Source organism: Quercus lobata, chromosome 9 (assembly GCF_001633185.2).
Source record: "Quercus lobata isolate SW786 chromosome 9, ValleyOak3.0 Primary Assembly, whole genome shotgun sequence".
In the NCBI taxonomy this organism is placed as follows: domain Eukaryota; kingdom Viridiplantae; phylum Streptophyta; class Magnoliopsida; order Fagales; family Fagaceae; genus Quercus; species Quercus lobata.
The window spans coordinates 30,769,020-30,829,967 of NC_044912.1; the positions used below are offsets into that span (position 1 = coordinate 30,769,020).

Here is a 60,948-nt window from a genome sequence, read left to right on the forward strand (position 1 = left end):
TACATTATTCTCCAATTAAATTCAAAACACAATATTATCTTTCTAAGAAAAATTAAACTCACTCTAGTATAAATAAGTATAGCATAGTACCTCTAAAAATGAGTTTTTAAATTTTGATGTTTTTATAGCATTTTTTAATTAAAAAAGGCAAAATCGAGACACAATTTCTTAAATAAAGTACATTATTCCCCAATTAAATTCAAAACACAATATTATCTTTCTAAGAAAAATTAAATTCACTCTAGTGTAAATAAGCTTTTTTTATCAAATTTTCTAAATAAATTTGGAAGTTCAAATATATTTCAAAGTATAATTTAGGTGACCAAATTATAATATATGGGTTAATACGCTATTGAGACTTCCAAGTATGGTTTGGAGCTTTAGGGTTTGTTTATTTATATTATTTATATAATTGGATACAGTTTTTTAAATTTTATTTTCTAGATACAATTATAATCTATATAACTTGTTTATTAATGAAAATAAGTTCATTCAAGCATACCCTACCAAAATTTTCAAGGTATACAGGGTCAGGGTTACGTGAAGCGAGTGACGGATATATTGTTCAAGAAGGAATGGTACATAGGTGGGCTTTAGTTTGGGTCCTAAGTCCTAACTCAACAAGGGCATTTTCTATTGTTAAAGTAGGTTGAGTTTGTAACCTTTGTATACAAATTTGGGATTTTGCTGTATTGGACAGTTTGGGCTTCTTTAAAATATGGGCCCATAATTGTTAAAACATAAGATACTTCCTTGCATATTGCGGTCCGGTTGACCCCAACCTGGTTCTATTGTTAAAAGTTTTGAAAATGAGATTAGTTTTTATTTATTTATTTTTGTTTACAATACAAAATTTCACTAATTAATCAGTTATGTTTTGTGATGGGTTTTTAATTTATGTTTTGTGATGAATTTTTATTGATTTGGGTTTTGTGAAGGCTTGTGATGATGGTGTGTGGGTTGCAAATTTGGTGGTAGTGGTGGATTTTCAGGAGTGCTTGGTTGTGATTTTGGGTTTTACGGTGGTAGTATGGTAGTGGAGAGTTGTAGGGGTGTGGCTGCTGAGAGAGAGAAGAATAAAAAAATGAGTAGATATGAAAAATAAGAGATTTGATGTAGAGTGAGTTGTGATATAATGTGTTAAAGTAAATATAGTATTTTTTTTACAGTGGTTAAAATAGATTTTTTTTTTTAATAAATCCTAAATGCGCTCTCCCAATTACAAACAAAGCACTAATTTTATTCTTCTTTATGGTATCTAGTCATGTTTTCCAGTAGATGACGTTGACAAATGAGGCTGATGATATTCCAAAAGTATTTAAAGGGTTTGTGAGCCTTATACAACTTCGTGGAATCTACGCAGTATCCTGAGATTACAAAATTATGAGTAGGGGAACGCATTCCAAAAAGTTTGAAAATTCTCTACTTTGATTGATTCCACAGTTACATAAGACTATGACTATGAGTATTATATTGTGTTTGAAGTTTAGTGAAGGTAGATTTTACTGAATTTGGCTTATTTTTAGTAATTTTTTAATTGGATTTTTTTTCTATTTTAATGAAAAATTATTACATTATTAACTAATTAAATTAATGGAGATTAAAACTCACTACCGTGACAATAATAAATTTAGCAATCTTCATTAATAAATCTTTTTTCTATGCTGAGTTTGTTAATGAATTACTATAATTGTTGGTTAAAATTGTATATATAATGAGTATGCAATGACGAGTGTGTTATAGTCATTACTTTCAAATAAATGTACTTACCAACTGTGAGTTTAATTGTTAGTGATGATTTATCAGGGACACATGCCTCCCCATTCGAATGAAACCCTTCTATGCACGAACAATGATAACTTCCGAGTTCGTTGACACAATATTGATAACTTGTGCAGTTATTAAGCTCTTCAGCATCACACTCGTTAATGTCTGTAATTGTAAAATAATAAATAAACAAAAAAAGTACAATTTTTAAGTATCATAAAACAAGTACTACGTCTACAATCAAAAGCAACGACAAACCATTAAAACGAAAATGAAATGTGAAACGTATTGCCACATGATATATATGTTAAAAAAATCGTTAAAAGATGTTTTATTGTGTTCATTTCCATCATTTTTGTCGTAGAGATTCATAAGTAAATTGAATATATACCTTGGCAACTGAGGTATGGGTTCCCTTCGTAACCGTCCTTGCACTTGCAACGATACCCAACTTGGTTTTTGAGATTAGAACATAAGGTATTCGCTCCACATAGGTAATTCGCTTTGTTATGAGCAACTTCACACGTCTCATTACCAATTGCCCAATCAAGAACCATGGGAAAGGTTGTGTTGTATTGTAGACCAATAAGATAATCTGAAGAGAATTTGAACTTGTCTTCTCGGATAATAAAAGCGTAGCTACATGGATTGAAATCCCAGACTTTTGTGTGGTTATTCTCAAAGCTGTATGCTGTAAATTTAACTTTTTTCATTCCTTCAGGAATTTGCACCTCGCAACACCCAATTCCAGAACACGTCCCATTGATGACATTGTCTATGGTTTGACATTTGGACAGGCAGCCCACGGAGAAGTATTGACCGTTCAGAATACCATTAAGGTACGCGTAAGTGTCACAGCCAACTGCCACGAACTTGTTTTTTGTGGCGGAAACTGTGAAACTGGGAAGGGTGAGTGATGGTGAGTTATTTCTCAGAAGCGAGCCTGACTTGTCGTAACAGTCAAGAGAGTTATACATCTGGACCTCAATCTCACCTTCTTCCATGGAAATGCTTGAAACGATAAAGTCTCCAATCATTGGTTGAGGTTGGCCGTACGCGTTGGGAGTACAATTGATAAAATAATACCCAAAAATAGCAGTATCATTGAGGTAACAACCTTCAGTTGTGCCATATGGATATGGAATTTCAACATTTCCACATCTGTCGGAGCAATTAGGCCGGGCTATTGGAAACGCTATGGCTGCGGCTGCCATTGTTGCGGATAATATCACACCAACCCAGATGACTTGCATAAGCATCCCAAGGAAACCCATAGCCCCACTATTTTCCCAGAAGATTGATGTTTTGGTGTATGGAAACTTCGTAGAGATGCTGGACTATTTAAAAGCAGACGAAAAGATAGGGTCCGCCTATTACGCTAGATTTGAAGTGAGTGTTTATGGTGGATTTGTGTTTATTTTACATCTTGATCAGTGGATGGGGGCATGGGTAGACCTTGACTTTCACAATGACTAGATTAATCTATAGTAAGACCTATTTTAATAATATCTTAATTTAAAATTTGTCACTTTATCTTATGTAATTTCCTGTTAAAAATGAAAGTAAATATATATATTTTTGTTCTTTTTTTAATTTATGTCTCTTTCCTCCGTTTCACTTTTTTTTATACATAAAAAAAATAAAAAATTAAAATTAAAAGAAAACAAAATAAAAAAGTGTTATTGGTAAAAAATTTAGGGTCATACTAACAAGTACTTTTAAGGTATTGGTTAACAATCTAAGGAAAAAAAGTTTTTATAAGAAAAGAAAAAAAAAAGTAAATAATATTTTGATAGTTTTTTTTCATTTCTCATAAAAATTATATTAAAAAATTTTTAAAATAAATTATTAACTAATACTCTAAGAGCACTTGTTAGCATTTCTAAAAAATTTATGCAATTCATTAAAAACTTAGGATTTTCACATATACAAATCCTAGGTATAGTAGTAATTATATTTATCCATTTATTTTTCCCTCTAAAACCCGAGAAATTATATAGAACTTGATAAATCACTTCACTTGCCTATTATTTTGCTAAAAAAATTTTACTTATTTAAAATTATTAAATCAATAATCAATTTCTATTTAAAAACATTTTCTAACTTAATAATTTAAAAAAAAATAAAATCTTTTAATAAAATAGTACACGAAGATATCATTATAATTTCTCCTAAAACCCCGCTTGTCTTTCCCATTGTTTTCTAAAACTTTTTTTATCCAAACCCAAAAGTCTCACCCACGTGTACCTGTCGGCAAGGAGCAAGAACCAAGAAGGGTGGTGGTGGGTCCCATACTCTTGTTTTGTGCACTATTCCAAAGTTGACTGTGTGATGGTGACTGAACAGCGAACACCTAAAGGAAGAAGCCCTCGTCAAAGTTTTCAATGCATAAAAATCAAGTACAGTACTCATCAAAGTTTTTTTTTGGATACGAAGTCCTCGTCAAAGTTTTTTTTTGCTAAACAAGCCTCGTCAAAGTTGATAGGAGCACGACATTTCCAGATTTCCTATGCAGAAAAATCTTTTATTTTATTTTATTTACGAAGGTAATCAAAGTTCTTAATTCATCTCAGTCTTTCAAATAAATCTATAAAACATGAGATTTATAACTTTAAAATTTTTCACGGATTAGTGAAGTATGATGATTGATATTTAAGGCTTCAAAAACAAAACTAATTAAAATACTTACCCTCTCCTTCCCAAAATGTTGATTTTGTTTAGAAAATTAAAATTTTTGAGGAATTATCATTTAATGTATTGTTCATCTCTATCAATTAAAAAGATACAAATTTCTAGTACCATAATGTATCAAACAAATCTTGCCTCTTTTATTTTTTTTTATTTTTTTTTTTTTTTATCCAGTGTATAGTTGTATAGATATTTTGCCTTAATGCTATTCAAAAATGCATTATGTATATTATTTAAGGAACTTCTCCTAATTGAAATTCTCAATTTAGATGTCCAAAATACCTTTAAAATCATTGTTTAAAAAATTTAAATAATATGATTAAATATGTAAAATTACTAATTAAAAAACACCAAAATTTAAAAAAAAAAAACAGTTTGCACATTTCTGCCCCGGTCTCTTTTATTCTTTTTTTCTATTCTCCCGTTTTCTAACATGAAGGGATAAAACTGATCATGCTCCTAAATTTTACCTAAATTTAAAATATATATATATATATATATATTTAAAAATAACCACATTTCTTCCTCACGTTGTCTTTTTTCTTTTTCTTTTTTTCTTTTCCCCTAATGTGAATGGATAAAACTGCTTTTTTTTTTTTTCTTTTCTTTTTTATAGAGTCTCCCTTTTTTTTTCTTTTTCTTTTTTTTCTAATTTCCAAAAAAATGGCCACAAGTTTTTACTTTCTACTTTTTAGCACCATTTTTTTTTTTTTTTACCATCTAAAAAATGCACCACTAGTAGACTACTTTCAAAATATTTTTTCAAAAACACATCTTTTTTTCTTTAAAAATTAGCACACATTATCTCATCTTACACACTGATAGGTCTATGCGGTGCGGCCAAAAAAAAAAAATTTTGGTTGGGGGGGCGGATATTGCACCACACCTATAGAGTGCGGTTTCCCCTCATGCTTGACCACACCTCACATGTAAAGAGTAAGAGCCAGTCTACACCAAGTTCGGTTGACCATAGCAAAGCAGTGCGGTTAATTCGATGCAAAAATAAAACGAACAAATAATTTTAAAAAAAGAAAAAAAAAATCATCAAGCAAAAAAAAAAAAAAAAAAAAACAAACAAATAAATAGACAACATATGTTCAAAATCTTTCACAAAGTTTTCAAATAAATTCTCCATCTTTCTAAAAAGCTTTACAAGGAGAAGTAGGTATATATTGAGCATTATATAAATTTTCATACTGGAAGAAAAGCATAGAAAGGAGAACCATAGTAGCTAGGTATTAAGCATCAAAACATTCCCTTGAAATTTCTAGATAATAATTGTGACAAAGAGGAGAGATGAGAGGGGAAATCTTGGAAACGATGGCATCTAGTGGATGACGGTGGTGGGCTTGGTGGCGAAGGCAGGGGCTGAGGAAGGATAGAGAGAGAGGGGGCAAAGGGGGAGAGGCGGATGAGAGATAAGAGAAGACAAAATTTAACTTGAGTTCTAACTAAAATGACATCATTTTGAACCTATTATTAAAATTAATATTAGTTCCAAAACGACGTCATTTTATATGAAATTTAAAAAGAAAAATTAAATGGAACAACGTAATTTTAAATCACTAAACTTAACTCTCTTTTTTTTCTTTTCTTTTCTTCCTTCCTTCTCCTTTCTCACTTTCATGCCTCTCTTCTCTACTGCACTGGTACTCTCTCTCTCTAGAAATTTCTTTTATTTTAAAACTGAAACATGATTAAATATACATGGCGGTTGGTTCAGTTACACATCGGAATGCAAAACCCACAACCGTACCGCTCACCGCACCGGCCGTCATCGGTACTTGCAAATCATCTTCAACCACCGTGCCATACACCTCCGGTGAAGCTCAAATGGGTGTGGTTTAGATTGATGTAGACCGGTTTTGTCGACTGCGGGTGGAATTTGAACAGGCCTAGTCATTTCATCAAAATCTCCAATTTCAAAAAGGTTTGTTTCCTTTGAAATTGTTGAAATTATTAATTTATTAGTTTGTGTATTTTGGTTTCGTAATTTTTTACTAATTTCCCATGGGTTTATTCTTCTGAATTTATGTGCATTATCTCTTTATCTTTTATCTTTTTCTCCATTAGCCATGGAAATCTATTACCAATCAAGCATTCTTTATCTGAATAACTTTCATATGTAGACTGCCAGTATTTGCAAACCATAGTCAAAGTCAAGTTATCAACACATTGCAGGCCATCCATAACCATCTGTAGACATGTAGAAGATCTGTTTGCAACTGAGACCAAGTTTCTTCTTTGCTCTCCACCTGATTTATTTCAAGTATAAAATAATATGTAATTCTAAATTACTTTTACAATCATCAATTAGTGAGAGAAGTAATTATGGGATTAAACTTTCTCAAAGAATTAGAGATCATTTATTTTATGTAGCAATTATATTTGTCTCTCTTCTTAATTCCACACTTTTCCTAAAGAATCTCACGCTTGTGTAAAAAAGGGTTTTTCTTTTTCTTTTCTTTTGTATGTGGAAAGGCAAAACCTTTAAGCAACCCAAATATGATAATAAATAGTACGAGTGAAAGAGGTAAGTTTTTAGTTAATTGAAATTTATGTGTATTTGTGTTTTCAAAGTTTGTAGCTTAATGGATTGGTAATTTGCTGTGTAACGACCCAAGAAAAAGCGCTAGCCATATCTGCGCTATACCTCAAAAGGACTAGTCACAATTGAGGCTCCTTGTAGTTGTTAATAAAGCCCAGATCTACCCAGTAAATACCCGATGTGGGACTCATCACACACCCACACACATCACACAATCAATCAAATTGGAGTATCACAATCTCCCCCACTTAAATCCCTAACGTCCTCGTTAAGGCCCACTTTTTGGGGTAGTGTCTCTGAGTCCACACGGGATTGCTAAACCGACTCTAATACCATATGTAACGACCCAAGGAAAAGCGCTAACCAAATCTGTGCTATACCTCAAAAGGACTAGTCATAATTAAGGCTCCTTATAGTTGTTGATAAAGCTCAGATCTACCCAGTAAATACCCGATGTGGGACTCATCACACACTCACACACATCACACAATCAATCAAATTGGGGTATCACAATTGTAACGACCCAAGAAAAAGTGCTAGCCACATCTGCACTATACCTCAAAAGGACTAGTCACAATTGAAACTCATTGCAGTTGTTAATAAAGCCCAGTTCAACCCAGTAAATACCCGATGTGGGACTCATCACATACCCACACACATCACACAATCAATCAAATTAGGGCATCACAATCTCCCCCACTTAAATCCTTAACGTCCTCGTTAGGGCCCACTTTGTGGGATAGTGTCTCCAAACTCACATGGGATTACTGGGCTGGCTCTAATACCATATGTAACGACTTAAGGAAAAGCGCTAACCACATCTACACTATACTTCAAAATGACTAGTCACAATTGAGGCTCCTTGCAGTTGTTAATAAAGCCCAGTTCAACCCAGTAAATACCCGATGTGGGACTTATCACACACCCACACATATCACACAATCAATCAAATTGGGGCATCACATGCTGACGTGCAGATATTCTTATGCAATATTCTAGGTGAAAATTTGCTTTGGTATTTTGTTAAACATAGATAAGAATGAATTTTTTTTAAGTGAAAATTCTACGTTAGTATAAACAATTGATTTAATTTAATAAAATTTTTCTGTTGTTCTAAAACAGGAGTTAGAATAGTACATTTATAGATTTACTAATAATTTATAGGACTAAAATCCCTTTCACATATTTTTCGTATCCCCCCCCCCCTTCCCTTTTTTGTTCAAACCTTCACAAAATAAATTTGTTTCTATATTTTTTATATCTTTTTTTTATTGCACTATAATACTCCTTGATTTTTTCTGCAGCATGGGAATCATAGAAAACTAAAGGAAATTTGAAATTTTTATTATTAGTTAATTGTTGAGAACTTTTTTTTTTCCAACAACCAAAATATTGCCATTAATAACTCACTTTTTAACTTATTTGCAGGTTGATTTAATAGATTAAGAAGAGTGGGTTGGTTTTGCTCCACCAAATTATCAAAGACTGTTATCTTCTTCTTTTTGGTTGAAGGGGTGGTTGAAAAATGGATATTGGTGCTTGAATAGTAATGCACATAGCAAGTCCAGTACGTATGTAAAGAATTTATATAGGTAAATATCAAAGATTCATGTAATTTTTTGTATGTTTTATTTTGTGATTCAATGTCTTGATGTCAAAATAAATATCCCCACCCGTGGTGAATACTAATTATAATTATATTTTTGGTATGTATTATTAAAAAAAATTGTTGTTGTAAGCAACCAAACAACATTCCAAAAGTTGCTTTGAATAATGGTGGATGAAATAAAGATTGATTTTAGAGTTAAAGCATTCTCCTCCTCGTTTGGAAATGCAAAACATTTGCATTATCGATCTTAAAAGACTACATCTCATCACACCTCTATGTTTTTCAATGAATGAAAAAATACATCAATTCTGAATTAAGATAACTAAATAAAAAGTTTTAGCCTTTCCAAAAAAAAAAAAAAAGTATAAGCATGTACTCATGCTCGTGCTTAGAGGCTCTTCTATTTTTTTTTTAAAAGTTAATAATTTTCATTCATCATAATTTGCGATTATTCCATTCTTCAATCAGAAAAACATCTAGAGGTGTGATGAAATTATGCATTTGTGGGTGAAATAATTTTCTCATATAAATCTCATCACTCTAGCTATTTTTGTGATTGAAGAATGAAACAATCATGAATTATGATGAATGAAATTATTAATCTTTAAACAAAAATAGAAGAGCCTCCAAGTACGTGCATGAGCATGAGCTAAGAGGCTAGTCTATACTATCTATAAGAGAATTCCCTTCTTTGTACTAGACTTTTATATGATTCAGAAATACCTCTAAACCTTAGGTTTAACAGAAAAAAAAAAAAAAAAAAAAAAAAAAAAAAAAAAAAAAAAAAAAAAAAAAAAAAAAAAAAAAAAAAAAAAAAAAAAAAAAAAAAACCCGATAAAAATATATCTCAAACTTTACTTAAAATGCCTACAAAATAGGATACTCTTATACTAATCCATGTTTTCAAAATAGACTTATCCAAAATTTAAATTTAAAAAAAAAATAAAGGAAAATTATGACACTAGACCAAAAAAAAAAAGAATCCTCATTGCATGCGCAAAGCGCATGTGGTGAGGCTACTATATATATGTGGTGCTAATAAAGAGATTTTATATAAAAGCTTACATTTAAAACTCAATCTCATGTAAAAAGATTTTTATGGCACTAATGTCCATTTTGGCTGCAATTTTCGACTAAATTTATTCTACTTTCCTTTAGTCCTCCTTTATCCAAATTCACCATAACTTTCAAACATTAATTTTGATAGATATATCCAACTTGATGATACGACAAAAAGGACCCAAGGATGTCATACAAAAAAATATATACTTACTGTTGAGGGTTCTTTTGACGTGTCTTGTACCTTAGACACGTGTCTTGATGTTATTAGACAACATTTATTTTAGGCTCTTTCTAAGAAGGAAGTTGGGGCTGACACTTCCATGGAATGGGCTCTAGGATCTCATTCTACCATTGCCAGTTTGTATGCAAACATTAAGTCCAAAGCCCAAGGATGAGCTACAAACTGGGCTTACTCTGTTGCTGACTTTTCCTAACTTTTGGCTGTGCAGTAAAGTTTTTTGTACTTTTTTTGCATCATGAGTGACTTTTACTCCATCTCTACTATGGAAGGAAGCTTTTTCCAGTCTCTGCTGCAAAACTAACTTTCCTTAGCTTTCTGCTGTGCAGTAAACTTTTCTACACTTTTTAGCAATGTGGATGACTTTTCTCCATCTTTACTATAAAAGGGATATTTTTCCAGCTTCCGCTGCAGAACTAACTTTCCTTAACTTTATGCTGTGCAGTAAAGTTTTATGTTGTGCAGTAATTCTATTGTGCAATAAAGTTTTCTGCAACATGAATGACTACTCTTCCTTTTCTACTACAAAAATACTTTTCTACTTCCTACACATAAACAAATCTAAAACCCAAAGAAAATACCCATCAAGCAAATGCTAATTTACATGGGTTAGCATATTCTCAAATACAAATGCATACATATATGTGTATATATATTTATATGTATTAACACACACACACACACACACACACACACTCATATATATATATATGGCAAAATAATAATTAGTTCGTGTTAAAAGAAAAACACATAATAACAAAGAAATAAGAAGCTTCAGCAGAAAGTTTTAGCTAGCATAATAGCTAACATGGTAAATATGATAAAAAATGGACTACAACAGAATAACTAGTACAACAAGTAAAGATACCACGACAAAATAATAAATACAGCAGATATAATAAAAGATGCCACAACAGAACAACTAATATGACAAATGTAAATTCTAACGAGCGAAAATCAAATGTATTTGCCACCAACATCAGATGTGGAATCTTTTTGAGGAAAAAGTGAACCAAGAAAGAACATGAACTCCAATTTGAACAACCTTGTCATAGGCTTCTACTATCAAAACATTTTGGAGAATAGGCCTAAATGGCTACTAACTGTTACTTTTGGGGGACTTTAAAGAGGGGATTTGCTAAAGAGGGAGTGGCAAGATAGTCTATTGATGCATACTCCTATTTTTGCCCTGTTTTCTCTCTTCTCTTAACCACTTTCTTTATTTTCTTCTTTCTTTCTCTCCGTTCTTTTTACTCTTAGTTTCTTTTTGCTATCTTCCCATGGGTTGTTCCTACTACTATATATGGATACCTCCCCTTTTTATAGTGAGTTGATTCAATAAGATTTCTCCTTTTTACCCCTAAGGCTTCACCAACTGTTTTTGGTTCGTTGTGGGTATTCCTTCAGGATTGCCCACCAACCCATTGGTTGGCCAGCCACTACCATTGCTCAGTACACATTTGCTACACCACTACTTGTTTCACAACAAAATTCCTCTTTGTTTGGTTTTGCCATGAGTCATTACCTTTCAGTTCCAAAACAAATAAGAATTTGGGTTTTTCTCACCTACCTCTATGGCCTGCATTAGATGGTCCCAACCATTTACTACCTCTTTTGAGTAAGATACCAATATTCTCAAAAGAAGCCACGGGTAGAAACAAAATACAGATCCCTTTTCCCCCACCGCCAAACTACACCTTCTAAATTCCTTGATCGTGGGCCCACCTCCCATGTATTGGCTAGCTATAGGTTGGTGGTGCTCCGACCCTTATGTGCTTACTCCACTATCTTCTATTTTTGTCTTATTTCATTCCCACATTGTTTCTACTGTAGTAGATTGGTTTTGTTTCATCCTACTATATGTCTCTTTTGCCCGAGTCTGTCCTTTGTGGAAAAGGATATGGGCTCTTCGGCTTGCTTTGTTTTTTTTTTTTTTTTTTTTTTTTTTTTTTTTTTGTCTTTTCTTTGATTTTGTTTTCTTTCTCATCCATGCATTTTCTGCTACTGTCTTTGTTTTTTTTCTTCATGCATTTCTTGGTATGTTTGTCATTTCCTTTGGTTTGACTTTTCTTTTCTTCATGTAGTTCCTATTGTTGACACTTTCTGCTGTTCCTTGTTTCTTTTCATCGTGTTTTTTCTTATTAATTTTCACTCCTATCCTTTTATACAAAAGGATTTGAGCCTTTGTGGGCCAAATAGTGTTTACTAGATCAAAGGGTATTAGACCCGATTGGCCTTATTTTGCCAAAGCCATTCCCCTAAGGAAGTAGTTGAGTCAATTGATGAAGAAGAAGAGCTGATGGAATCCAAATTTGAGAAGATGGATGAACAAAAATGACATCAATACATCCTACTCAAAGTTGTACAAAGTTTCAGAGAAACATGAGAAACTTTATAGACTTGCTACAAAGAAGCTTAGTGAGGTGGAATTGGAACAAGAAGAACTCTCCACCAAGGTTGATGAAGCTAATCAGACCATTGGAGCTTTGTAGTTTGAGAACAATTTTATGGTTGAAAGGACCAAGAAATTGGATGCAAAATTGTTCCAAGTCAAAGCTCAATTAGAAAGGGCTTCAAGTGCCAAGCTGGATGAAATGCTCAACTTCCAGAAAACAACTTCTGACAAAATCGTTTTTGGGGTTATGATCATTCTATCTCTTCTCATAATACTTCTACTAGTGCTCATAATAAAGTCATTTTTATCCCTCCTGCTAATAATGATAACTCTGAGGATAATGAACCTAAAATTGAAAATGCAAGTGAGAGTAAAAATGATAAGGGAAAATCTATTATTGGAGCACCCCCAAGACTGTTAAGAAAGATAACAAGCAAAATGGCCATCGCTCTATCAGCAAGAAGTCTCAAACAAAGAAGCCACACTTCTGTCATCATTGTGGAGCATCCAGACACATTCACCCAAATTGCTATAAGTGGCTAGCCACTCAATAGAGTAATAGTGTGTCATCTTTTGGCAGCCAAAATCAACTTCAACTCTCTTTGGCTCCTCTTGGAGAACTTCTTAAGGCTGTCATGCTTCTTTCAAACTTCAATGGATTCAATTCTCCTTCTTATCTACCTTAACAAAGATTCATGCAAAAGAAAGTTTCCACATCTAGGTCTCCTATTTGGAAGGAAAAGGACTTTAAGTAATTCTATCACTTTTCTCAATTATTGCTTGTGTGTTTGTTGTTTTATGTTTTCTGTTTTGAGTTAGTCTAGTTTTTATTCTTTCTTTTTATATGCTTGCTTTTTTTTTTTTTTTTTTTTTTTTTTTTTTTTTTTTTTTTTAAGGGAAAAATTAGAAAAATACAAAAGCAGTATATGTTTGTGTATGTTGGTACTTGTGTACCTTGGATGGCCTTTGAAAAATCGTTTCTTAACTTTATACCACTTGTAGCTTAGATGAGCATATCAATGCACAACTAAACAATGTGAGATTTGTGACTTATTTTTGTGATGGGTATGGTTGGTCGATTTTTTATCATTCATATTCATATCACTCTTTTTGATGGGAATGACTAAAAAAATCCTAAGAGAAAGGTATAAATAACCATCTCACTACTAAAACTCATCAATCATAAAACATCTATGTGCAATTCATAAAAGCCGTGTTCGGTAAGGTGTAGCACTTGCATAGCAAAATCAAGATGTTCAGCTTACATAATTGGTTATTTTCTTTTTTCTCTCCTATATGCCCATGCATGATATGCTTAAAAGAAAAATATGCAAAGAACTTGGAAAGTAAAAAGAATCAAAATGCTTTTAATATGGTTCCAAGCGTGTTTCTAGGAGATGTGGGAGTTATATGATGTACCTTAAAGGTGATGGTCCTCATCAAACAGTTATGATTATGTGGGGGTGTAATTGATCTTCTCATATTATTACTCTTCATAATATGAATCACTTATGCTTTCTTGCAAAGTTTTCACACACAACACACATACTCTTTGCTACTCTTGATACATGTGTAGATACAATGTGATTTGGCCATCATAAGAAATACATGTGGTAATATATGCTTACTAAACTGTCTAAACTTGTTTTTGAAAATAAAATTGGTTAGATTTGTTTAGAGTGTTTTGATCTAGGAATGCTATGCATCTAGAGTTGATGGTGTGTTTGAGTGCTTAGCATGCTGCTTGGATGTTTGTTATAGTGTCTATCTTGTTGCATACATCTTGTGTTGTTTTTCCTCCTTGAAAAACCTTATTTTTGGCCTCTCAATAGCTGCTTGATACCTCCTCGATAGCATCTTGACAGTATCTCGACACATGCCTCTTTTATTGAGATTTCCAGGTTTGTTCTTGACACCTCGACAAATAGCTCAATCTATTGAGCTAATTTCCAGGAGCTTCTGTCAGCTTGATAGCTTCTCGACACCTCTTTGATCTATCAAGGCCTTTTTTTCGTCAACACCTTCTCGATACCTCTTGATCTATCGAGAATTAATTCTCGATACCTTCTTGATCTATCAAACTACGTTTTTCTATATATAGTTGAGGTTCGACTCGGTTTTGCTCACTCTTAAACATCTTGATACCTCTCTCTTCTCTCTCGACCCAAACACTCCTTCTTCACCAATGTCTCTCTTCCCTTCAAGATTTCGGCCTTACCCAAGCCTCAATTTCTTTCTTATTAAGTGTTCTTAATCCTTTCTTTTTCACCTTCTTCATGCATTTCGACCTAGGTTTTCTAGTTGTGGGAAAATTTTGGGGTTTTTGTGTTTTTGCTAAAATTTTTGGGATAGGTCTTGTTTAATTGTTATCACATGTTCATGCATTGCATTCTATGTGCATTACAAAATTGTTTCATGCATTCTAGGATTGTGTGACTAATTATATCTTGTAAGTGCTGTTAGATTGGATTAGATTTTTGCCCATGATGCAATTTGCTTTTGCACATGCTTATGCATTACCATGCATAGTTCTTTCTTTCATTCTTTCCTGAACCTTCTACTGTGTTCATGTTTTCTTTTTCTTCCCTTTTCTCATTTAGTTTCTTGTCTATGGCACCTAAAAAGTCAGTCCCCTCCCGGAACTCGATCTCATGTTGTCATTCCACTTCTTCATCTTCTTCTATTCCTTTATCTGTTCGTTTTCGTAATGAAGATGCCCAAAAGGACTTCGACAAGAACTTCTCTGACCAGGTGATTCATTCAAAACGCCAAGTCATTTTGTCTGACTTTCCAGAAACTCCTTTACCTTGTGCATTTCACTCTTGGGGATGGGCTTCTTTATATGAGAAACTCTCAAGGTGTCCCGATGTGTTCATACAGGAGTTTTACTCCAATATGCACGCCATCGATACTTCTGTGCCTCGGTTTACTAAGGTATTTTGTGGTACATGTATCATAGTTACCCAGGAGCTCATTTCCAAGATACTACGCATCCCTAGGGCGGATCATTCGGATTACCCTAGTCATAAGCATCTCTCTTCTATCTCTAGAGACGAGTTGGCCTCACTATTTTGTGAGAAGGCCATGTTGTGGGGAAATTCCCTAAATTTCTCCACAACCGAGTTTACTAAGGTTCCAAGGATCCTTAATATGGTGATGACCTTTATTCTCACTCCACAATCACACTATAACACTATTACTAAGTCTTGTGCTTGTTTTCTTCTTTTGCTTATGGAGGATATCTCTATAGATTTTCTATCATATTGATAGAGTCTATTATAGAGGTCTATCAAGACACAGCTACATGTGATAAGCTCATCTCTCCTTCAGTTATCACACACATCCTCACACACATGCACGTCACCATTTCTCCCTCTCCTCTCTTCTATGCCATGGGTGTCATTAGCAAGGAGTCTATTTGGAGGAGTGCAACGCAGCTGGCTGCAAAGTGGCCTCATGTGGAGACAACAAATGCAGCCCCTTCTCCTCGACCTTCTTCTTCATCTACCTCTTCTTCCTCCTCTAGGGTAGATGTCTCTCTCGCTGACATCATGGATTAGCTTTAGCACATGTGTGTTGATTATGGTAGTCATCTCGACCATCCATCTGATGAGATGTGTTAGATGAACACCAGAATCGATCGCATTGCTCGTCGCCAGTCTCAGCTTAGTGGTTTCGCGCCCTCACCTAATCCTACTAAGGAGTCCTCTTCTGGTGGAGATGATGATGATGCTGATGGTTCTGGCTCTTTTAGTGATGATGAGATGACGACCTCTCAGTGATGCATCCTTTGTCACTCGTGACAAAAAGGTGGAGTAGTTTTGTATATGAGAGTAGTCATTATATTAGGAGGAGTGCTAGCATAGGATATACTAGATAGAGGGAGAGTGCATTGAGGGATGTAGTGAGATGTTGATGTATCTTTTCTCACTTCATATACTATGGTCTTGTGACCATTTTTAATACATTGTATTCTTCTTTATATATATATATATATATATATATATATGATGTATGTTTTTCACCTTATCTCACATGTGTTGTTTCTTTTCTCTCTTTGTACATATGTTTCTTCTTTTATACAACTTATCTATGTTTTACACTTGATGCCTTGATGAATCTTGTTTAAGTGTTTTAGTTAAGACAGATTACAAGTCTACCATGCCATGATCTCTCTTTTTGCAAAATTTTTCAAGAGTTCGTAGTAGGGTTAGACTTATGTACTTTTGTAAGTTATGGGATATTTGTGTTAGACTTCTCTTATAATTGTTGTTTGTTGTTTTGTTAGGGATTGCCAAAGGGGGAGGTTGTTAGGGTTATATTTTTTGTAATTGGCTAATCCTTTGACAAAATGCACTTTACTTGCAATTGAGTAGATCTAAGATAGGTTTAGTACTTCAAGAAATATGTTATTCAAGTCAAGTATTAAAGACATGAACATTGATCCAAGAAACAAGTGAAGAAAATTTGCTCATTAATTCTCGACCGATAGCTCAACAGATAGTTGCTATCGAGACTTAATTCGAAGCTCGATAGATATCTTGACACTAGCTCGATCTATCGAGAATTAGGATTTCAGAATTTCCAGATCTGAAATCTAGCCCAAGCTTATGTGTATGTGTAGGGTTTTTTCTTTCACAACCCTAGACATATATAAGGCTTATTTTAAAAGCCGTCACATATGTATACAATGACCAAGTGCTTAATTTCTCTGTAAGAAGCTACTGCGTTTGTACGCAGTTGGGTTTTGTAACCAAGTGCTTCTTAATCTTTATTATTGATGAAGTGAAGAACTTTGCAGCCAATAACAACCATTCAAGTTGCTGGAGTTAGTACTTTGCAGCCAACAACAACCATTCAAGTTGCTGGAGTTAGTCACGTATTGGAATCTGTGCAAAAGACTTAGTCACAAATTGGAGGTTTGTGCATCAAGGGAAAGAAGACTACTATAAGATCAAGTCCAATTGAGTATTGGAGCAAAAGTTCAACTGTAGATTGATATTTCGGGATAGATCAGGGTAGTTGGTAAGATTCCTTATACTTGAACCACTTGATTGTTGATTAGTGGATTCTTAGGAGTGATGACCTTAAAATCATCCGATAGGGTTTTTGCCTTGTGAGGTTTTTCCCATTTGTCAACAAATCACCGTGTCAAATTTATTTTCCGCTGCATTTAGTTTTTTTGGTGGTTTGTTGGTGCCTCCATTATTTGTGTGCAATTAAACCTAATTAATCAACTTGGGTAATTAAATGAATTAATCGGGGTCAAGCTATTTTAACCCAACACTTTAATTCACCATTTTAGATTTCACGATCATATTATTCAATAAAAGTCATATATAAACAATACCAAAACCTCCCCGGCCAATGATTAAAGTTTTATAATAATTTTTTTTATTAGTAAATAAATTACTATAATATTAATTTTTTATAAAAAAAATTATAATAATTTTTATTTTTAATAATAATAATATATTCAGCAAAAAAAATTGGTAGCCTTCTTGATCTCTTTTGTGGTGAAGATTTTGGTGGTATAATTTCATTTGAATTTTCTTGTCTACAGAATTGTGCTGTTGTAACATTAAACTATCATTTTGCTTAAAAGAACATTTCTTTAAGTTTGATTAGCTTTCTTTGCTTGATTATCAAGTATATCCAAGAGCTACAGACAAGCATGATTATTAAACTTGCTCTAACACCTAGTGTGTTTTTATGTTAGAACTATTTTCACTCTTTCTTGTGTGTGTTTGTTTCTCAAAATAATAATAATAATAATAATAATAATAATAATAATAATAATAATAATAATAGAATTGTAATAAGTGACTATTTGTTTTCATACTATTTTTATAGTGAATAGGTGAATTCAGAACTCTTTTCCACAAGGACAATCAAGTTGTAGAATTATTTATTTCACTAGAATTTTTCAATGGAATTTTTATGCCGCTGAATATTGATAAAGTCTAAATTTTCCAAATCTTGGAAAATGGAGACTAAAGAAAAAGATTTTACAAGTTCAAAGGAATTGATTAACTCTAAATTTTCCAGAACTTGGAAAATGGTGACTAAAGAAAAAGTTTTAACAAGTGCAAAAATTTCCTTTCTTTTTCCATACCAACCATGACCCCTTTTTTTGACTCGTCCTGTCAGGGGTGAAAGGCGACTCGTCTATGATCGTATAGAGACGGCGGGTCGTGCCAACACCTAGCATAACGAACCATGACCCCTTTTTATTTCTTTTTTTAGAACCCAAAAAAATACAAATAAAGAAAATAAAAATCTCCTATTCTCTGGTGATCAAGAGTAGAAAATTATTCAATATATGATCCTACATTAATTAAAACTCAATTTCAGATAAAAAAAAAGTTTTTATGAAAGATGGTAGGGGCACAATTTTTTCAAACATTAATTATGTTTGATATTACCATCGCGTGAGAATGATAATTATTTCACAAGTATAAGTGTTTGTGAGATATGGAGAGAGGGAGCAAAGGTTAAAATTCAAGTTTCTAGAAATGAGTGACACGCATACACTTAGATTAGGTTAAAATAAAATTCTATCTCAAAAAAAAAAAAAAAAAAAAAAAAAATCATATTTGATATTTGACTCAGCTTGATGAGACCACAGAAAGGATCCGAGGGTAAAAAGTAAAAACAACGAAAATATACTCACCAACTGAGACGTTAACTGCTAGCGATAATTTATGAGTGGGGACACATGCCTCGTGGTCCAGATGGTACCCTCGACGCAGAAATAATGATAATGTACTGGTTCATTGGCACAATTGATTGCCAGTGCAGTTACATTGAGCTCTATGACATCGTATTTGTTAATGTGTGCAATTGTAAAATTAATAATAACAAAATTACAATTTTAAGTAACTTTCAAAAGGCACTATAATTAAAAGCAACGAGAAGCTAAGGAAATGAGAAATCCATTAATTTGTTTCATTTTAAAATGTTTTCAGTGAAAACATTTTCTAAGTTTTTGGTATGGACATAAATTTTTTCAAATATAAACTATTAAAATCTGTGCCTTCCAACTACCCGATGAGGGAGGAGAGAGTCACTGTGTTTTGTGAAATGTTTTACCAATTATTTTAGTGCTTAGATTGTTAGACACGTTGTTGGGATTGAGGTCAATTGATCATGTGCTATTTCCTCCACATGCGAAATTTGCTTTGTTTTGGGCAACTTTCACAGTCTCGTTACCAATTGCGATTGCCCAATCATGAACCATGTGAAGGGTTTCATTGTTTCGTAGACTGATAAAATTATCTGAGTACAAATTGAGCTTGTCTTCTCAGTCTCAGATTATAAAGGCAAAACTGCAAGGATTGAAATCACAGACTTTGTGTGGTTATCGTTAAATCTATATGCTTTAAAATCAATATCTGTCAAATCTTGAGGAATATCCATTTGGCAACACCCAATCCCAGAGCAAGTCCCATTGACTACATTTCGTATGTTATTAGATCTGGACAGGAAGCTGATGGAGAAGGGTTATTAGTTCAGATTACCATTTAGGTATGCATAAGTTGTTGGGTGCAAGGTTTTACTTTTCAACTGTCACAGACTCACAGCCAACGCCCACGACACGAGCATGTTTTGAGTGACAGAAACCGTGTGAAACTGGGACCCAAGAGTTTTGGTTTCTTGCTTCCAGAAGCTTACCTGACTGACTCGTAACAGTCAATCCCATTAACATTATGATGTCAATATCGCCTTGGATTGAAATATTGTAACAACGACATTTCCAGTCATCGGATAGAAAAATCTCTAGCAGTATCTTTCAGGTAACAACCTTCAATTTATGCCAGATGGATAATGGAAATGTTTCTGATGCATTTGTCATTTTTACTGATAATAACATCACACCAACTTATAGCCTCACTATTTTCCAGAAGAGTGCGTATTTATGGGTTTTAAGAGTAATGGTTTGGTATGAGCTTCATAAAAACGCTGGACTTTGTAAAGGCATACTTAGGTTGCGTTTGGATTGGGCGTTTTTTGCCCAATCCGCGTTTGCGTTTTTCTATTTTTTTTTTTTTTTTTTTTTTTTTTTTTTTTTTTTTTTTTTCACGCGATTTTCCCCAAGCGGCTACTGTTCATGCACTGTTCAATGAACAGTAGCCGCAAACTTTGACTTTTCAAAATTTTTTGGACCAATCACAGCACATCGTGTACTGTTCACGGACCCACAAATTTCACTTTTCAACAACTTTTTCATTAAAAATGGGTCCCACGATACTATTCACACATTTAAAAATTATTTCGCTACAGTGTTTTTCAGTTTTCAGTTTCAGTTTTCAGTTTCCAGCGGTATCTAAACGCACCCTTAAAGAGAAGACCCGTTAAATATACGCGTTACGCGAGTCTTGATGTGCATATTTATGACTGGTTTTGTATTTACGCTTCACATCTAACGCGTCTTGATGTGCATATTTATGACTGGTTTTGTGTTTATGACTGGTTTTGTGTTTACGCTTCACATCTAACGCGTCTTGATGTGCATATTTATGACTGGTTTTGTGTTTACAATTCACAATCTAACTGATCTATGGACTATGGTAGACGGTAGACCATAAAGTAGACCTTGACTTAATTAATACCCATAAAAGAAAAAAGAAAAAAGAAAAAAATTAAGTGGAGCTTGACCTTCGCAAAAGTTCTAATCATTATTAGAAAAAGTTATCAAATGCCTTAAATTGGTTTAAAAATTTTTTAAAAATTTTTTTATAAAAAACTAATTAATTTTTTTACACCTTTTTATATTTTCAATAAAAGTATAGTATTAAAATTTTCTTAAAATGATCCATTAACAAATTGACTAAGGGTATCCATTAACCAAACTCATTATACTTAAGTAATACACTATAATAAAGTAGTAATTAAACTTTTTTTTAAAAGAATATATAATTCACTCAATTAACTATAAGGGGAATCTGAAATTCTGAATCTTTACTTCACACCCCAAATTATTAAAACTTATAATCATCACACCAATCTTAATGACTATTATAAATTGCACCTAAATCTCATATTCAAACTAATGGTCACATGCAAGTTATACGATATTCGCTATAATAACATCTATAGGTTACTCGAGGTAAAGCCTAACAATAACCTGCTTAATTAATTAGTGTTTGTAACACCCGAGTAACAAGGCTTTTATTTTTTTATTAAGGTTTTAACTTCAATATTATGAATTAATTTAAAATTTTCTAAAGGATTGGCCTAATAATTCCTAAAAGTTCATTAGATTTATGAGTTCCTCAAACCAACATCTTGAAGCTACCTCCAAAAGATTCCTCCCAATGAAAATATGTTCTCATAATTGTGGGTCCCACTAATTAAATTCATGGTGGGACCCACAATTCATGTGAGAGAGGGGAGTACGCATTTATGATACTTTGGGAATACTCAATAATTTTCCATAAAAATATACAAATTTCTAGTACCATAATGTATTGAACAAATCTTGCCTCTTTTTTTCCCTTGGTGTATAGCTATATAGATATTTTCCCTTAATGCTACTCTAAATGTATTGTGTGTATTAATATATATATATATATATATATATATATATTATATGGTGCTAATTAAGAGGCTTTATATAAAATCTTGAATTTAAAACTCAATCCGATATAAAAACATTTTTATGAAATATGGTAATGGCACTAATGATCATTTTGACTGCAATTTTTGGCTAATCAACTTTACTCATCCTTCATCCAAATTGGCCATAAGTTTTGAACATGAATTTTGATCTATATTTGACCCAGCTTGATGATACGACAAAAAAGATCCAAGGATGTCATACAAAAATATATACTAACCAATTACAACATTAACTACTAGTGATGATTTACGAGTGGGGACACATGCCTACCCATCTCAATGGTACCTCTTGATGCAGAAATAATGATAATCTTTGGGTTCATTTACACAATATTGATTGCTTGTGCTGTTATTTAGCTCTTTAACATCACATTCGTTAATGGCTGCATTTGTCCAAAAAAATAAAAACAAATTTTAAGTTAAATTGGAAGTTTTACTATAATCGAAAGCAATGAAAAGCTAATGGAATGAATTTTCCAATATTTGTTTCACTATAAAATTTTTTAACTTAAAATTTTTCAAGCAAAAACCATTAAACTAGTGTCTCCCAACATCTAGATTTGCGAAGGGGAAGCTATTTTGTGCAGGGACGGAGGCATTAATTGACCGAGGGGCAATGAACTGCGCCCCCCCCCCCCCCCCCAAATTTTTTTAATATATATATATATATATATATATTAGTATATATATACATTAATTTTAGTAATTTTGTTTTATAAAATTATATTTTACCCCCCTTAATAATATCATTAATTCTTTTTAGAGTAACGTTACAGTTACAAACTTATTTATAATATTTTTATAAACTGTTGAGATACAAATTCTTATTGGTTCGCATCTGGATCTATCACTTACATCACTTTTTTACTTATCAATAATCACTCACTATATCAGCAATATACCTCTAGCACTTTTCTCATTTTAAAGGCCATTAAAAAAAATTTATAGATCTAAAATCTAAAACAATATATACTAGCCCAAAAACATTTGTGCACAAACAAAAATCATCAATAACAAAGCTAAAATAAATTAAGTCCAATTAACCAATTTTACTCAAATAAACAACTGACCATTTAAAAAGTTTTAAACAAAATAATTTTGTCTTTACCCTATAAAAGCACACATCAAACAAAAAAAAAAAAAAACCGCTGTGGCTAAGAAGCCACCGAACTTGAGGTCAAAGTCACTCCCTTGCGGTTGCCATTAATATCATGCCAACCCAGGTGATTGAAGCCCATATTTATTTTTGAGAAACGGAAACCCATATTTTCGAGAATAGTGTCTTACTGTTTTTTTTTTTTTTTTTAAATAAATGTTTTATAAAATTTTCTTTGGTAAAACGTTTCACAAAATTTTACAAAAATTTTATGCTCAACAAAAAAATATTTGAAAAAACTGGGGACATTGAGAAATAATTTCGTATTGTTTTCCACGAGCATACCCGAGTCATTGTAAGTTTGAACCAGTCAATGGAATTAGACATCAAGATGTCCATATCGCGATGAATGGAAACGTTTTGGAGCATTGAGGTTTCCAGTCTTTGGTTGAGGTTGACGGGACGACTAGTTACGATTGCTAGAAAAATTTCTAGCTTGATCTTTCATGTAACAACCTTCATTTATACCAAAGGGAGGGATATGGAATTTTTACATCTCCACAGCTTTCGGGGCAGTTAGCTAGGCAGAGCTAAAGGAAATTCTGTCGGTTCCATTAATATCACACCAACCCTAGTGATTAGCATAAGCATTCCTATGGAATTGGAAACCAATAGGTAGCCCCAATGTTTCCGACCCTATTTAAATGCAAACGGGAAGAAGTGCATGCTGCATTAATATATCAAAGGTAGACTTTGACAAGGTCCTAACGAGTAACAACTAACAAGTATATTACCAAAATTTAAATAAAAAAAAGGACTAACTAGTAACGACTAATTTGTACTATTTGGACACATCAATAATAATAGTATTATAACTACAGCGTTATCCTTCCTCTTTTTTTTTTTTTTTTTGGGTAAGAATATTTCTCTCTATTGTCTATATTTATGTATTAAAAGAGTTGTTGTGAATTGATCCAAATTGAAGAAAGAATCGAATATTTATTAATAAAATTTATCGTATGAGAATAAAGTTAGAGTTTCATTCCACATGTCAATATATACTGACAATAATGAAATTTATAGGAAAAGGAAAATCTTTTTTTTTTTTTTTTTTTTTTGTTTCTTTTGCTACATTTAGAAAAAAAAAAATTGTTCTTTCTTTTAAAACTTTTATAATTAGAAAGTACTTTTGTTTCAATTTGATTTTTTTTTTCGAGTTCTTTAAAAATGGGTTCTTAAAAGTAACTCAAATTTCTCAAATTAAATCTAAAAAAATAAAATATACAAGTCCAAAAAAATTAGCCTAGCAACAAAAATTACCAATAATAAAGCTAAAAAAAAAAAAAAAAAAATTAAGGCCAATCAAACTATTTTACCCAAAATAAACAACTTTGCCATTTAAAAAGTTTTAAACAAAAATCCTTAGTGATAAAGTAATAGAGTTAAAGGCCAGAGCTGCCGCACACAGCTAATAGCAGAACCGCCCCCCTAATTTCAAGTCTTGGCATCGTTCCTAGCTGAAAATTAGGAAATATGTAGAATTCTAGCCCCGCAAGAGATTAAGAAGGCAATCTAGGACGTGATGGCATAACTAGAATCCCCAAGTCTTGATTGTTTCACAGTGTTCGTTTACAAGAAGTATTGGGAGGTGGAGGGCTTGGGGTGTGGGGTTTATTGGTGAGCAACAGTGAGTGTAGTCGTTAGTTTCTTCAACATGGAAGAATGACAAAAGAGGTAAATAATTCACTAATCTTTCTTATCCCAAAGATCCCAAAAAAACTACCTCTTTTAATTATTTTAGGCCTATTATCATGTGTAATGTAGTGTACAAAACCATTACCAAGCTTATTGTAATATGAATAAGGAAATTTACTGTCCAATGAAATTCCCCTTATCAATCACTCTCTAAAAATTCCCCTTATCAATCAGTGTATCCTTAGGAGATGGATTGCAAAGAATGAAGTATCGGTCCAAGAGATTCTTCATAGCTTCAAGAGGAGAAAACTAAAGGTGGGTTTGCTAGCTATATTAAGTTAGATTGTCGAAGGTCGTATGAAGATCTAGTACAATACTTAGTATTATACCTGGTGCAATTAACCCCCCTCCCTCTTACAATATATGTTTTTTTTTTTCACATTTTTATTTATCTTTTTACTTTTTTTTTACTTTTTTTTTTCTTATCAATAGTTGAGATTGAAAGTTGCTTTATTCAACTATCAATCTCAACTATTGAGAGGAATTGCATTAGGTACAATACTTTAAATATTACAACTGATCTCAATCCGTCGAAGGTATATGAGAGTCAATAGGAGATTTCTAAGGTTGTGTAGCTCCGGATTCAATGAAAAGTTCATTAATTCATTGTATCATGGAAATGTCCCCACAGTCTCCTTTGAGATCTTGATGCAAGCCTAGATAGTTAGCCTAGTAGGGGGTTTAGGCAAGGATCCCTTATTCCGTAATTATTCATCCTATTCAAGAAAGTGCTGTGAACAATGATTGAAAGAGAATTATTGGAAGACAGAATTTCAGGAATTAAATTAAACAACGGTGGACCAACAACTGCGCCCATCTTATGTGTGCAAATGACATCATATTCTTCGAGACCATGCAAAGTCTTCATGAATGATTCAACATGCAAGTTGACTATCAATCTAATATAATTTGTAACTTTGACTTTATTAAATTCTTCCAACTTAATTTGACTCTGTTTATATATATGATAATTGATGAACCGGAAAAATGTATTGTCCAAACAACAATAAATGAGCATTAATACTGATGAGATGGAAGAACACTTCAACCGGTTCTGTAATCGTTGATCATCTTTAATGATCAGCCCAATCATTTGATACATTACAAGGGCAATAAAGCCTAGTTAATGACGACTGTTACTTACTGACCTTAAACTACTATTAAGGCAGAGACCATTACACATAGGAAAATAATTATTAGCAATTATGAAGACATTTATGAGCACAATAGCTACCTATAAAAGAAACAATCTATCCATCTACCAAGGTAGGTGAAAAACATACTACAAATTTACTATCTCTACACAAAATATTGGGGCTGGCTCTGACTTAAGCATCAGAGGCTCCCTTACCTGGCACAACCCGGTAGTTTTTTCAATCAACTCTATTTATTTTGCAGGTCCTACCAGTTTGTCCAGGTCCTACAAGATTGTCCAAAACTTCGGGTTGGACAAATAACCCAACTGACGATTTTTTGCATCATCAGTTTGGCGCCGTCTATGAGAAGCGAGATTAGTTATCTAACTCTTCTTGCAACAAAAGGGTCATTTAGTCCAAAACTTCCAAGATCTCCTCCATGCAACCCCTTTCACCGTTCTCTTTCAAGGGTTGTCATTTTTCCCTTATGTGGGAAGAAATCAATAAAAAGAATCTAACAAAGGTTGAGGAAAATAGCCAATTTGAGAGGCAGTAACCCTAGTCATAGTGTTCCTTAAAAAAGAGTTTTAATCGAAGTTTTTAAGTCCAAGGGAAGGAAACACAAAGTACACACCAAGAGATAATGCGAGGTCATCTCCCTAGTTGTCGTTGAGAAGCGATTACACCATTCAAGTTCAAATGGTGACAAATCCCTTTAGTCGTCGTCAAGAAGCAAGTGCCCCATCAAAAGGAGTGCTAGATGACCTTCGTCCAACAGATGACCTCCGTACTCGAGGATGAAATATAGCACTTTTCATCTCTAGATTTCTTGGATCTTTAGGTCAGATGAGTTATTTTCCTCTTGTTATTTACGAATATAATTTAAATTTATTTCATGCTACACAATTCTCAAAAGACACATGTAGGTGAAGGAAATAAGAATTAACAAAATAAATTACTATAACACTTTTCCATCCTTGAATGCAAAACGTTAAACAATAATTATTATTCCCAAGTTTTGTGGAAAGCATTGATGGAAAATGCCACGTGGTAATCAATTTGAGGTATACAGTCCGAAGATATTTCAGGAAACATATCCAACTATATACTAGCTTTAAAATAGCCTTGATTGATGAGTTTAAGATTCTAATTTGGGTGTTAAAGTCTGATTTGAATAGCTGTGAGGATTTAATAGTTACAACCATAGTTGTCAGTATCGTACTATATGCAATACGTATCGTGTGTAAAAAGTTCTATATTGTATTGGCGTATCGTAAGTATTCATGAATCATATGATACAATATGTATATCGTATGAATAATATCGTATCGTAAAATTGTACATATCGTATAATACATAAATAAATGCTTTAAAATGAGATTTTCTTGGTTAAAATTTGTACTTTTATTTGAATCTAACAAGTTGATAGACTTGTTTTTAACACAAAATGATTAGGTTACTTAATTTGGCCTAATAAAATAACATATTCATAAGTTTTTTTCCTCTCTCTTTCTCCTATAAAATTTGGATTACACAGTACACACTTATACTTCACTTTAATATTTGCAAATTTATTTCTATAATATGAATAAGATATTAATTGTCAATATAATCATTTTTTTATTTTTTTATTATTTTTATAAGTCCAAGAAACTAGAATGCCAAGAAGAATTTTTTTTTTAATTATTAAAATAAAAAGAACAAGAAAGGATAGTAAATGTTAATGACGATGAAGAAAATTTTAATGAAGAAATAAGTTTGCAAAATGATAAACATGATGATAGCATTGACTTGGATGGGGTATATTAGGCAATATGATGAAAATAAATTATTATTTTTGGGTCATTTATAATATATTATCACTTTTGAATTTAAGCAATTTGAATGTGTATATTATAAACACATGCTAGTTTGATTTATTTAGTTGGATTGTTAAATATTATTACATAAGTGATGAGTAAATTAGTAATTAATTGAATATATTTAAAATTTATAATGAATATACCATTCATATATGTATATCTATAATTTTTTATAAATTTTATTAAGTGTTTGTGTATCTTATGATACACGATACAATATGACTCACGATACGGAAAAATAAAAAATCGATTTACAATATAATTCATGTTTTGACAACTTTAGTTATAGCTTACACATAGTCAAAAACACACACACACTACATAGATATATAATATGTATGGTAAATAAAAAGGATTATTCAATAGGGAGACTCACCGTTTCCTCTATAATATTCCTATTAGAGCCAAATTTTATGGCCTTGATGTCCTATTTATGGCCATCAAAAATGTTTTATTACATTTCTTAATATAATCATAGCATAACATCCTAGTTGATATGCACGCATTACGGCTCTTCATATCACCACTGTTCTTTCCTAATGCATCTTGCTAAGATTATAAATAAATAAATAAAAGGAGATATTGCTTCGGTTTCAAACTAAGATTCATCAAATATCTTCTTTACATAGTGAATAAGTTTCTATGATGCCTATATGCTCATGGCCCTTACAGTGTAATGCTTATGTTATGATTTTCGGTTAAGGTTATGAATTTATGGTTTTTCCAACATTTAAACATTGTCATTGAGAACCGCCTAAGGTAAAAACTCTTTACCTTTGTTTTTTTTTTCCAAATTTAAAGATATTAATAAAGATGTAACCCTTAAGGGTTTCCTCTGTGAGTGTAGGCTGACAAGGCAGAACCACGTAATCTTTGTGTTCTCGGTATTCCTATTCTACGCTTCCCTTTCCACATCAACTCTAGCATATACAACATGGTATATAACACATCGCATTGATAATATAAATAACATGGTATCAAAGCCAAATTTCGTTCTTGGCATTAAACAACTATCTCTACATAGCGAAAAAGTTTCCCATATGCACACCACCATCTAAAGTCACAAATGCTTGTTAGTTAGATCTAGACTCCACGACATCTCAAAACCATCATGGTTCACTGTGGTGTCAAAATCCAACAACCAAGCAAACTGTGACTTACCTTTGAGCACATCAAGCATTCGCCTAATGAAACCAACCACATAGACGTGCCCCATGGCCACCCGTGAGAAAAACCCAACAAATCGGTCTCCATCGATAGTAACACATGCCTCCACGTGCGATCACTAGCTCCAGATCTTACTCCATGCATTGCCAAAGATTCTTGACTTACAAATCGGATTATGGGAACATGCACTGCCATGAAGGCCTTGTCATTCACCAATCTATGTAACTTGAGAATTTGGCCTTCATACAACCTCACTCATACAACCTCACACAAGCCCTAATGCACCTCCTGGATTTCTAGTCTTGCCTCCATGTGCTGGAGGACACTGCACATGTCTACATGTGATGATGAACTAATGCTGATGTCACTCAATGTCATCCGATGACATCACTAGGTTACATCAGCAGACATGTAGGCTCGGCACATATCCCTAGCTTGTGTCACCACCACGTCATCATATAGTCATTTGACATGTCATCAAGATGACGTTAGCTTATTTGCATCCTGACCTGTGACCTGACCCAAAAATCCGCAATCAACCCAAACCATGTAGATCGTTGACTAACTGTTGTTCGTGCTGACTATTGTTGATTTTGACTCTTTGCATTGACCTTGAACCAAAAGTTAAAATTTTCAAAAAGGATTTTGGACTCTGTTTCTTCATTTGAAGCTTCGAAATCAATCAATTAGCACATTCTTCATTGTGGTTTCTCCAAAGGCATTCTTCAAGGCATCTTCAAGGGATCTTCTCATACTTATCCAACCTTAAGCCTTCATCGAGCTTCCCCCTTAAGTTTGAGAGAGGGTATTAGAGATATATTAGCCCAATGTAATAGGCATAAGCCCATTCCTACTTGTAATAGTAATCTAAGGTTTAGTCGCCTATATATATTCATGTTAGGATTCATTGTAACATAGGTTTTGTACTATACTCTTACATAATAAAAATATAGCCCTTAAGGGTTTCCTCTGAGGACGTAGGCCGATAAGGTTGAACCATGTAACCTTCATGTTCTCGGTGTTCCTATTCTATGCTTTCCCTTTTATCCACTCTAGCATATACAACATGGTATAACACATCGTGTTGCTAAGATATTTAACACAAAGAATTGGAATCCAAAAATTGAAATTGAAATCTAATATTAAGAATTGGACAAAGATAAACATTTATAAAAAGAAAATAAATTATACCTAGCAAAAGCTTTACCAATCAATCCCACTCATAAACCCTTCTTCAAATCAATTTTGCACACTACCTTTGCCAAAATCTCTTAGCCAAACCCAAATGCCAACCATTTCTACACAAAAAGGAATTCCAATGAATAGTAAAAAACTATTGGGTATTTGTTTATGTAGCTAGACTAAGAGGGAGATAAACTTAAGGACCGCACGATACACAACTTGAAGAATGATCTCGATCACTAGATTCACAATCAAAGCCTCGCTGCTTATGTCCTTAACATCCCCGACGATGAGTGGCAGAAGTCTAGTGACGTTTTCGATAGCTGTACGGTACAACTCTTCATCTTCCTTTTGGGTCACTAGGTCTCAGTCTCGGTCTATGTATAGATTTGGCATAGAAGACTTTGAGGGCCTTGCCCAACCGACCAAGGCCATTGTATGTGGTGACCTCATCAAGCTAAGGCTTGGTCAACTAGAATGAACATGAGATGTTGAGAAAGAGAGACCTTGTCTAGGAGATAACTTGTAATAGATCTAAGAGAAGGAAAGAGAAAAGGTAAATTTGGGAAAAATAATAATAAATAAGGGTATTAAGAAAAAAAAAAGATTAATTCAATTAATTTTAGACATTTTTTTAAAAAGTTTTAAAAATTTCTTTTGTTATTACTTATTAGTTACATAAAATAATTAAATTCAAGCATCATGATTTAATTGGATCAACTAGTATATGTGATGGTTTAAGGTGTTATTTAATGGCCACATTAACATGGGTATAGGTATAAGGGGTAGAAGGGCTCTCAATCAAAACAATAAGTAACGTTAAGAAAGTGAATCAAAGATTTTAAATTTTATAGGATAAAAAATCAAAATTTTCTTAGAGTTTGATGGTGTAATTTGCAATTTAGTCTAATAATACTATGCATATAATATATGCATAATCTTTCTCATAATATATGACTCTCACATAGTTAGAAGACCCATATGTTTTGATAAAGATAATGCATTTTAATGGATAGACAAGATACGTTCTACATTCATTGATGTATAAACTATTAAAGAGTAATATTTATAAAGGAGGCTATAAAAGAAAATCAATATGATATTCATTTGCAAGTTTATTCATCTCACCACTCTTAGTTTAAAAAAAAAACAAAGAAAAAAGAAAAAAAAATTGACCCATGAATGCTTCTCCATCTTTCGTAAACCCTCCAATTCTGTTGCTACTTCCTTCATAGTAGGTCTATCCTCCCCTTTCAATTTTAAGCACTTCTTTGCAAGAATTGCCACTTCCTTCAATTGCTCGGCATTGCCTTCTTTTGCTATATGTTTCCCAAGAACTTCAAACAATCTATTCTCTTTCAAAGAAAGGAGAAAATACATAACTAGACTTCTCTCCACCTCGGGCTTATCAAATGAAAGTGCCTTTCTCCCTGTCAATAGCTCTACAAGGACCACTCCAAAGCTATAAACATCACTTTTTTTAGTCAATTGACTTGTGTGCAAGTATTCTGGATCTAGGTATCCAATAGTTCCCTGCACCATTGTTGCTACTTCTGTTTGGTCTAGTGGGATCAATCTTGAAGCTCCAAGATCTGATACCTTTGCTGTGTAACTACTATCAAGCAAAATGTTTGAAGACTTGACATCTCTATGGATTATAGGTGTAGAAGCTGCAGAGTGCAAATATGATAGTGCTTCCGCTGTTTCTGTAGCTATCCTAAGACAAATTTGCCATGATAAAGTGGACACCTTGCTTTCATTATGTATGTACTCAAAAAGGGTGCCATTAGGTACGAATTCATAGACCAGTAAAGGAACTGATGTCTCTAGACAACAACCCAATAGTTTAACCACATTCCTATGATTAATTTGGGAAAGTACAACTACCTCATTGATGAATTGCTCAATTTGGCTTTGATCCATCATTTTGGATTTCTTGATGGCCACAATATGATTATCTAATAAAAGCCCTTTATAAACTGTACCAAACCCTCCCCGACCAATGATTAGAGTTTCGTCATAATTATTGGTTGCCTTCTTAAGCTCTTCTATGGTGAAGATTTTGGCAGTTTTAGTTGAATTTTCTTGTCTAGAAAGTTGGTATTGTAACACTAACCCACCATTTTGCTTGAAGAACTTTTCTTTAAGTTTGATAAGATTTTTTTGCTTAATTATCAAGTACAGCCAAGAGCAGCAGACAAACATGATTATCAAGCCTATGCCAACACCTACAATTGAAATAAATAGAATATTAATAATTGACTATTGAATTCATACTATTTTAATTTTATAGAGCAAACACGAAAACCAAGTTGGATTACAAGAAAGGTTGATTTTCTATTTTTCAATGTTTTCATACCCCACAAAGACAATCAAGTTGTGGAATTTTTTTTTTTTTTTTTTTCAAAAAATTTGGACTAAACTTTTTGTGTCATTGAGTTGGTAAGGTCTCAAATATGCATGTACTTGGAGAATGAAGATTAAAGATAAAGTTTAAACAAGGGTAATTTAGGGTTTTTTTGGTTGTGTTGTTTAAACAGCAGTTTTCGTTATTTAAACAACATAACACTTATTTCACAACACTTTTTTATCCACATGTATTTCCACAACACTTAAACAACATCATTAGAACAACATTACCAAATGAACCCTAAGTTGTAGAATCACATCACTACAAAACGCGGGGGCCTTGGGCCGCGTTTTTTAAGCCGTGGCTATAAAAAACGCGGCCCAAGATAGACTGAAGCCGCGTTTTATAAAAACGAGGCCATAGACAGGTTCTTAGGCCGCGTTTTTTAAGCGAGGCCATAGACGGGTTCTTAGGCCGCGTTTTTTTGAGCTAAAAATGCGGCCTAAGGACCTCCGTATTTTATTTTTTGGCAAACTTTTTTTTTTTTTTTTTCTTTTCCTTAACTGTGGCCGCATTTTAAAAACGTGGTCCAAGATAGACTGAAGCCGCATTTCATAAAAACGGGGCCATAAACGGGTTCTTAGGCCACGTTTTTTAAGCGGGGCCATAGATAGGTTCTTAGGCCGCATTTTTTTGAGCTATAAACGTGGCTTTAGACTAAATACTGTGGCCGCGTTTAAAAAACGTGGCCATAGGACTTGTGCGTATTTCTCTTTTTTTTTTTTTATTCTTAATTGTGGCCACGTTTTTTAGACGCGGCCACAGTATTTAGTCTGAAGCCGCGTTCTAAAACGCGGCTTCAAATTTAGTCTGAAGCCGCGCGTTTAAAACGCGGCTTTAGTCTGGGATGGGGCTGCGTTTTATAAACGGGGCCTAAAATTTTTCCTATAGCCGCAGGTTAAAAATGCGGCTTTAGGCTTGGTATAAAATGTCACACGAAAATCATTCAGCCCTTTTGTTCACCAAACGCTCGCTGAGCCTCTACCTCCCATTAGATCAGGTCTGATCTGATCTAGATCTTCCATCGCTGACCTATAGCCGCCGAGCTCCTTCCCTGACCACTTCACCATCTATGCCGCCTCCATCTCCGGCCTCTACATCGCCATCAAGAACAGCCTCGATGTCGAACCCATAAGCCCTCCATCTCCGCCTCCATTGCGCTGACCCTCTTCCTTCAAAACAAAAACATAAATCCATCGCTGCCACAACCACCATCAAAGCTGAACCCACAAGCCCAAACCTCTTCCTCTTCCTCTTCTCCAGATGGGTTTGTGATCGAAGAGATAAATGGGTCATTGAACCAACCGACAGTGGTGGTTGAAGAAAAGAAGCTGAATCGGACGGCTGAGCTCGCTGCTTCGACTGGTGGAGCTTTGGCACTCACTGTGCTTTGTAACAAAGCTCACTCACTCTAAACTCTCTCTCTCTCTCTAAAACCCTCCCCAAACCCTAGCCTCCTCCTCTCTCTCTCTCTTGCTTCCATGGAGTTTTGGGGTAAGCTTTTCATCTCCACTATCATCATCTTCCTTGTATTAGGGTTAGGGTTTCATATTCCTCTTTGTATACCATACTCACACACTTCTGTCTCTCTCCTTTCATTTTCGTTCTTGTCCTTAATATTTGTATATTTGTTTCCCTGTTGTTCATATGATTGTTTGTGTTTTTGTTGCCATGGTTGTGTTGTTATGAAGCTTGAAGGTACCCGTTGTTCTACCTACCCTGTTTTTGAAACTGTAAGTTGTTTTTGTAAAAAATGTTTTGGTTTTGGAAAAAGTCATTTCTAGTTTTTCTACTGACTCTATTTTTGTTACTGTATGTGTAAGAATCATGGTTCATGGTTCATTGTTTATATTTTTTTTTGCTGTTCTGTTGTTTTTGTGTTGGGAAAGTACTTTCTAGTTTTTCTGCTGAATTTGGTTCTGTTTCTTTTTGTAAAAGCTGTGTTTTATATTTCTCATATTTTAGTTTTTTTTGTTTAGAGCTACTTAGTTTTTAGTTGAGCAACTTGGTATAATTCAAAATGATTTTTGCATTCTTTGTTTGAATGTTGCATTTTAATTGGTGGGATATCTTGTAAATTCTTTAGTAGTTTGCTTGGATCTTGTAAATCTTAGATTGTAATTCTTTTGGAAACCATTTCAGAGTTCTTTTAATGAAATTTGTTATTACTTATAAAAAATATATATAAAAAGAAAAAACTCTCCTCGATGAATCAGATATGCCTTATATCACTGGGCTTTATTCTTAGTGAACATATATCTACATAGAGAGCATATTTTTCTTTTTGATTGGCTGAAAAATCATTCTTGGTGTAGGAGAGCAGGTTTATCCATATGCATCTGCATCATATTGCTTCTATCAGCGGTCACATTACCCATTTGAATAAAAATTTTAAGACCCAAACTTTTACAAAAGAGTCCTCTCTGCTACCAAATCAATTTCCAGAGTTGGGGGACCATGGCCCAACTTCTCTTTATATTTTTTTTCTTAAATTTGATTAATTTCTGATAATCAATGTGCTTTTGTTTCAGGTTTTTGGGTAGCCATTGCAAGCGAGCCAGCCTGTGGTGTCTACTTCTAGAGTTTCCTCCATTGTAGAGAAAGAGGTACTGATCTTTGTTTTCCTTTTTATTTGTTTATAGTTCTACTGTGGTTCACTTTACTGAAAAAGAAAATTGGGTTTGCTTGCATATATGAAGAAAGTCAAATTTATGCTGAAATGTGCTTGGAATTTGTTGGTTTGGTGTGGCCAATGAGCACCTGTTTTAAATGTTACCTTTACCCCTTTTATTAGCGTAAGATTGAGGGTGAAGTCACTTTTACAAAACTCTGTGGGTGCGTGTGTAACTTAAAAAAATGTATGATGTTTTGGTGTGAACAATTTTGTTGAGTTTTGCATGCCAAGAATTTTGATACTTGCCCATTTACTTTTGTAATTGAAACTTGGAAGAAAATTTTTTTTTTTCCTTGGGAGTTTTGTTAATTATAGACCATGTAGAATGATCATTGTGATTAGATAGAACTGGACCTGTCATTTCTTTGCCATTTCTCTAAATTGATGTTTTTCTTAGAATAAATTTTTTGAATAATTTGTACAGTTACCAATGGAGCAAGAGCAATGTCACATTTGTAGAGTTACAAGAAATATGGGAGACATAAGCTGAATTGAGAGAACCATCCACAAGCGACTGGTCTCACTAGTACTAAGTCTCAGTAAGCTTTAGTCATGGACAGGACAATCCTCACCTCTGATAAATCATCCAACTCATCCCCATTGAACCCTCCTTCCCGGATAATTTGTCATGTGTATGTTCCTTCCCAAACTGTCTCTTCTTTTCTTTCTTTATAGCTTATTTTTTTATTCAAATGCAATTAGCATATCGGTATTAGTTTTGATGCATAGTGAAGTATATGCTAAAGTTAAACAAATCCTATTTTTATATGCATATGCTCTATAAACTATCTGTTACCACTGCTTATGCATGACATAAGTTTGTATGGCTTACTTTTATTGAATTATATTATGCTCTTATTATATTTGTAAAGTTTTAAGTTTTATATTTAATTTGAGGTTATTTGAGTAGTTCATTATATCTATTCATCATTCTCTCTCCTGGTAGGTGCCAGAAGCAATTAACATAATATACATGCCCTCGTTGCAATTCACGATACTGCTTCCTCCAGTGCTACAGGGTAAGTGGAATTTGCTTCTCCCTATTTTTGTAATTATGTTTTTTCTATATTCTGTGTTGAAGGCATGAGGTTTGATTTTGGTTGATGTTCTTTGAAAATTACTTCCTGTTCTTTTGAAAGCAAAAGTTACATGTATTTTAATTTGTAAGAGCAAGTAGTGTTTTCTATATGCTTACTTTGATTTATGAATTTTTTGTAGTTGCCTTAGAAAAAAGAAAAGAAAAGAGGGGGTTGGTGAGATCTTGATTCTATTGCTTACTTTGAATGTAGCTTAACAAATACCAAGTGTGTTCTAGTGCATTCAAGTGTGTTCTGTGACCAAGCACCCAAAGTTAGAAGCAGTGTTGGTCTACAATCAAAGTTCTTTAAAAAATATATAAATAAAAAATAAAAACAAAAACGTTGATTGAGAACACAGCTGCAAGTTAAAGTTGATAATCATTAGATTTTTTTTTTTCTCCCTTCTCTTTTGTGGTCTAGGTTAGTGCTACTGCAGCACAACTGTATTGAGGCATGCTTACTGCCAAAAAACCTGAACCATGCCCAAAATTGCACTGCAAGTCCTAGGAATGCTGTAGAATCAAAAGCTTAGGAATAATTTATAGCACTTTTATTGAACTATTGAGAATAATGCTTTAAAATTGATAAATTGCTATGCAATGTCTGAGATGATGATTTATAGTAGTGCTACTTTTTGTAGTGTTTTTTAATTGAACTTTCACAAAAATGTGTTCTATATCTACAAAGCCCGTGATCAACATTTGAATTAGCAGTTTTAGTAGGATTCTAAAAGCTGCTTATTTCAACTTAGTAATGCTTTTGACAAACTGTTTAAAGTAGTGGTTTTATAATTGATATAAGGAGTTGGGTCTGCAAAAGCTTTTCTGGTCATATGGATTGATTATGCTAGGATTTTTTAAACTTTATTCTCAGCTCAACGACATATACAAATTATTTGGTGACTAGAGTTAAATGGAAAGATAAACCATATTAACAAGTCTACAACCATAAGCCAAACATAAAGGACAACGAAAATATAGGTTTTTTGCGGTGGACCGGTGGTGGTTGATGGTGGGTGGGTATGAGTTTTATGGTTTGGTTTTGGGTTTGGGTTTGTGATTTGATTTTGGTTTTGTTTTTGTTTGTGATTTTGGTGGCTGTGACAGTGGGTTTGAGAGAAGACATACACAGAGGAAGAGAGAGGAAGAGATAGATTGAGAATAAAAAAGAATTAAAAAATAATAAAGAAATAATATTTTAATGAAGTGGTAAAAAATATAAAACTTTTGATATTGGGTGTATTGTAAAGTGATATGTTAAAATAGATAAAGTAAGATTTTAAGATGTTAAATGCTAAAATATTTGCATTCTTTGATGAGAATGCTCTTGGTAACCAATAGTAAAGGGGAGAAGGAAAGTAGGTCAGTATGTTTCAATGCTATGTAGTACACTACCATCTTAAAATGCAACCCTGACCTAAAGTTAAAAGTTGAGCAAAATATCTTGAAATAATTTACAATAATTTGTGTGTACATGAGTCCAATGTGGAGCTTTATTGATTGCTACTCTATTATAATAATTGAGGACTAAGTCAAAAAATGCAAAAAGGTGACTTTAATTGAACATTTGTGATTCACAGCTAATACTAGGACCCACAAAAGTACACATAAATGAGGTAAATTATTACAAAGGAGTTATGTGATCTAATTCAAGCCATGCATGATGGCCGCACTGTTAAAGTAGCTAGTTTATTACAAAGGGAGTGTGTGTAGCTGGTTTCAATGTGACAAAAGAATGGTACAAAACTAGCTAGGGTCCAAACCTCCATTTACCAAACCCTGTTGGTGCCGGTGAGGTGAGTGATAAACAATTGTCCCTTTTCCCAATAGAATTGTGAATCTCAAAAAAAAAAAAAATATCTCCATCATGTGAGTGCCTTTATGAAACACTGATCAATTTGAGTCTTTTTATTATATTTTTAGTTTGCTCGAAGTAAATCTCAAAATGTTCAAAACTAGCTCGAACTGATATTTGCCATACTTCAAAAACTAGGGTCTAGGGTTTGGATTGAATATGCTTAACCTAATAGGATTTTTTGTAAAATGTGCAAGTTAAGAATGAGTACCAGAAAATACTGTTTTAACTATGTTGTTTTTTGTTTGTTTTACTTCTCAAATAAGTTTTGACCTGGTGATATTCTTTAGTCAAATAAATAATTTTGTGCAATCTGTTTAAATGGAGATAAGATAACCATACTCTCATTTGACTAATTGCATTCTTCCTCAATTTTCTCTTTGGTTAAAGTCTTAGAAAATTTGTTACCCGTTTCTTGTGTCAAATTCTCCTCTTGCATCTTCTGACATCAGATGTTTATTGTTTGCTTTGTGAGATATTTGTGGTCTACACAATTTTTAATATTTTTTAAATCTTGCTTGTAATGATATGGAGAATTTATTGTCATAGGAAAATGTAGTAGGCTAGCATGGGAGATGATGCTAAAAGGGCAAAGTGTTGGTCACCAAAGGAAAAAAGGCCCTTTCTTTAGAGAAATTCAGTTATTAAAGGAAAGAAAATGAGTAGGGAAATCGTGAACTTTTGATGCTGTGAACAGGAGGGTAAGTGAAGAGTATTTGAGACCCTTTTTTAGAACTTATGTTCTGCTGTACCAATGCGGTCATTGATATTGTGGAAAAAAAAATCCTGTTGAATGTTGCATTAAAGATTGATAATTTGTAACTACATATTCCTTAAAGATTGATAATTTTCCCGTATTTGTTAGAGATTTTGATTTGTGACAGGTTTGAGAAAATTCTAGTTTGATATTTAGGGTCCGTTTGGATACAGCTGAAAACTGAAAACTGAAACTGAAAACTGAAAAACACTGTAGCAAAATAATTTTTAAATGTGTAAAAAGTACCGTGGGACCCATTTTTAATATTTTTTTCTGAATAAAGTGATTGTGGGTCCTATGAACAGTACTCAAACAGTGTATGAACAGTAAAATTTGTCTCTACACAGTAAAATTTGTCTCCCGCACAGTGTATAAACAGTACTTTTACTGTTCATTCGCTGAAAAAAAAAAAAAAAAAAAAATCTTAAACGCAAACGCGCGTTTGGGAAGCGCAAAACGCGCTTCCCAAACGCACTCTTAGTTGAAATTCTGGCTTGTTATTTTTGTTGCATGCAACAAGCTGGAATTTTTTGTATGTGTGACAAGTTTGTAAAACATAAGCAGGTTTGTAAAAACTCATCAGCCCAGAAAGGAAATAAAAAGAAAAAAAAAAAAAAAAAAACTATAGCCGCGTTTTTAAAACGCAGCTATAGACAAATTCCTAATAGGAATTCGGGGGTCTTAGGCCGTCACCAAGGGAGATATGGCCGCACTTTTTAAACGTGGCCTAAGGGTCTGGTCTTAGGCCGCGTTTTAAACGTGGCCTAAGGTTAAACCTTGGGCCGCGTTTAAAACGCGGCCCAAGACCACAACCTTAGGCCACGTTTAAAACGCGACCTAAGACCAGACCCTTAGGCCGCGTTTTAAACGGGGCTATAGGACCTGGTCTTGGGCCGCGGTTAAAAAGTGTGGCCATAGGACCGTCAGTCCTATAGTCACAGGTTTTAGGCCACATCAGAAAGTGCGGCCTAAAAAAACGTGGCTATAGGCTATAGCCACGTTTTTTTGACATATAGCCACGTTTTAAAAACGCGGCCAGAGGACCTTTTTTTTGTAGTGCATTAAAGAGTCATTTTCTACATTTTATACCAAACAAGACAATCAAGTTTTGGAATTTTTTTCATTTACTAAATTTAGTCGACAGGACTTTTTGTGATGTTGAATTGAGATTAAGTCTCTATTAAAGATATATTAATTCTAATAACATAGATCTGACGTAAAATAGAGTAACACATGTACCCATGACAGTTTTTTTTTTTTTTTCTTCGAGAGAAACGTAACTGTACATGTATTACTATACTTTTATGTCTATAAATTTTTTTATTTTTTTTATTTTTAGATATCTCTTTCAACTATTTTTTTATTTTTGAGCAAATTAAAATCTCTTTCAACTAATTTAACAATTTCTATTACCAATGAACCTGGAGAAGCGGACCTTAGAAAAAGTTTTAACAAGTTCTAATTTTTTTTTTTTTTTTTAATGAGGTTTGGGTCCAGTGTCCAGTTGCACTGAATCCATTAAGATTATGACATATGTTCACTTTTGAATACATGTTACCATACAAACCATGGCATTTTTTTTGCAGGACCAAAAAAAAAAAAAAGAAAAAAAAAAAAAAAAAAAAAAAAACCTATTCTCCTGTAATTAACGTAGAAAAGTCTTTCCTCAACCCAAAAAAAAAAAAAAAAAAAAAAAAACAAACAAAAAAACAAAAAACAAAACAAACGGTAGAAAGTCATTCTGCATATGATCCTACAATTAAACTCAATCTCCTTTTTTTTTCTTTTTTTTCTTTTTTTCTTTTTTTTTTTTGTGAGATATATGGCAATGGCAATATATTATTTCAAACATTAATTTTATTTTTTATGAGCAAACATTAATTGATTAATATCTATCATTTTATTCAAAAAAATCATAATCAATATTTGACCCAACTTGATCATATATAATACTAGAAAGGACCAGAGGGTGCAATACGTACGGTAATTAAATATACTTACCAACTGTGAGGTTAATTGCTAGTGATGATTTAGGAGCAGGTTGATCAGCTGCACGTGCCTCCCGTCCAGATGGTATCCCCCGATGCACAGGCAACGATAACTTCCGGGTCATTAATAAATTGATTGCTTTCGCAGTTATTGAGGTCTTTTAAAACACATTCGTTAATGTCTGTAATTGTGAAAAAAAAAAAAAAATCAATTATAAGTAACTAAAAATACAATAACCAAAAGCAATGACAAATTATTGAAACCAAAATGAAACGTGGAAACATATTGTAACATAATATATATGTTAGAAATTTGTTAAAAATGTGTTTGATTGTTTTTTTTTTGAAAATTTTCCCCCCCTTAATTGTTCCTGAAAAATTGTTCTATACCTAGATATGTAAGTAAATTGAAAATATACCTTGGCAACCGTTTTTGAGGTATGGGTTCCCTTCGTAACCTTGCTCGCAATTGCAACGGTACCCAGAGCCGTTGTTGTGATCAGAACAAGTGCTATTTGCTCCACATATGTAATTCCCTTTGTTCTGAGCAGCTTCACACGTCTCGTTACCAATTGCCCAATCAAGAACCATTGGAAGGGTGCTATTGTTTTGTAGACTGGTTAGATAAGCTGAGGAGAAATTGAACTTGTCTCTTTGGATAATAGAGGCAAAGCTGCATGGATTGAAATACCAGACCTCTTTGTGGCTCTTAAAGCTATATGCTGCAAAATCAATATTTTTCAAACCTTCAGGAATATCTATCTGGCAACACCCAATCCCAGAGCAAATCCCATTTACTATATTGTGTGTGTTATTACATTTGGAGAGGCAGCCGATGGAAAACGGTTCATCGTTGAGAATACCATTAAGGTATGCGTTAAGTGTCACAGCCAACGGCCACGAACTTGTTTTTGGTGATGGAAACTGTGAAACTAGGAACCGTGAGACTTGGATTCGTATTATTTTCCAGAGGCGTACCCGACTGGTTGTAACAGTCAATGGCGTTATACATCAAGACGTCCATCTCTCCTTCGATGGAAATGTTTGTAACGTTGAGGTCTCCGGTCATTGGTTGAGGTTGGCCGTACGAGTTGCTACAGTTGATAAAAAAAGTCTCTACCTTCTTCTTTCCGGTAACAACCTTCGGTTGTGCCAAAGGGATATGGAATTTCTACATCCCCACAGCTATCGGAGCAGTCAGGCAAGGCTAATGGATATGCCCTTGCTGCGGCTGCCATTATTGTTGTCAACATCATGCCAACCCAGATGACTTGAACAAGCATCGAATGGAAACCCATAGCCCCACTATTTTCCCAGATGAGCGTCTAAGATTAGAGTCTTGGACGTTGGTACGTATCAGCTTTCAAGATGCTGAACTTTTTAAAAGCGCTCACCGCGTAGAAAATTCCTTGCCGCGTAAAGAGAAGACCTATTAACTACGCAAGTCTTGAATCTCGATGTGTATTTTTATGGACCGGGTCCTTCACCATAAAGTAAACCTTTGACCTTTTTTTTTTTTTTTACTTGAAAAAATAAAATAAAATAAAAAAATAAAATAAGAAGGTAGACATTGACTCTGACAAGGTACAAATTAAAATTATACTTAGATACACCAAAGCACTGATTAAACCTTTTTTTTTTTTTTTTTTTAAGTATAATTCACGAAGTTGCCTATTAGGGTTAATTGCACAAGGGAATCTATACGCCCACACCCAAATTATTAAAACTTATAATCATTACTCCAATTTTAATAAAGACTACGTTACATCTAAAAAGAAAAAAGATTAAGAGTGTGTTTCAAATCATATTAAAATGTAGCTTAAATCTCTATAAAAAATTGTAGTTTATATCAAGTTTTAGCTTCTTTTTTTTTGGGTATTATCACGAGTCACATTGTACTATTTGTAGGCTATTTTATTGATAATAAAATAAAATAAAAACTTAATTTTTTTTATATGAATTTGAGGGCCTTGCCCAACCTGCACAGACTGTTGTACATGGTGACCTCATCAAGCTAAGGCTCAGTCAATTGGAATGAACATGAGTTGTGAAGAGAGTGAGATCTTGTTTGAGAGAACAGGTAAATTTGAAAAATAATAATAAAAAGGGTATAATTGTTGCTGAAATGTATCCATTGGTTTACAATTCTTAAGTGCTAGAAGAAGATAGGAGAGGATCTCATCTTAGGTCACGTTTGTATTTAAAGAAAATTTTATATTCTTTACATAATGATCAAAGCTTCTTTTAAAGTTATCAATTTCATTTCATATTATGTTTCTTGCATCTATATTGATAATTGCTTTCCAATGTTTTCTTCTAGTTTATCTCCATGGGTCGTTCTTTTTTTTCGTGAATTGCTTGATGATGACTCAGATGAAGATGAGATAATTATAAAACTTCTCATGGGTGAGACATCACAACGTAAGCATCGTCGGTATATCGACCGTAATCATTTGACAGGCCATAAACGGCTTTATGATGACTACTTTGTTGAAAAACCTATATATCCTCCCAAAGTATTTCGAAGGAGATTTCGAATGAGACGTTCTCTTTTTCTCCGAATCCTATCTAAGGTAGAAACTCACGAACCTTATTTTATCCAAAAAAAGAAATAATGCCAAAAAGCTTGGTCTATCTCCCCTTCAAAAGATGACCGCTGCACTTAGGATGCTTGCTTATGAAGTAACAGCTGATTTTTTGGATGAATATGTGAGAATAGCCGAAAGCACTGCAATGATGAGTTTGAAAAAATTTGTTGCAGCAGTGGTTGCTATTTTCTCAGAGCAATACTTGAGGTCACCAAACAATGAAGACATCGCTAGATTGTTAGCCCATGGCCAAAACCGTGGATTTCCAGGCATGTTGGGAAGTATTGATTGCATGCATTGGAAATGGAAAAATTGTCCAACTGCATGGAAAGGGATGTATTGTGGTCATGTTCGTTAGTCAACTATTATTTTGGAAGCAGTGGCTTCATATGATCTTTGGATATGACACTCATTTTTTGGATTACCTGGATCCAATAATGATATTAACATGTTGAAACGATCTCATTTATTTTCTGAGCTTGCACAAGGACGTGCTCCTGCAGTTAATTACTTAATCAATGGTCATGATTACACAATAGGATACTATCTTACTGATGGCATATATCTAAAATGGTCAACATTTGTGAAGACAATCCCATCTCCACTAGGAGATAAAAGAAAATTATTTGCAAAAACTCAGGAGGCATATAGGAAGGATGTAGAGCGTGCATTTGGAGTGCTTCAAGCACGATTTGCAATTGTACGTGGACCTGCACGATTTTTCTACTACATGACATTATGAAAGCATGCATAATTCTTCATAACATGATTATTGAAGATGGGCGAGATGAAGCTGAAGTAGTGGACTTCGATTATGAACAAATTGATGAGATTTCATGTACACCAATGTCACGTAAGCTGACAAATAAATTTTCGGAGTTCATTCAAGTTCACCAACGCATTATGGATAAAGAAGTTCATTCTCAACTCCAAAAGAATCTCGTTGATCATTTATGGCAATTACGAGGAGAGTTGTGAAAACTTTTGGTTTTGTTTATTTCTCTCCTCTTCTTTTTATGGAATTGCCATTAAAACTTTTGATTTGGTTTATTTGTTTCATTTTGTTTATGAAGCTGCCATTAAAACTCATTGGCTATGTTGTTTCGTTATGTTAAGTTTAAGTACTAGCCAATTGTTGTGTTGTGTTAAATTTAAGTACCATTTGTGATTAAGGAAGTGGCAAGCTCAACTCTGTTTAATTCAAGTATGTGTGTAAATTTGACAGGTTGATGTTATTTCAAGTATGTCTGTTTAAGTACCATCTGTGATCAAGGAAGTACCATTTAAGCCAACTATGTGTGTAAAATTTGAGTTGATGTTATTGGATATGAGTTAATGTAAGTTTTCTATGGGCTACATTGTTAGTTTAGTTCAATTGAAACAACTTCAACTTGACAGGTTGGCTTTTAGATTGCATATATATATAAATATGTTTTTGGCTTTTGATATGAGTCTTGACGGGTTCAACATTTTTTTTTTTCCTGAAGGTGACAGGTTCTAAGGGTTTTTTTTTTTTTTTTTTTTTTTTTTTTGAAGCTGATAGGTTCTAAGTTTTTATTTTTATTTTTTTTAAATGCTAAATGGAAAATATGGATTTAAAAAAAATATGAAAGTTGAATAGGATGATCATTTGAAAATGTTACCGTTGATTAGAACAAGAATATTTGAACAAGAATGTAATGTTACCGTTAGACCAAGAATATGGCTGTTAGGAACAAATAATAAAGAAAGAATAAAATAATAATAAAAAAGAGTTAAGAAATAATATTTAAATAAAGTTGTAAAAATATAGAACATCTGATAAATGGTATGTTGTAAAATGATGTGCTAAAATGATAAAGTAGGTTTTTGGTGTGTTAAAATGACATTTTTTATGAGAGAAGCACTCTCATCAGGTGTGTTAAATGTGCTAAATGCTATAATATTTGGCATTTGGCACATCAAACTCCAAAATATAAGCTTCATCAGGTGTTCTATATGTGCCATTTTTTTGGAACATGCTACAGTACGCTCTCAAATTTGAAAGCATACTGTTCACCTTTACTATAATTTATATTACTATTTTATTCTTGCTGGGCCCACTACCTCTCTCCTCATCTCCTCTTTCTTCCCTCTGTCTTCTTATCTCCTTCACCGAAATGTATCAACTCTCTCTCTCACTTCATTTCTTTGCTCTCTCTCTCTCTCTCTCCTCTCCACGTCACTGCCTCCCTCTCCGATGAAACTCAGGCCAAAGCGTCAAGCCACGCCACGCCACGTCACACGAACCCGATCTACACTCTCAGATCGCCGTCCACCAACACAGCCACACAAACTAGATCGCCGTCCACCAACACAGTCACACAAACCTGACCCACCACATCCACAACAACCCATGGCCTGATCACCACGCCACGCCATGCCGCCGAGCTTGTCGTACCATCCACCACGTCATCGGAACCTCCCACCATCGGATTTCTCTTAATCGGCCTGCAGTGGTGGGTTTTGCCTTTGGGTTTGTTTGATTTGGTTGTGTTTTTTGCCGTGCCGATCTCTCTGGTTGTATTTTTTTTTTTTTTTTAATTGAGGTGGCGTTGGTGGATGTGGATTTGTGTCGGTGGTGGTTGTCGGTGTTGTTGCGACAGTGGTGGTTGTGCCGCTATTGTTGAGGATGAGGATGATAGGGAGTAATTAATATATTATTTTAATATGTAGAAAATATTATTTTAATGTATAGAATTGAAGTATAGAACATCTGATAAATGGTATATTGTAAAATGATGTGTTAAAATGATAAAGTAGGTTTTTGATGTGTTAAAATGGCATTTTTTATGAGAGAGTTGATGGGAATGCTCTAACAAAGGCAACAGCTTCTGAGCATTTGTTAGGCCCAAATTTAGAGACACTTTTACTGCGTAAACTTCCCATCCTTCTTTGTCATTGTAATCATCAACTTTTATTTGGAATGTTTAAGTCCAAGCAAGTATTTCTCCCAAAAAAAAAAAAAAAAAAAAATCCAAGCAAGTTTTGAATTTTTTGAGGTACTTTATTTCTCATGATTCTGCATAATATTAATAAGATGAAAAAAAATTAAAGTTAGTCAGTTCAATAAAAATGTTAGACATAAAGTATCAAATTAATAAGATGAAAAAAATTAAAGTTAGTCAGTTCAATAAAAATGTTAGACATAAGTATCAAATTAAAAGTGGCTAAGAATTTAGATACTTTTGAAGAAAGCACTACAGCATTCATTTGAATTAATTTTTCTGCATCTTTATCAATAAGAACAAAAGATTTTGTCATAGTGTGATCTTCTTCACAATCCATCAATTTTCATGAATCATGCACTTCTTTATGATCCATCAATCCTTTTGCTCAAAAGAATTAGTAATTTTGATAACACTTTAACACATAATCAACGAAAAAGAAGCCTAATTTTGCCCATTTCAAAGTTCAAAATAGAAATAAAAAGTAATAGATTCCAAACCTTTGATCCTGAACCAAATTCCAAAGCACATAATTTTACCTCAAATCTTCAAGCTTTCATTACAATCAACACCTACTTGGCAACTTAACAGCCAAATGGGGTTCAAATCAGAAACTCCCAAAAATCCCATAACTAATGAAAAACTCAAAGCTCTGGACATAAAATTTCCCTTCACCAAGAAAAAAATTGGTCAAAGACAACAACGTTAACCTTTGAAAACCCAATTTTGCTTCAAGACCTAAAAGTCGGGGGGGGGGGGGGGGGGGGGGGGGGGGGGTGTGTGGGGTGGGGAAATTCCACATTGACTCCCTACAACCACAATCAAAATTAACAACCAAATGTGTCTTACAATTTAGACTCAATACTTGTAAACCACAGAATCAAAAGGCTACAAACCACAAATAGAGAGGTATGCGAGAATAATTAAAATTAGCAAGAGAAATGAACTCTGAATTGTTACGAAAAATTGTTGGAAACTTGGAATTGGAAGCTCCCCCACTGTTGATAGTCAATCTCAACATCAATGCTTCTGTCTACTCATTTGACATCAAAATCTATGTTAGGTGCACTTGGAGTTCCCATGTCCGCTAAAACTTGCATAATATCATGAGTTGGAGAAACCTAAAATCATAAACCAAAATTTCGTAATTAGAATTAAAGATGTGAATAAAATCGAGGATTCAATTTAGAAAGGTATATCTGAGTAGCTTCCTCCTAATTACTGAAATATCTTCTTTGACATAATGTAGCATCTAGTAGCAACGCAGCACAATTAATGAGGTAGAAATAAGTGCTACATGAATGCAATAAACCAGAAACTTGTTCCAAGACCAAAAATTGAATTGCATCTTTGTGTTTATTTATTATTCTCGCAATACAATTAAGCTAAAATTCACATTTTGACAATAGTGAGAACTTACCAAAAGAGAAAAGATAAGGTGAGTTCTAATGCTTTAATCAATGGAATAGACGCCACCGGTCCACTGCAAATTATTCAATGCTCTAGTATAATTACATCAATGTATTTAACCCAACAAACTCTATTTTTATTACTTTAGCTAATGACTATTCAATGCTCTATTTCAATTTCATTTAAATATTATATTTTCTCTTACAAAAATCACATAAACAAACACCATATAATAACCCAGAGATGTTGGCAAAAGAGAACTCAAACCCAGATTAACCAAAATTCCCATAAACAATCACCAACCCAGAACAAACACAACACCAATCGTACAAAAATTAATCCAAACCAAACAAATCAACCTACACTGCCACCAACCTGCGAAGCATGTCGATCTGGATGGACAATTCTTGAGGGAGAAGAAAGACAGAATCAAACCGGGAGAAAAGCTCCACCACTTTGCACTAGATCACCAACACCCCAGAACAAATCAACACCACCGATCTATGAGGATTGGTTTGTGAGAGAGAGAGAGAGAGAATGAATTGAATAAAAGTTGAGTTTTTTTAATAGCAATGAACAGTACCCTCGTCAATGTTAACGAGGTACTCTTCATTCGTTACTTTCTGTTCTAGTTTTAGGAGGCTGATGCATAGCACAATTGCGCGGGTTTAACTATTTTTTTAGCCAAAGACTAGTTTATCTAGTCTGATGGAAATGCTCTTAGTTGGAGTGTATGGGTGTGTTTGGATAGAACTTATTTTGCTGAAATTGAAAACTGAAAACTGAAAACACTGCAACAAAATAATTTTTAAATGCGTGAATAGTGCTGTGGGACCCATTTTTAATGAAAAAATTGATAAAAAATGAAATTTGTGGGTCCGTGAACAGTGCATATATGCACTGTTCACTGCAGAAAGTCAACATTTACGGTTACTGTCAACCGCAATACTCCAAAACGCGTGAAAACCAAAAAAAAAAAAAAAAAAAAAAAAAAAAGGAACAAAACGCAGCTCCAAACGCAGAAGCTGAATACAAACACACACTATGAGGGTGTTTGGATTCCCCGTTTTCCTGCGTCCACGTTTTGGTTTTGCGTTTTTTTTTTTCTTTTGCCCGCATATGTTGACTTTGGTGGACAAAAATTACTGTTTTGCACTGTAGCAGTACTGTTTATGTACTGTAGCAATACTGTTCACGCATTAAAAAAATATTAAAAATGGGTCCCACAGTACTTTTCACATATTTAAAAATTATTTTGCTACAGTGTTTTCAGTTTTCAGTTTTCAGTTTCAGCAACAATAAGCTCAATCCAAACGGACCCTATATGTTGTTATTAGTTTCGGTGTATTGTGATCCTGTACGACATCTGCCTTGTGGTGTGATGGTTAGGATCTGAATATGCTCAAAGCATTCTCGTCAATATTGTTATAAATGCTAAAATGCTATTTTTAGCATTTATAACCACAAAACTCTACTCTATCAAAGATGTCATATACTAAAAAATTTGACATCTTGCTACAGCGAACTCTCATTTTTTAAAGCACGTTGAAGCAAGATGTTATAATTTTTTAATATTTTTTTTTTTTTGCTTAAATGCATTTTTAGTTCCTAAATTTTGACTTTTTTCCCATTTTAGTCTCCACATTTTATTTTTACCATTTTTAATTTCTAAACCAATTAACGTGAGACATTTAAATTCTTAAAACACAATCCCGTCACCAAACTAACAAAAACCTGATGTGACTGACGGATTAATAAAAAAATCATTATTTTACTCATGGATCAATAAAATAACAGGCCAAGCTCACCGTGTAGCAATTTGGCACGCAGAGTAGACAACCCACAAACAATAAAATTACTAATCCACTTAAATTATATTATGACAAGAATAATTGGTACTTTCTAGTTGCTAGTGATTACATGCATTTCCATTTACGCATTTGCTTATGTTTTCTAGGTAGTTAGACAGATGAACAAGAAGAGTAGACAGCCCACAAACAAAGATGCTTTATTGTTCCACTGAACATGTCTTATTCCCACAAACTCCCATTTTCAGCTATGTCTAAACGCTTTACACTAATCTCATCACCTAGCTTCATACACACCATTACCAACTGTAACCTATGAGAAAAGAAAGAATTGGGAAAAACTGAATTGAATTAATTAATTTAGCTTGTTGTCTTTATATACATCATCAAGTCCAGCTAGGAACGAGAAACAGAGCACTAAGCTAAGCTAATAGATCTGAATAACTAACTAACAACTTCTCTCACGTGTAAACAACCAACCTACTCACGTGTGATCACTAATGAAAGAAAATAATACTAAACTACAAGTCGTATATTGCTAATGAAACAAACACAGCTACTAAGCTACAAGAGCTTCAGATATGGCTTCTTCAACCTCTGCTATACGTGTTGAGCCTTGCTTCTTCTGCTCTAATTGCTTGCTCTGCTCTAAGTGTTTGCCTTGATCTTGATACTCCCCCTCAAGATGGACTGTAGGTTGATAAATGTTGATGAGTCCCATCTTGGATAAAAGCTTTGAAAACTGTTTATGACTCAAAGCCTTAGTGAGCAAATCTGCTAATTGGGATTGAGTTCTAACATGAATAAGCTTGATAACTTTCTTCAACACTTTATTCCTTACAACATGGTAGTTAATTTCTATGTGTTTCGTTCGTTCATGGAAAACAGGATTGGAACCTATGTGGAGAGCTGCCTGGCTGTCACAGAACAACAATACTTCTCTGCTGTGATTAACCTGAAGATCCTTTAGCAAATAAAGAATCCAAACTACCTCACAAGTTGAAACAGCCATAGCTCGATATTCTGCCTCTGCTGATGATCTGGAAACAGTAGATTGTTTCTTTGATTTCCAAGAAACTAATGAGTCTCCAATGAATATACAATATCCAGTAACAGATCTTCTGGTATCTGGACATGAAGCCCAGTCAGAATCTGTAAAACCTTTTACATGCAACTCTGAATTTGCTGAGAAGAAAATGCCTTTACCAGGTTCATTCTTCAAGTACTGCAAAACCTTAAGTGCTGCCTCAAGGTGTGGTTTTCTTGGTTTAGCCATAAATTGGCTTAGTCTGTGGACTGCAAAAGTGAGGTCAGGTCTAGTGATGCTTAGGTACAGCAACCTTCCCACCAATCTTCTATATTGCCCTGGATCATCAAGTAATAAACCTTCATGTTTGCTGAGCTTTAAATTTTGATCCATAGGAACTTTTATAGGTTTGCACCCAAGAAGCCCTGCATCCTCCAAAATCTTAAGAGCATACTTCCTTTGACATAAGGAGATGCCTTTTTCTGTCCTAGCTACTTCCAAACCAAGAAAATATCTCAATGCACCCAAATCCTTCAGTTGGAATTTCTGATTCAACATCACCTTAAATTGATCAACTTGCCCCTTATCATTGCTTGCTATGAGAATGTCATCAACATATACTAACAAGGCAATGAATGACTCTCCTTGTTGCCTAGTGAAGAGTGAGTAATCAGCCTTAGATTGAATAAACCCAAGTTGAATCAATGTGTTTGAGAACTTAGAAAACCATTCTCTTGAGGCCTGTTAAGTCCATAGAGTGACTTATTTAATCTGCACACAAGCTGTTCTCCATGCTCCCCCTTGCTGTGAAAACCAAGTGGAAGAGCCATGTATACTTCTTCATGCAAGTCACCATGAAGAAAAGCATTATTTACATCAAGTTGGCTAAGGAACCAGCCTTTCACAGCAGCCACTGCAAGTACACACTTCACAGAAACCATTTTGGCAACAGGGCTGAAGGTTTCAAGGGAGTCTAAGCCCTCCTTTTGAGTAAAACCCTTTGCAACCAACCTAGATTTGTATCTTTCAATAGCCCCATCAGCCCTATACTTAATCCTATAAACCCATTTGCATCCTATAGGATGTTTATCATGAGGCAAAGGAGTGACAGTCCAAGTATTATTGGCTTCCAAGGCAACAATCTCAGCATCCATGGCATCTTGCCACTTAGGATCAGTTACAGCTTGTGAAAAATACTTAGATTCTGTGTTGGTACAAATTGAGCAACAAAAAGATTTGTAGGTAGGAGATAAAGTGGCATAAGAGAGATAAGAAGAAAGAGGATGAGAAGTGCCTGACTGGGACTAATTGGAGATGATGGTTGATGAAATTTGGTTACAATGATAAGCCTTAAGGTAAGATGGAGGTTTAGGCACCCTACTAGACCTTCTAGGAGCATCAGTATGCACAGCTGGAGTAACAGAAACAGCATGATCAAGAACATCAGTAGCAACATGATCAAAAATATCAGGAAATGCTTGATCATCTGTGTCAAGATCATGATGAATCTAAACAAAGGAATCAACATTGACAGGTGATATAGGATCAAGAAAGGCATGAGGGATGGAAGGAATGCTAGGCAAAGGAATTAAGGCAAATGAAGGAAGAGAAGTGTGTGAAGTAAAAGGAAACACCTTTTCATGAAAGATGACATCCCTAGAGATGAAAATAGAGTGAGATTGAAGATCAAGTAGCTTGTAACCCTTGATATTGAATGGGTATCCTAAGAAAACTGACTTCCTAGCTCTAGGGGTGAACTTGTGCTTATGTGGATTGACATTAGTAGCAAAGCAAAGGCAGCCAAAGGTCCTGAGGTGAGAATAAGAGGGAATTTGATTGAAAAGCACCTCATAAGGAGACTTATTTTGCAGAAAAGGGATAGGAAGTCTATTGATCAAATAGACAGCTGTGAGGATGCAATCACCCTAGAAAACAAGAGGAATGTTGGACTGAATTTGCAAGGCCCTAGCTGTTGCAAGGATGTGCTGATGTTTCCTCTCCACAACTAAATTCTGTTGTGGAGTGTAGACACAGCTTTGTTGATGAATAATGCCTTTAGAGGTGTAAAAATCAAACATGTTAAACTTTAAAGCATTATCAGTTCTAATGGACTTAATTGGGGTTTGAAATTGAGTATGTACCATATTGTAAAATGAAACAATCAAAGGCCTAACTTCAGTTTTAGCTTTCATAAGGAAAACCCAAGTAGCTCTTGATGCATCATCTACAATTGTAAGAAAATATTTATTCCCAGCAGTAGTAGGAATGGAAAATGGCCCCCAAACATCCATGTGAACAAGATCAAATGAATGAATAGCTCTTTTATTTTCAAAAGGAAAGGGTAGTCTCTTTTGCTTTGCCAAAGGGCATACAATGCAGTCTTTGGTACAACAATTTTGCAAGAAAGGAAAAAGATGACCTAAAGCATGAACTTTCATATCAGATGGATGTCCTAACCTAGAGTGCCATAGAGAATACAAGCTGGCATGAGAAACAGAAGAAGAAAAAGCAGTGAAAGAACTAGACTTATTCTTGAGAAGAAAATCATCAAGAGACTTGGAAGCTTGAGAAAGGCTAGATCCTTGTAACAGATAGAGTCCATCATGCATTCTGCCCATTCCAATCGTGTTCCAACAGGTAAGGGCCTGTATAAAACAATAATTGGATAGAAATACAAGACAAAGGGGTTGAGAATGAGTCAAGGCACTAACAGATATCAAGTTAAAAGAAAAAGAAGGCACACAAAGGACATTTGTTAGGGTAATATAAGAGGAAAGCTTAATTGTACCAACATGAGTCACAAGTGCAGCCTCCCCATTAGGTAATTCAACCACAGAATGTGAAATTGCAATAAAGGAAGTCAATAAATGCATTGAACAAACTATGTGATTTGTAGCACCAGTATCAATAACCCAAGTTTCAACACCAAAAGCCTTTCTATTCACAACCTTAGCAGAAAAGACTGAATGTGGTGAACAAGAAACAGTACCTACAACTGCATTGGATGGCAAAGAAACGGCATTAACCTTGTGAGGCTCTTGAACTGTTGAAGTTTGGTGAGCTCCAATCAATGACAGAAGCTGGTGATACTGATCAGGAGTAAATGCAGGTGTTTGAGCAGTGACAACATGATTATACTCAGTATTTGGAGCCAAGCAATGCCCTTGAAACTGATTTGTAGTAGGATTATGATCAGTGTTTGAAGCCAAGTAATGGCCTTGGAACTGATTATGGCCCTGGAACTGATTTGCAACAGCTGAAACTTGATGAGCCATCATATTCCTGTTCTTAAATTTGTAACCAGGTGGAAAACCATGGAGCTAATAACATTTTTCCACAGTGTGCCCCAACTTTCCACAGTGAGTGCATAATGGCCTTTCTTTTCCTTTTGGATTTGTGGTTGAGCTCTTGGTAGCCAAAACCGTAGATTCAACTCTAATAGAATTGGTAACTGATCTTTGCATTTCCTCTTGGATAAACAAAGAATGAGCCTTATTAACAGAAGGCAGTGGATCCATGAGCAAAATTTGTGTTCTGACTTGAGAAAACACATCATTGACTCCCATGAGAAACTTCATTGTGGCTTCTTTGATTTGAAGATCCTTCAACCTCTGATTAACATTGCACACGCACTTGCCACAGGTGCATTGAGGAAATGGACTAAGATTCTGGAGCTGATCCCACAAGACCTTAAGCTGAGTGAAATAATCAGTGAGTGATTGTTCTCCCTGATGAATCTCAGCAATTTGCTTCTGGATGTTGAAAACCTTGGTTCCATTTCCTTGACTGAATGTGTCTCGAAGCTCAGTCCAAATCTCAAAAGCAATATCTCTGTAAATGATACTACCTCGAAGTTTTGGTGATACTGAGTTGGTGATCCAAGTACCAACTATATTATCAGCACGAATCCATGCTTGAACAACTGTTGGTGAATTCACGAGTGGAGAAGAAATGGTTATAGAACCATCTATAAAACCAAGCTTATTTTTACCAATCAAAGATTTTCTCACTGATCTTGCCCAAGCAGAATAATTTTTTTATCCAACCAGAGGCTAAGAAGTGAGAACAGCCCCTGGATTTTCTCCTGGATGTAAGAACAGGGGATCATTGAGATTATATGAGTCTTGCAAAGAAGATGAAGATTCAGTGGTAGAAGTATTAACTGCTGTGTCAGCCATTAAGGCAAAAGAAGAAGCTTGAGAAGATTTTAAGAAAGCTTGAGAAAGCTTGGAGAAGAGCAACAATGGTGGACGATGAAAGAGAAATTCCCAAATCTGTAAAACCCTAGATTTCAAGCTTTCTAGGAGCTCTGATACCATATGAGAAAAGAAAGAATTGGGAAAAACTGAATTGAATTAATTAATTTAGCTTGTTGTCTTTATATACATCATCAAGTCCAGCTAGGAACAAGAAACAGAGCACTGAGCTAAGCTAACAGATCTGAATAACTAACTAACAACTTCTCTCACGTGTAAACAACCAACCTACTCACGTGTGATCACTAATGAAAGAAAATAATACTAAACTACAAGTCGTATATTGCTAATGAAACAAACACAGCTACTAAGCTACAAGAGCTTCAGATATGGCTTCTTCAACCTCTGCTATACGTGTTGAGCCTTGCTTCTTCTGCTCTAATTGCTTGCTCTGCTCTAAGTGTTTGCCTTGATCTTGATATAACCACATTGAACATTCACGTGTGCTTTACTCGATTGCTGAACAACAGGCTTCGCCAACCAAGTTACAATCAATCTTACAAGCTTGTTCGGGCCCATCTGTTCTTCAACAAGGTAGACAGGTTCATGCCCAGGTCATTGTCAGTGGATATACTTATAACAACAACAATGTTCTTTTGGGTGTAAAGCTTTTGGGCATGTATGTTCTTTGTGGATGCTAAGAACGTGTTCTATAAGCTTGAACTTAGGTCTTCGGCCTGGTCTTGGAATTGGATGATTAGAGGGTTTACAACTGGGATGCACGGACGCGGCTCCTAGGCCGTCGCACCCGCGTCCGACGCGGCGGGACGCGGCGACGCAGGAGGGACGCCGCAGACCGCGCGTCCGTCCCGCGTCGTGCCGCGTCGCGCCATGTGGCAGATCCCGACTCGGGCCGACGCGGGTCGACGCGACCAAAGTCGGCGCCGACGAGGCAGAAATCGGCGCCGACGTGGCCGAAATCAGGCCGACTCAATCCGTATCAGCCGAAACGGCCGAGTCAAGCCGAAATTCAAAAAAAAAAAAAAAAAAGGTGTAAACGCACCGTTTGACTTAAGGGGTCTTAACCTAAATACCCAGACCCCTTAAGTCACTCACACTTCATCCAAATCTCCTCTAGCACTCCGTCCCTCATCTCCCTTTGCTTCTCTGTGTGCTACTGTGCTTCACTGCTTCGTCCCTCATCTCTGTGTGCTCCGTCCATAGTGATTGTTGTGTGCACACTGCACTGCTTCAGCCTTTAGGTGTGCTCTCTCTGCTCTTTTCTTGAATTTTTATTCTTTGTTCTTTACGATTTCTCTCTTTCAAATTGCTTAGAAATAAATTTGTGAATCTGAAAATTTATGTGCTTGACTGCTTGCTGTCTTTTTTTGCTTGTTTTTTCAATTCTTGTGGGAGTTAAAGGGATTTGTTAACCTATGATTTGTGATTTGTGGTTTGTGGGAGTTAAAGGGTTCTGTGTTTTTTTTGCTGTGAACTTGGTTGCTGTGTTTTTTTTTTTTTTATTGTGAACTTGGTTTGATTTATCATTAATTTATTTAGTTAATAGTTATTATTTGTAGGTTATTTGTGGGAGTTAAAGGGTTTTTTTGGTTTTGTGGTTTTGTGTTTTTTTGCTGTGAAGTTCACAGTGTGAACCTGGCTGCTGTGTTTTGTTGCTGTGAACTTGGTTTGATTTATCATTAATTTGTAGGTTAAATTGAATCTATTGAATTTACAATGGACGAAGTTAATAGCACAGAAAGTTCACAAGAAGTGTCAAATGCTGAATCCCCTCTTTGGCAGTATGTGACTAAAGTAGAAAAACCAGCTGGTGCATCTGTGAAATCTGGTGGAAACACATATTTTAAGTGCAACTATTGTGATAATGTTTTTATGGGATCCTATTCTAGGGTTAAGGCTCATTTATTACAAATTTCTGGCAAAGGTATTAGACCATGCCCAAATGTGTCAAAGAGCCATAGGTTGAAAATGCAGCGAATGCATGATCAAGTTGAGGCTAATAAGTTAGAGCAAGAACAGAGAAGTCATATTCCCTTACCCCCACCTCCCCCAGGCCGTGGGATACCTATTTCCCCATTTCGGAGACAAGAAGGGAGTGATAGTAGTCATAGTACAAATCCGGTTGATGCTAAGAGGAGGAAAGTGACTATGAATACTACTTTGGAGAAAGCATTTCAGAATAATGCTAGACATGATTTAGATAGTAGAATTGCTAGGATGTTTTACACAGGTGGGCTTCCGTTTAACTTTGCAAGGAACCCACATTATCGTAGTTCCTATGCATTTGCTGCTACTCATAGCATTCCGGGTTATCTTCCTCCTGGATACAATGCTTTGAGAACAACACTTTTACAAAAGGAAAGAGCTCATGTTGAAAGACTCTTGAAGCCAATTAAGGACTTTTGGCTTGAAAATGGTGTAAGTATAGTTTCTGATGGATGGTCAGATCCACAAAGGAGGCCTCTTATTAATATTATAGCTGTATCAGATGGGGGTCTAGTGTTTATAAAGGCAATTGATGGGTCAGGTGAGTTCAAAGATAAGCATTACATTGCTGGGGTGTTGAAGGATGCTATAAAAGAGATTGGACATGAAAAAGTTGTCCAAGTCATCACTGATAATGCAAATGTGATGAAGGCTGCTGGAGCTCTTATTGAGGGTGAGTATCCTAAAATATTTTGGACACCTTGTGTTGTCCACACTCTCAATCTAGCTTTGAAGAATATTTGTGCAGCAAAAAACACTGAAAAGAATGAAGTTACATATGAGGAATGTAGTTGGATTACACGTGTTGCTGATGATGCATCCTTCATACGTGTTTTTATCATGAACCATTCTATGAGGTTGGAAATGTTTAATGAATTTTGTCCATTAAAATTGCTCCAAGTTGCTGATACTAGATTTGCTTCGGTGGTTGTAACGTTGAAAAGGTTGAAGTTGATAAAAAGATGCCTTCAAGCCATGGCTATTAGTGACCAATGGGATTCTTATAGGGAGGATGATGTTGGAAAAGCTCAAAAGGTGAAAGATATGATTCTAAGTGATCTTTGGTGGGATAATATTGATTATATCCTTGAATTCACGGCACCCATTTATGATATGCTACGAATAGCCGACACAGATAAGCCTTGTCTTCATCTTGTGTATGAGATGTGGGATTCCATGATAGAGAAGGTGAAAGCAGTGATATATCGGCATGAAGGCTTGGAAGAGGATCAATATAGCTCATTTTGGGGTGTGGTATATGATATACTCATTGATCGGTGGACTAAAAATTCTACACCACTACATTGCTTGGCTCATTCCTTAAATCCTAAGTAAGTACATTTATTATCTATTTTCCTTAGTTCACCCTTTTAGTAAAACATATGTTTGATCTATATTTGTTTTTTAATCTTTAACTAGGTATTACTCCATTGAATGGATTTCGGAGAATCCAAAACGCATCCCTCCACATCGGGATCATGAAATTTCTATGGAAAGAAGCAAGTGTTTGGAGCGATACTTTGAAGATGAGAATGACTTAACGGTGGTGAAGTATGAGTTTGCTAAATTTTCAGGAGGGAGGTGTCCTTCACCAAGTGCCTTGACGGATAGGTGGACCTTACTACCTTTGGTTTGGAGGCAATACCATGGCTCCGCATTTCCAACTCTTCAAACCCTTGCCCTTAAACTTCTTGGACAACCTTGCTCATCCTCATGTGCTGAGAGAAATTGGAGCACGTACAAATTCATTCATTCCTTAAAAAGAAACAAAATGGCTCCTGCACACGCTGAGGATTTGGTATATGTGCATTCTAATCTTCGACTCTTGTCAAGGCGCAATGAAGAGTACATACATACCGCAACAAAGATGTGGGATATTGCAGGAGACTCTTGGAATGAGAGCGACATGCATGGAGGAGCTGGAATTCTTGAGAATGCAGCTCTTACACTTGATGAGCCAGAGTTGGAGGCTATAGTTATTGGGAATGTTAACACTAGTGCTACTACTAGTGAAAGTGAAGTTCGAAGTGAAGCTATTTATCTTGAGGATGATGATATTTGTGTTTGATTGTCTTGTTGATTATCTTTTATTTTGTTTTAGTTTCAAACTTATGAGTTGTATTCTAATTTCCAAACATCATGGAATGTTTTATTTCAATCTTGTGGATTATATTTAATTTATGAACATCATGTTTTAGTTGTTATCTACTATTGCTCTTAAATTTGGTATTTGTTTATATAATGTGAAAAAGTAAAAGTATGCTTAGAAATATATTAAACATATATTATAAAAATATTTTTAATAATTTTTTAATCGCCGAGTCCTGCCGCACCCGCACCCACCTTTTTCAAAAATTGCCGAGTCCCGCACCCGCACCCGCACCCGCACCCGAGTCTCGAAACGCACCCGTGCTTCATAGGTTTACAATGATGGGTTGGTTTGATTTTGCCTTGTTGTTTTACTTTAAGATGTTGGGTTGTGGTATTTCTCCCGATAAGTATACTTTTCCTTGTGTGATAAAGGCTTGTGGTGGTTTGAATAATGTAAGGTTGGGTAAGTTAGTTCACCAAACAATTCAGTTGACGGGTTTTGAGTTTGATGTGTTTGTGGGTAGTTCTTTGATCAAATTGTATGCAGAGAATGGTTGTATCGACGATGCAAGGTATTTGTTCGATAAAATGCCTCATAAAGATTGTGTAATGTGGAATATTATGCTTAATGGTTATGTAAAAAATGCAGATAGTAGTAGCAAATGTTTTTGGGGAATGAGATATAGTGACATTAGGCCCAATTCAATGACATTTGCTTGTATATTGTCTGTTTGTGCCTCAGAAGCAATGGTTGTTTTGGGGACCCAACTTCATGGAATGGTTATTAGGTGTGGGTTGGAGTTGGATTCTCCTGTGGCTAACACATTGTTAGCTATGTATTCGAAATGCCAGAAACTGGTTAATGCATGTGAGCTATTTGATAGGATGCCGCAAACTGATTTGGTAACTTGGAATGGAATGATTTCCGGATTTGTACAAAATGGGTGTCTGGGCGAGGCCTCACATTTGTTTCGTGAGATGATATCTATTGGTGTCAAACCAAACTCGATCACCTTTGCAAGTTTCCTTCCATTGGTGACTGAATCCGCGTGTCTCAAACAAGGTAAGGAAATTCATGGTTACATAGTAAGACATGGTGTGTCTTTGGATGTATTCTTGAAGAGTGCACTTATTGATATATACTTAAAGTGCAGGAAAGTGGAGATGGCATGCAAACCTTTTAGCCAAAGCAGCACATCAAGATTTTTCTTTACCTCTGCGCACCAGATTGCTTCCCGTGAGCTTGGCCAGTTATTTTATTGATCCATGTGTAAAATAATGATTTTTTTAATTGATCCGTCAGTCACGTCAGTTTCCGTGAGTTTGGTGATGGAATGGTGCTTCAAGGACTTAAATGTCTCGCGTTAATTGGTTTAGAGACTAAAAGTAGTAAAAATAAAATGAATGGACTAAAATGGAAAAAAGTCAAAATGTAGGAACTAAAAGTGTACTTACGCCTATTTTTTTCTACTATGAGAGAGAGAGAGAGAGAGAGAGAGAGAGAGAGAATAAAAAATGAATAAAAAAAGAATATTTAAATGAAATGGTAAAAAAATAGAAGTTTTGATATTAGGAGTATTGTAAAGTGATGTGTTAAATGCTATAAAATTAGGTTTTTATTAGATGCTAAATGCTAAAATCTTTACAACTCTTGATGATAATGCTCTAATATCCTTTGTTTGCTTTCTGCGCTAGTTGTGTTATTGTAAAATACTCAATTTAAGCAATATATATAAATATATATATATATATATATATATATATTTATATATATATCTCACTTTTTTTCTACACACATTTGAGGGCCTTTCTTTAATAGGAAGCCCTATGGTCGCGAAAATTATATCTTGTACCTGGCATATATGCCGGGTACACCATATACTAGCTCCTATGGTCGACCTTGGAACCAAATTAGTTTCTTTTTCAATGGATCACATGTGCTTGCGTGCCACTCCTTTGATGCCTTT

The 60,948-nt window shown here is 34.5% G+C and overlaps 1 protein-coding gene, 2 long non-coding RNA genes and 3 pseudogenes across 4 annotated transcripts in view; 3 read left to right on the plus strand and 3 right to left on the minus strand.

The window, feature by feature from the left end:
• Positions 1 to 3,180, minus strand: part of LOC115958843 (wall-associated receptor kinase 2-like) — a 5,964-nt gene extending 2,784 nt beyond the window's left edge. Inside the window, exons 1-2 of the mRNA XM_031077094.1 lie at positions 2,159 to 3,180; positions 1,771 to 1,932 (exon numbers count right to left, since the gene is read on the minus strand). Of these exons, the coding sequence (XP_030932954.1) occupies positions 1,771 to 1,932; positions 2,159 to 3,041 (1,045 nt within the window). The 5' untranslated portion in view covers positions 3,042 to 3,180. The remainder of the gene's footprint in view (positions 1 to 1,770; positions 1,933 to 2,158) is intronic.
• Positions 3,181 to 31,245: 28,065 nt separating this feature from the next.
• Positions 31,246 to 42,256, minus strand: LOC115961565 (annotated as a pseudogene).
• Positions 33,511 to 39,014, plus strand: LOC115962314. Of its 2 annotated transcripts, none has more exons than XR_004085378.1 (5): positions 33,511 to 34,269; positions 35,068 to 35,142; positions 35,635 to 35,842; positions 36,157 to 36,229; positions 38,693 to 39,014. It is a non-coding gene; the product is annotated as an uncharacterized LOC115962314 (long non-coding RNA). The 2 variants fall into 2 exon arrangements; XR_004085377.1 differs by having other exon boundaries at positions 33,511 to 34,030.
• Positions 42,257 to 43,116: 860 nt separating the features above from the next.
• Positions 43,117 to 44,454, plus strand: LOC115961566 (annotated as a pseudogene).
• Positions 44,455 to 47,255: 2,801 nt separating this feature from the next.
• Positions 47,256 to 48,482, minus strand: LOC115962315. The gene is made up of 3 exons (XR_004085379.1): positions 48,228 to 48,482; positions 47,863 to 47,944; positions 47,256 to 47,563 (listed from the first exon to the last, which is right to left on the minus strand). It is a non-coding gene; the product is annotated as an uncharacterized LOC115962315 (long non-coding RNA).
• Positions 48,483 to 54,930: 6,448 nt separating this feature from the next.
• LOC115961567 lies at positions 54,931 to 60,244 on the plus strand (annotated as a pseudogene).
• Positions 60,245 to 60,948: the final 704 nt, after the last annotated feature.